Raw genomic sequence first — 70,935 nt, 5'->3', positions numbered from 1 at the left:
ATATGTTGCACTGAGCAGAACAACTTCCCTCCGTGGACTGCATGTCACTCATTTGGATGAAAAGAAAATATACACAGATCCTGAAATCACAGCCTCTCTGCAGAGCATGAGAAAAGCATCACTTGACCACATGATGCCACTATTGCAAATTGCACGAGCATCAAATCAAACACCTACTCTAAAAATCATTCATCACAACACAGAGGGATTACAGCGTCACATTCAGGATATCAAAAGTCATCATGAGTTGAGACTTGCAGATATTTTGTGTTTTACGGAAACTTGGCTTTCAGGCTCTTCTGTTGATGAAAGTCTCCAACTGGAAGGCTACAACATGTTCAAACGCAACAGACACGCCTCGTACACAAACTCTTCTCAGATTTCTGACAAAAACGATGGAGGAGTTGTTGTCTATGTGAAAAGCCACTGTGAAGCTCAGGCCATACAGTATATGCACAATGTGACTGACCTGGAGTATGTTGTCGTCAAAATTGAGGCCCCAGTGAGTGCACTGATCGCTGTAGTCTACAGACCTCCAAAGTACAGCCTGCTGCAATTCCTGTCTAACCTGCGCAGCCTACTGGATTGTTTGGACATCATAGATCACCACCCGATCATTGTCTGTGGAGACTTCAATGAGGATCTGTTATCAAAAGAAAGGAAGCCCATCTTTGAGCTGTTTCAGTTGAGAGGATACACACAACTCATCAACACTGCCACCACTGAGAAGCAGACCCTGCTGGATCACATTTTCATTTCCAGACCAGAGCAATGCCTGCAGTCAGGTGTTCTGCAAACGTATTACAGCTATCATGATCCAACCTTCTGCGTTTTGTCTTCAAACATGACATGATTGGAGCGTAATATCACACATGTTGCATTAATGGTTACATTGTTGTTGTTGAACTTATAATAGCAGACCTTGCATTTGGAAACTTTGTATTTGATAACTTAATTATTGGAGCGTAATGTTACATATCTTGTATTAATGGTTACATTATTGTTGTTGAACTTATGATAGCAGACTTTGCATCTGGTAATCAAGTATATGATAATCTAATTTTTGGAGCCTAATTTCACAAGTCCTATATTAATTGGTCAACTTAATCAACCTATCAACTAATTTGGAAAAAAAATGTGGGTGGAAGGAAGACACAGCTCTTCAGTTGTGTCTTCCTTACTTCACCCCACACACCAATGCCCCACCCATTAATCAACCTATCAACTCATTTGGAAAATTTAAACCTCCACCTCTGGCCACTTGCCCGAGGATATTATTGATGCTGGCCCCTCCCCTCCTCCAGCCCTTGTGTGCTGTGAGGTGCTGGATCAGCTGACCTTCCCATCAATGGTGGACTCCAGCACAGTACTAAGCTCTTCCTCACAGTCCATAAGGTATTGGACTTTTAAATATTACATTTAATACATTCAGTGTTTCCCACAGAATTCGAATGTACTTGTGGTGGTAGGTGGGTTGGCAATGGGGGGGGGGGGGCTTTTTATTCTTGTATTCTCTTATATTGTCAATATATAGGCTAATATCAATGAAGGATCCCACTACCTGGATGGCTGAAAAATTATCTAATATATTCCATTTTAAATAGTTCCATTTGTCAAACAAATAACTAACCTGTATATATCTAAAGTACTTTGTGTCAAAGATAACATAACTTAAAAATATAAACAGTGCTACACTGTTCTGTCTGTTGCTTGCTTTTGTCTACAAGGTGAAGAATAGAAATGAGACTCCTTTTACAGAGAAATCTGCTGTTCTGCCCCTCTGCCCTGCTACATCTCTCTGTGCTGTCAGTCTCACCTGTATCTTTACATCGTTACATTACAGCCTTTGACATTATTATCTGCTCTGTTTTACTGCTCAGCTCCTCTGGTCCAGACTGTCCTGCTCCTCCTCAGGACGAGTCCTTTTCCTTCTTTGAAAATATTTTTCAATATTAATCTGGATTGAGGGAGCAAACATTCAGAGTCAGAGTTAAAAAGTTAATATTAACGTTATCAGTCCACTCAGTGGATACTGACTAGCAGCTAGGCTATACAGCGTGCTAATCTCGGAAACTCAGCTGGATTCCGAGTAACGTTAACTGTTAGTTCTTCTTTTCGGGAATTCAGTCGGCCGTCTTCTTGGCATGGAAAAAAATATCCCTCACGCGTGTGCAGTGGGAGGCAAACAGACGGGTCCGGTGAGAGAGCGAGTGAGCGAGAGAGAGAGAGAGAGAAAGAGAGAGAGTGAGAGAGAAGAGGTCGCATGGAGCAATTAGGGGCTGAGCGAATCAATGCGCTACACGCAGTTTTACGATTATATAGTTTCATATAAAGTTTTCTGTGTGTGGGAAACCCTGGAGGGGTAGAGCGAGGGGAGATTGCCCACTAGTTAATTGATCGCGGATGGCGTCGTTCTCTCGGACGGATAAAAAAATAAAAATAAAAAATGCTAAAATGGGTCGCCAAATATACTTTGGCAGCCGTGAATATACCTGGGCGGCCCGCCCAAGTAAAGTCTATGTGTGAGAAACACTGACATTGTTGTTGTTGACTGTTTGCACTAATCATATTGTTTCACTAACCAATACTACTTTACATACTACATACATACACACATACTTCTTTTTACACATTATTGTTACTCTACACTGTATTACAACTTCCTGTTTTTCTTTTCAGAACTACTGCCAACCTCCTCTCTCCACATCACCTTCTGGACACCCAGCGCTACACGGAGCGGTAGAAGGCAACTAGTAATACAGGAGAAGAGACACAGCTTTGAGGATCATAATTTTAGATAAAGAGGCTGTTGTTAAGGAGGCCATATACATCAAACTGGAACGACCTTCACTAAACAGAGGGGAGGAGTGCAACATCACCGCTACATACAACGCTGTCATAACATCTGGAGGACCATAGTGCCAATGCCAAGTTTTAACATCTTTCCAGCAGTTTCAGACTTATTCACACCTCCACTCATGCGACTCAAAAGACTCTCATGTTCATGGTGTGAATCACCCACACAGGTTAAATGCCAGGGAATTCTCCACCATTCAGTACAGCTGGAGAAGCCTCTCGGATGAGTGGTGAAACACCTTCCACTCTTCCAGTGGATTTTGTTATTTATTTTGTTTATTTTTATTTTTTGACATCTTACTTCCTTAATTTAATGTGTTTTGTGTTGAAACAATTATTGTTTTTGCTCTTATTATGTGGCAAGGCCTACATCTACTTAAAAACCTTTAACCATTTCCGCTTCTAATAGTACTTCTACTACTGCTTCTACTGCCCCCTAGCACTAGTACTACAACACTACTACAGTAGTGCAACTACTAATTCAACTACTTCCACTGCTTGAACTCCTGCAACTACTACATTTTCTGAATATTTTGACTTTTATTAGTAAAAGTTCTTTTCAAAAAATCAATAATTGTGTACATAAAGTGCCTTGATTTTCAGAATTGTATCTTCAATTTTGAATTCATGAAAACTATTTGTGTTCTGCCCTTATTGTCACACAAAGCTCTCATTCAGGAGCAGACAGGAAAAATGTTGAAGCCAGCTGTAGGTCATTCCTTCCTTCCCTTTTTCCCTCTTCCTTCTGGAATGAAGGAAAGAAACAAAGAGGGAAGAAAAGAACATAGCTTTTCTTCCTTGTTTCTTTCCTTCATTCCAGAGTTTGATTTTGGTTTTGTTTGGTCTCTGCTTTTTTTGTTTTTTTGTTTTGATGTTTAACTGTGTCCCTGAATTGATGGGGGGCCCACAAGCAGGCTTTGAGGCCTGATTGGTTGCCCCATCACCCTTATGATTTTGGTTTTGTTTACGTATTTTTATTTTGATGTTTAATTGTTTCCCTGATTTGATGGGGGGCCTACAGGCAGGTGGAAACACTGTAAGGCCTGATAGGTTACCCCATCGCCCTTATAGTTGTTGTTTTTTTTAGATTGTTTTATATTCTCATCTCATGTATATAGTCTAATATGTATTGTCAATACTGAGACCAATTTATTGTAAATGTACATATATTTGATCAAATATATACCATTATACAGTATATTTTAATATGTATTTTATCAGATTTTAGAGCATTATCAATACCAGATTTATGATTCATCAGGAATCTGAAGACACATTTAATGTTTGTCTAGCAGTCTATGTTCTAATGTAATACCCATGATTTCTCTTTTATTCCTGTATAAATTGAGAAATACATTATTTTGAAATACAGCATGACTTCCATTTCCGTATATACATGTCAGTTCAGGTTGACAATTTGAAACATTCTGTATGTTACATTATATTGACAACACCTAAACTATTTTAGGTAAAGAGCTTGATGTACACTTAATAAGATCCATTATTATAACTTCTAGTACTGTACTACTACTGCAGCTACTTCTACTGCTACTACTACTACTACTGCAGCTACTACTACTGCTACTACTTCTAATACTGCTACTACTGCTACTACTACCACTACTTCTACTGCTACTACTTCTAATACTGCTACTACTGCTAGTACTACCACTACTTCTACTGCTACTACTACTACTACTGCAGCTACTACTACTGCTACTACTTCTAATACTGCTACTACTGCTACTACTACCACTACTTCTACTGCTACTACTTCTAATACTGCTACTACTGCTAGTACTACCACTACTTCTACTGCTACTACTACTACTTATACTGCTACCACTACTACTTCTAATACTGCTACTACTACTACTGCTACTACTACTACTTCTACTGCTACCACTACTACTTCTAATACTGCTACTACTATTACTGCTACTACTACTGCTACCACTACTACTTCTAATACTGCTACTACTACTGCTACTACTACTGCTACTACTACTACTACTACTGCAGCTACTTCTACTGCTACTACGACTACTACTGCAGCTACTACTACTGCTACTACTTCTAATACTGCTACTACTACTACTGCTACTACTACTACTTCTACTACTACTGCTACTACTACTACCTCTAATACTACTACTACTACTGCTACTGCTATCACTACTACTGCTAATAGTACTACTACTGCTACTTCTACTACTATTACTACTTCTTATACTACTACTATTACTACTGCTACTACTTCTAATACTACTACTACTTCTAATACTGCTACTATTACTACTGCTACTACTTCTAATGCTGCTACTATTACTACTGCTACTACTTCTAACACTACTGCTATTACTACTGCTACTTCTAATACTGCTACTATTACTACTGCTACTACTTCTAATACTACTACTACTTCTAATACTGTTACTACTACTGCTATTTCTAATACTACTACTACTAATACTGCTACTATTACTACTGCTACTACTTCTAATACTACTACTACTTCTAATACTGCTACTATTACTACTGCTACTACTTCTAATACTACTACTGCTTCTAATACTGCTACTATTACTAATGCTACTACTTCTAATACTACTACTACTAATACTGCTACTGTTACTACTGCTACTACTTCTAATACTACTACTAAACTACTTCTATTACTACTACTACTACTTCTATTCTATAGCTACTATTACTACTGCTACTACTTCTAATACTACTACTACTGCTACTATTACTACTGCTACTACTTCTATTACTACTACTATTACTACTGCTACTAGTTCTAATACTACTACTACTTCTAATACTGCTACTATTACTACTGCTACGACTTCTAATACTGTTACTACTACTGCTACTACTGCTACTGCTACTAGTATTACTACTACTGTTACTACTACTACTATTTCTAATGCTGCTACTACTACTGCCACTACTACTGCTACTGCAGCTACTACTACTGCTACTACTACTACTTCTAATACTGCTACTACTTCTACTGCTACTACTACTACTTCTACTACTACTGCTACTACTACCTCTAATACTACTACTACTACTACTACTACTGTTACTACTGCTAATAGTACTACTACTGCTACTTCTACTACTACTACTACTTCTAATACTACTACTTCTAACACTGCTACTACTACAACTATTACTTCAGCTAAGTACTGCTTCAAACACCAGATCGAAATACTCAAAATGTACAAACATTTAAACTCTTGGTAATGAAATTCAACTGTCTTCAGCCCTCTCTTGTTGAAGCAAGCACACAAATTTTCTTCAGAAAATGTAACCTTTTCTAGTGTTATTCTTCTTACTTATTATTATTCAACAACTTCTTTTTATTCTTCCAGACACTTTTTTAAACTTTAATGTGGCTTGAACCGTTTGAGCTATCGATGCGGTTCCAACTCTCAAACGTTCAGCATGTTCGGGAATAGCGTGCTTCTATTTTTATAAGCATTCCGATGTTTACTTTTTCCGCTATTTACATTTAAACGGGAATTTTTTCCCCAATAGAAATGAATTGCGGAATGTTCAGCTCACTAGAGTGCATGATGTCATCCCCACTCTAGCCGCTCTTCAGACTTCAGATGTTGTGATTTTGTACTAAATATTCAAATTTCTTAAACTGTTGTTATTCCCACAACTTTCACACTATATACACGTTACACATCAAACTGTTCAGCTACTCCTTCTGCCACTCACAATGTAAATATCAAAGTCATAGTTCAGCTTTTTCAGCTATGATTGTTTGTTCAACACTAGTGCAAAACTGTGTTTTACAGCCCCTTTCTATCTTTTAAACAGCTTTGTCATTTCCACATTCTCAAATTGTCACTATTCCCACAATTTTCATACTACATACATATATTTTACAGCAAACTGTTCAGCTACTCCTTCTGCCACTCACAATGTAAATATCTAAGTAATAGCATTTGTAGTTTTTGAGCTGTGATGGTTTGTTCAACACTAGTGCTTTACAGTAATTTTGCCTACTTTAAACAGCTTTTTCTTTCTGCATATGCAGTATTTAAACTGTAGTAGTTCCCACAAGTTTCACACTACATACATATATTATATATCAAACTGTTCAGCTATTTCTTCTCTCTCACACAATATAAATATCTAAGTGATGGGATTTGTAGTTTTTGAGCTATGATGGTTTGTTCAACACTAGTGCTGTACAGTTTTTGGCTCCTATGAGCAGATTTTTTCTGCTTACACATATTTGAACTATCACAATGTCCACAACTTTAAGACTACATGCATATATTACACATTAAAATGTTCAGCCAGTCCTACTCTTTTTCACAATGTAAATATCTAAGTGCTGGGATTTGTAGTTTTTTAGTTAGGTACGTTTGTTCAACATTAGTGCTCCAATTCAACTTTTTCCACTTCATTTTACTACAGTTCAACTTCTTCAACTTTCTTTCAACTGTAATAATTCCCACAAATTTGAACAGTTCATTCACATATTACACACCAAACTGTTCAGCTGTTCCTGCTTTAACTTATGTGTAAATATCTAAGTGATAGCATTTGTAGTTTTTGAGTTAGGGACGTTTGTTCAACACTAGTGCTTTACAGTCATTTTGCCTACTTTAAATAGCTTTTTCTTCTTGCATATTCAGTATTTGAACTGTAGTAGTTTCCACTATTTTCACACTACATACATATATTATATATATAACTGTTCAGCTACTTCTTCTGTCACTGACAATGTAAATATCTAAGTGGTAGCATTTGTAGCTTTTGAGCTATGATGGTTTGTTCAACATTAGTTATTATTAGCTGTACTGTTTTTGGCTCTTATGAACAGATTTTTCCTGTTTACACATATTTGAACTGTCACAGTTTCCAGAATTTTAGCACTATGTGCATATATTACACATTAAAATGTTCAGCCAGTTCTGCTCTTTCTCACAATCTAAATGGTGGGATTTGTAGTTTTTGAATTATGAACGTTTGAGCTCCACTTGCGCCTCTGCTGCTCTCCTAATGCAGCTTTCCTAATGCTGCTGGCACTTCTCCACTTTCATACACACGTGTCTCTCTCTCTCTCTGTTAATACTGCTACTACTGCTACTTCTACTTATAATACTACTACTACTGCTTCTAATACTGCTACTATTACTACTGCTACTACTTCTAATACTACTACTACTAATACTGCTACTATTACTACTGCTACTACTTCTAATACTACTACTAGCCTACTTCTAATACTGCTAATATTACTACTGCTACTACTTCTAATACTACTACTACTAATACTGCTACTATTACTACTGCTACTACTTCTAATACTACTACTAGCCTACTTCTAATACTGCTACTACTTCTAATGCTGCTACCATTACTACTGCTACTACTTCTAATACTACTACTATTACTACTGCTACTACTTCTAATACTACTACTACTTCTAATACTGCTACTATTACAACTGCTACTACTTCTAATACTAGGTTACTACTAGGTTACTACTAGCCTACTTCTAATACTGCTACTACTTCGAATGCTGCTACTATTACTACTGCTACTACTTCTAATACTACTACTACTTCTAATACTGCTACTATTACAACTGCTACTACTTCTAACACTACTACTACTTCTAATACTGTTACTACTACTGCTACTAGCACTACTACTACTGTTACTACTAGTACTATTTCTAATGCTGCTACTACTACTGCCACTACTACTGCTACTGCAGCTACTACTACTGCTACTACTACTACTTCTAATACTGCTACTACTTCTACTGCTACTACTTCTACTACTACTGCTACTACCTCTACTACTACTACTACTGCTACTGCTATCACTACTACTGCTAATAGTACTACTACTGCTACTTCTACTACTACTAGTAGTTCTAATACTGCTACTTCTAACACTGCTACTACTACAACTTTTACTTCAGCAAAGTACTGCTTCAAACACCAGATCGAAATACTCAAAATGTACAGACATTTAAACTCTTTGTAATGAAATTCAACTGTCTTCAGCCTTCTCTTGCTGAAGCAAGCACACATATTTTCTTCAGAAAATTTAACCTTTTCTAGTTTAGTTTAACTAGCCAAAAATACACCGATTACGCAGTAACTAATTCATACGAAACTAATTTGTTAACGCTATGTTAGCGTTACATCTTCTAGTTAGTGTTAATCCTTGTAGGATTGCCCGCGCACGCAAACGTAACGTTAGCCACGGATAACTAGTCAAGCTAACATTAGCTAGTTTAGCCAACTCCCCACACATGCAGTCCTTGCTATTTTACTGGAATTTATGGACGTTACAAAGAATACAACACAATCACCCCTCCACATTAACAACATTAACGTTACCTCTTGCCGACATTGTCTAGTTTGACGTTAGCTAGTTAGCGTTAATTAGTTTAATGTTGCTCGCACATTTAAGCTAGCCATCAACTCGGTCATGTTAGCCCTTTGGAATTCGGTATTTTAAGATTCAAAACCAGCTGGAGTGTATGGTGAACAACAATATAAAGTTATTCTAAAATGCTGCTTCTGTTGAAATGCCAAATAATTGGTTTAATAGGTGATTAGGAGAAACTTACCCCAGTCTTTCGATGAGAAGAAAATGGCGCTGTGAAAATTCTTGTCGGTTTGAAACGAGAAGGAGGTGGGCGGGGCTTTCCAGAGTACTTCTTACACCATGTATTTTAACTACGAAAATTTTCACCAACACTGTGGGGCATCTTAGTCAAGCTGTTGTTGTAATAACTCTGAAAGAGTCCATGTACTTTGACACTGCATATTTTACACTGGGGAATTTACTGTGTAACACCTGCCTGTAGTAAACTCAGCCAATCAGAAGTCATGTAAAACTACACTGTAGTCATGGCCGGATTAACCATATGGGCAACTGGGCGAGTGCCCAGGGGCACCAAGACTCCTGGGGCACCAAGCAACCGATGTTATTTTTATTTTTATTTTTTTAATAATTAAAAAAATAAAATAAATTTAATTGCAATAATACAGTAGGCCTACATAAGTTTGGGACAACAGTGACCAAAAAATCACTCACGTTAACTTCTTGTCCCACAATGTGTCTCAGTGACTGCCCATGGTGCCTGCGGCTGCTGCGGGTGGGGGTAGGTGGGAGTCAGCTCAGCCAATCAGCAGCCATGTAACACTCAAATGTACTCAGCTCAGCCAATCAGCAGTCATGTAAAACTACACTATAGTAATCTCAGCCAATCAGCAGTCATGTAAAACTACACTATAGTAATCTCAGCCAATCAGCAGCCATGTAACAGTCAAATGTAGTCAGCTCAGCCAATCAGAAGACATGCAACACTAGACTGTAGTCAGCTCAGCCAGTCAGCAGCCATGTAACACTAGACTGTAGCCAGCTCAGCCAATCAGAAGTCATGTACCACTAGCCTGTAATCAGCTCAGCCAATCAGCAGCCATGTAACACTCAAATGTAGTCAGCCCAGCCTATCAGAAGTCATGTAACACCAGCCTGTAGTCAGCTCAGCCAATCAGCAGTCATGAAAAACTACACTGTAGTCAGCTCAGCCAATCAGCAGCCATGAAAAACTACACTGTAGCCAGCTCAGCCAATCAGAAGTCATGTACCACTAGCCTGTAATCAGCTCAGCCAATCAGCAGCCATGTAACACTAGACTGTAGTAAGCTCAGCCAATCAGCAGCCATGTAACACTCAAATGTAGTCAGCCCAGCCTATCAGAAGTCATGTAACACCAGCCTGTAGTCAGCTCAGCCAATCAGCAGTCATGAAAAACTACACTGTAGTCAGCTCAGCCAATCAGCAGCCATATAACACTCAAATGTAGTCAGCTAAGCCAATGAGCAGCCATGTAACACTAACCTGCAGTCAGCACAGCCAGTCAGAAGTCAGGTAACACTAACCTGTTGTCAGCTCAGCCAATCAGCAGCTGTGTAACACTAGCCTGTAGTCAGCTCAGCCAATCAGAAGTCATGTAACACTCAAATTTAGTGAGCTCAGCCAATCAGCAGTCATGTAACACCATATTGTAGTCAGCCCAGCCATTCAGCAGCCATGTAACACTCAAATATAGTCAGCTCAGCCAATCAGAAGTCATGTAACACTAGCCTGTAGTCAGCTCAGCTAATCAGCGATATTGTAACACTAGCCTGTCATCAGCACAGCCAATCAGAAGTAATGTAACACTCGCATGTCCTCAGCTCAGCCAATCAGAAGTCATATAAGACTAGCCTGTAGTAAGTTCAATCAATCAGATCGCTCCTTTCCTCCTGCTGTGGTCCAATCAGATCCCTCCTTTCCTCTTGCTGTGGTCCAATCAGATCCCTCCTTTTATGCCACGGTCCAATCAGAGCTCTCCTATCATCTTGCTGTGGTCCAATCAGATCGCTCCTTTCCTCCTGCTGTGGTCCAATCAGATCCCTCCTTTCCTCTTGCTGTGGTCCAATCAGATCCCTCCTTTTATCCCACGGTCCAATCAGAGCTCTCCTTTCATCTTGCTGTGGTCCAATCAGATCGCTCCTTTCCTCCTGCTGTGGTCCAATCAGATCCCTCCTTTCCTCTTGCTGTGGTCCAATCAGATCCCTCCTTTTATGCCACGGTGCAATCAGAGCTCTCCTTTCATCTTGCTGTGGTCCAATCAGATCGCTCCTTTCCTCCTGCTGTGTTCCAATCAGATCCCTCATTTCCTCTTGCTGTGGTCCAGTCAGATCCCTCCTTTTATGCCACGGTCCAATCAGAGCTCTCCTTTCATCTTGCTGTGGTCCAATCAGATCGCTCCTTTCCTCCTGCTGTGGTCCAATCAGATCCCTCCTTTTATGCCACGGTCCAATCAGAGCGCTCCTTTCATCTTGCTGTCGTCCAATCAGATCGCTCCTTTTCTCCTGCTGTGGTCCAATCAGAGCTCTCCTTTCATCTTGCTGTGGTCCAATCAGATCGCTCTTTTCCTCTTGCTGTGGTCCAATCAGATCCCTCCTTTCCTCTTGCTGTAGTCCAATCAGATCCCTCCTTTTATCCCACGGTCCAATCAGAACTCTCCTTTCATCTTGCTGTGGTCCAATCAGATCGCTCCTTTCCTCCTGCTGTGGTCCAATCAGATCCCTCCTTTCCTCTTGCTGTGGTCCAATCAGATCCCTCCTTTTATGCCACGGTCCAATCAGAGCTCTCCTTTCATCTTGCTGTGGTCCAATCAGATCGCTCCTTTCCTCCTGCTGTCGTCCAATCAGATCGCTCCTTTCCTCCTGCTGTCGTCCAATCAGATCCCTCCTTTTATGCCACGGTCCAATCAGAGCTCTCCTTTCATCTTGCTGTCGTCCAATCAGATCGCTCCTTTTCTCCTGCTGTGGTCCAATCAGAGCTCTCCTTTCATCTTACTGTCGTCCAATCAGATCGCTCCTTTTCTCCTGCTGTGGTCCAATCAGAGCTCTTCTTTCATCTTGCTGTGGTCCAATCAGATCGCTCCTTTCCTCCTGCTGTGGTCCAATCAGATCCCTCCTTTCCTCTTGCTGTGCTCCAATCAGATCCCTCCTTTTATCCCACGGTCCAATCAGAGCTCTCCTTTCATCTTGCTGTGGTCCAATCAGATCGCTCCTTTCCTCCTGCTGTGTTCCAATCAGATCCCTCCTTTTATGCCACGGTCCAATCAGAGCTCTCCTTTCATCTTGCTGTCGTCCAATCAGATCGCTCCTTTTCTCCTGCTGTGGTCCAATCAGAGCTCTCCTTTCATCTTGCTGTGGTCCAATCAGATCGCTCCTTTCCTCTTGCTGTGGTCCAATCAGATCCCTCCTTTCCTCTTGCTGTAGTCCAATCAGATCCCTCCTTTTATCCCACGGTCCAATCAGAACTCTCCTTTCATCTTGCTGTGGTCCAATCAGATCGCTCCTTTCCTCCTGCTGTGGTCCAATCAGATCCCTCCTTTCCTCTTGCTGTGGTCCAATCAGATCCCTCCTTTTATGCCACGGTCCAATCAGAGCTCTCCTTTCATCTTGCTGTGGTCCAATCAGATCGCTCCTTTCCTCCTGCTGTGGTCCAATCAGATCGCTCCTTTCCTCCTGCTGTCGTCCAATCAGATCCCTCCTTTTATGCCACGGTCCAATCAGAGCTCTCCTTTCATCTTGCTGTCGTCCAATCAGATCGCTCCTTTTCTCCTGCTGTGGTCCAATCAGAGCTCTTCTTTCATCTTGCTGTGGTCCAATCAGATCGCTCCTTTCATCTTGCTGTGGTCCAATCAGAGCTCTTCTTTCATCTTGCTGTGGTCCAATCAGATCGCTCCTTTCCTCCTGCTGTGGTCCAATCAGATCCCTCCTTTCCTCTTGCTGTGCTCCAATCAGATCGCTCCTTTTCTCCTGCTGTGGTCCAATCAGAGCTCTTCTTTCATCTTACTGTCGTCCAATCAGATCGCTCCTTTTCTCCTGCTGTGGTCCAATCAGAGCTCTTCTTTCATCTTGCTGTGGTCCAATCAGATCGCTCCTTTCCTCCTGCTGTGGTCCAATCAGATCCCTCCTTTCCTCTTGCTGTGCTCCAATCAGATCCCTCCTTTTATCCCACGGTCCAATCAGAGCTCTCCTTTCATCTTGCTGTGGTCCAATCAGATCGCTCCTTTCCTCCTGCTGTGTTCCAATCAGATCCCTCCTTTTATGCCACGGTCCAATCAGAGCTCTCCTTTCATCTTGCTGTCGTCCAATCAGATCGCTCCTTTTCTCCTGCTGTGGTCCAATCAGAGCTCTTCTTTCATCTTGCTGTCGTCCAATCAGATCGCTCCTTTCCTCCTGCTGTGGTCCAATCAGATCCCTCCTTTCCTCTTGCTGTGGTCCAATCAAATCCCTCCTTTTATGCCACGGTCCAATCAGAGCTCTCCTTTCATCTTGCTGTGGTCCAATCAGATCGCTCCTTTCCTCCTGCTGTGGTCCAATCAGATCCCTCCTTTCCTCTTGCTGTGGTCCAATCAGATCCCTCCTTTTATGCCACGGTCCAATCAGAGCTCTCCTTTCATCTTGCTGTGGTCCAATCAGATCGCTCCTTTCCTCCTGCTGTGGTCCAATCAGATCCCTCCTTTCCTCTTGCTGTGGTCCAATCAGATCCCTCCTTTTATGCCACGGTCCAATCAGAGCTCTCCTTTCATCTTGCTGTGGTCCAATCAGATCGCTCCTTTCCTCCTGCTGTGGTCCAATCAGATCCCTCCTTTTATGCCACGGTCCAATCAGAGCTCTCCTTTCATCTTGCTGTCGTCCAATCAGATCGCTCCTTTTCTCCTGCTGTGTTCTCCTTTCATCTTGCTGTGGTCCAATCAGATCGCTCCTTTCCTCCTGCTGTGGTCCAATCAGATCCCTCCTTTTATGCCACGGTCCAATCAGAGCTCTCCTTTCATCTTGCTGTCGTCCAATTAGATCGCTCCTTTTCTCCTGCTGTGGTCCAATCAGAACTCTCCTTTCATCTTGCTGTGGTCCAATCAGATCGCTGCTTTCCTCCTGTTGTGGTCCAATCAGATCCCTCCTTTCCTCTTGCTGTGGTCCAATCAGATCCCTCCTTTTATGCCACGGTCCAATCAGAGCTCTCCTTTCCTCTTGCTGTCGTCCAATCAGATCGCTCCTTTCCTCCTGCTGTGGTCCAATCAGATCCCTCCTTTCCTCTTGCTGTGGTCCAATCAGATCCCTCCTTTTATGCCACGGTCCAATCAGAGCTCTCCTTTCATCTTGCTGTGGTCCAATCAGATCGCTCCTTTCCTCCTGCTGTGGTCCAATCAGATCCCTCCTTTTATGCCACGGTCCAATCAGAGCTCTCCTTTCATCTTGCTGTCGTCCAATTAGATCGCTCCTTTTCTCCTGCTGTGGTCCAATCAGAACTGTCCTTTCATCTTGCTGTGGTCCAATCATATCGCTCCTTTCCTCCTGTTGTGGTCCAATCAGATCCCTCCTTTCCTCTTGCTGTGGTCCAATCAGATCCCTCCTTTTATGCCACGGTCCAATCAGAGCTCTCCTTTCATCTTGCTGTGGTCCAATCAGATCGCTCCTTTCCTCCTGCTGTGGTCCAATCAGATCCCTCCTTTCCTCTTGCTGTGGTCCAATCAGATCCCTCCTTTTATGCCACGGTCCAAACAGAGCTCTCCTTTCATCTTGCTGTGGTCCAATCAGATCGCTCCTTTCCTCCTGCTGTGGTCCAATCAGATCCCTCCTTTTATGCCACGGTCCAATCAGAGCTCTCCTTTCATCTTGCTGTCGTCCAATCAGATCGCTCCTTTTCTCCTGCTGTGGTCCAATCAGAGCTCTCCTTTCATCTTGCTGTGGTCCAATCAGATCGCTCCTGTCCTCCTGCTGTGGTCCAATCAGATCCCTCCTTTCCTCTTGCTGTGGTCCAATCAGATCCCTCCTTTTATGCCACGGTCCAATCAGAGCTCTCCTTTCATCTTGCTGTCGTCCAATCAGATCGCTCCTTTCCTCCTGCTGTGGTCCAATCAGATCCCTCCTTTCCTCTTGCTGTGGTCCAATCAGATCCCTCCTTTTATGCCACGGTCCAATCAGATCCCTCCTTTTATGCCACGGTCCAATCAGAGCTCTCCTTTCATCTTGCTGTGGTCCAATCAGATCGCTCCTTTCCTCCTGCTGTGGTCCAATCAGATCGCTCCTTTCCTCCTGCTGTCGTCCAATCAGATCCCTCCTTTTATGCCACGGTCCAATCAGAGCTCTCCTTTCATCTTGCTGTCGTCCAATCAGATCGCTCCTTTTCTCCTGCTGTGGTCCAATCAGAGCTCTTCTTTCATCTTGCTGTGGTCCAATCAGATCGCTCCTTTCATCTTGCTGTGGTCCAATCAGAGCTCTTCTTTCATCTTGCTGTGGTCCAATCAGATCGCTCCTTTCCTCCTGCTGTGGTCCAATCAGATCCCTCCTTTCCTCTTGCTGTGCTCCAATCAGATCGCTCCTTTTCTCCTGCTGTGGTCCAATCAGAGCTCTTCTTTCATCTTACTGTCGTCCAATCAGATCGCTCCTTTTCTCCTGCTGTGGTCCAATCAGAGCTCTTCTTTCATCTTGCTGTGGTCCAATCAGATCGCTCCTTTCCTCCTGCTGTGGTCCAATCAGATCCCTCCTTTCCTCTTGCTGTGCTCCAATCAGATCCCTCCTTTTATCCCACGGTCCAATCAGAGCTCTCCTTTCATCTTGCTGTGGTCCAATCAGATCGCTCCTTTCCTCCTGCTGTGTTCCAATCAGATCCCTCCTTTTATGCCACGGTCCAATCAGAGCTCTCCTTTCATCTTGCTGTCGTCCAATCAGATCGCTCCTTTTCTCCTGCTGTGGTCCAATCAGAGCTCTTCTTTCATCTTGCTGTCGTCCAATCAGATCGCTCCTTTCCTCCTGCTGTGGTCCAATCAGATCCCTCCTTTCCTCTTGCTGTGGTCCAATCAAATCCCTCCTTTTATGCCACGGTCCAATCAGAGCTCTCCTTTCATCTTGCTGTGGTCCAATCAGATCGCTCCTTTCCTCCTGCTGTGGTCCAATCAGATCCCTCCTTTTATGCCACGGTCCAATCAGAGCTCTCCTTTCATCTTGCTGTCGTCCAATCAGATCGCTCCTTTTCTCCTGCTGTGGTCTCCTTTCATCTTGCTGTGGTCCAATCAGATCGCTCCTTTCCTCCTGCTGTGGTCCAATCAGATCCCTCCTTTTATGCCACGGTCCAATCAGAGCTCTCCTTTCATCTTGCTGTCGTCCAATTAGATCGCTCCTTTTCTCCTGCTGTGGTCCAATCAGAACTCTCCTTTCATCTTGCTGTGGTCCAATCAGATCGCTGCTTTCCTCCTGTTGTGGTCCAATCAGATCCCTCCTTTCCTCTTGCTGTGGTCCAATCAGATCCCTCCTTTTATGCCACGGTCCAATCAGAGCTCTCCTTTCCTCTTGCTGTGGTCCAATCAGATCGCTCCTTTCCTCCTGCTGTGGTCCAATCAGATCCCTCCTTTCCTCTTGCTGTGGTCCAATCAGATCCCTCCTTTTATGCCACGGTCCAATCAGAGCTCTCCTTTCATCTTGCTGTGGTCCAATCAGATCGCTCCTTTCCTCCTGCTGTGGTCCAATCAGATCCCTCCTTTTATGCCACGGTCCAATCAGAGCTCTCCTTTCATCTTGCTGTCGTCCAATTAGATCGCTCCTTTTCTCCTGCTGTGGTCCAATCAGAACTGTCCTTTCATCTTGCTGTGGTCCAATCATATCGCTCCTTTCCTCCTGTTGTGGTCCAATCAGATCCCTCCTTTCATCTTGCTGTGGTCCAATCAGATCCCTCCTTTTATGCCACGGTCCAATCAGAGCTCTCCTTTCATCTTGCTGTGGTCCAATCAGATCGCTCCTTTCCTCCTGCTGTGGTCCAATCAGATCCCTCCTTTCCTCTTGCTGTGGTCCAATCAGATCCCTCCTTTTATGCCACGGTCCAATCAGAGCTCTCCTTTCATCTTGCTGTGGTCCAATCAGATCGCTCCTTTCCTCCTGCTGTCGTCCAATCAGATCGCTCCTTTCCTCCTGCTGTCGTCCAATCAGATCCCTCCTTTTATGCCACGGTCCAATCAGAGCTCTCCTTTCATCTTGCTGTGGTCCAATCAGATCGCTCCTTTTCTCCTGCTGTGGTCCAATCAGAGCTCTCCTTTCATCTTACTGTCATCCAATCAGATCGCTCCTTTTCTCCTGCTGTGGTCCAATCAGAGCTCTTCTTTCATCTTGCTGTGGTCCAATCAGATCGCTCCTTTCCTCCTGCTGTGGTCCAATCAGATCCCTCCTTTCCTATTGCTGTGCTCCAATCAGATCCCTCCTTTTATCCCACGGTCCAATCAGAGCTCTCCTTTCATCTTGCTGTGGTCCAATCAGATCGCTCCTTTCCTCCTGCTGTGTTCCAATCAGATCCCTCCTTTTATGCCACGGTCCAATCAGAGCTCTCCTTTCATCTTGCTGTGGTCCAATCAGATCGCTCCTTTTCTCCTGCTGTGGTCCAATCAGAGCTCTCCTTTCATCTTGCTGTGGTCCAATCAGATCGCTCCTTTCCTCTTGCTGTGGTCCAATCAGATCCCTCCTTTCCTCTTGCTGTAGTCCAATCAGATCCCTCCTTTTATCCCACGGTCCAATCAGAACTCTCCTTTCATCTTGCTGTGGTCCAATCAGATCGCTCCTTTCCTCCTGCTGTGGTCCAATCAGATCCCTCCTTTCCTCTTGCTGTGGTCCAATCAGATCCCTCCTTTTATGCCACGGTCCAATCAGAGCTCTCCTTTCATCTTGCTGTGGTCCAATCAGATCGCTCCTTTCCTCCTGCTGTCGTCCAATCAGATCGCTCCTTTCCTCCTGCTGTCGTCCAATCAGATCCCTCCTTTTATGCTACGGTCCAATCAGAGCTCTCCTTTCATCTTGCTGTCGTCCAATCAGATCGCTCCTTTTCTCCTGCTGTGGTCCAATCAGAGCTCTCCTTTCATCTTACTGTCGTCCAATCAGATCGCTCCTTTTCTCCTGCTGTGGTCCAATCAGAGCTCTTCTTTCATCTTGCTGTGGTCCAATCAGATCGCTCCTTTCCTCCTGCTGTGGTCCAATCAGATCCCTCCTTTCCTATTGCTGTGCTCCAATCAGATCCCTCCTTTTATCCCACGGTCCAATCAGAGCTCTCCTTTCATCTTGCTGTGGTCCAATCAGATCGCTCCTTTCCTCCTGCTGTGTTCCAATCAGATCCCTCCTTTTATGCCACGGTCCAATCAGAGCTCTCCTTTCATCTTGCTGTGGTCCAATCAGATCGCTCCTTTTCTCCTGCTGTGGTCCAATCAGAGCTCTCCTTTCATCTTGCTGTGGTCCAATCAGATCGCTCCTTTCCTCTTGCTGTGGTCCAATCAGATCCCTCCTTTCCTCTTGCTGTAGTCCAATCAGATCCCTCCTTTTATCCCACGGTCCAATCAGAACTCTCCTTTCATCTTGCTGTGGTCCAATCAGATCGCTCCTTTCCTCCTGCTGTGGTCCAATCAGATCCCTCCTTTCCTCTTGCTGTGGTCCAATCAGATCCCTCCTTTTATGCCACGGTCCAATCAGAGCTCTCCTTTCATCTTGCTGTGGTCCAATCAGATCGCTCCTTTCCTCCTGCTGTCGTCCAATCAGATCGCTCCTTTCCTCCTGCTGTCGTCCAATCAGATCCCTCCTTTTATGCTACGGTCCAATCAGAGCTCTCCTTTCATCTTGCTGTCGTCCAATCAGATCGCTCCTTTTCTCCTGCTGTGGTCCAATCAGAGCTCTCCTTTCATCTTACTGTCGTCCAATCAGATCGCTCCTTTTCTCCTGCTGTGGTCCAATCAGAGCTCTTCTTTCATCTTGCTGTGGTCCAATCAGATCGCTCCTTTCCTCCTGCTGTGGTCCAATCAGATCCCTCCTTTCCTCTTGCTGTGCTCCAATCAGATCCCTCCTTTTATCCCACGGTCCAATCAGAGCTCTCCTTTCATCTTGCTGTGGTCCAATCAGATCGCTCCTTTCCTCCTGCTGTGTTCCAATCAGATCCCTCCTTTTATGCCACGGTCCAATCAGAGCTCTCCTTTCATCTTGCTGTCGTCCAATCAGATCGCTCCTTTTCTCCTGCTGTGGTCCAATCAGAGCTCTTCTTTCATCTTGCTATCGTCCAATCAGATCGCTCCTTTCCTCCTGCTGTGGTCCAATCAGATCCCTCCTTTCCTCTTGCTGTGGTCCAATCAAATCCCTACTTTTATGCCACGGTCCAATCAGAGCTCTCCTTTCATCTTGCTGTGGTCCAATCAGATCGCTCCTTTCCTCCTGCTGTGGTCTAATCAGATCCCTCCTTTCCTCTTGCTGTGGTCCAATCAGATCCCTCCTTTTATGCCACGGTCCAATCAGAGCTCTCCTTTCATCTTGCTGTGGTCCAATCAGATCGCTCCTTTCCTCCTGCTGTGGTCCAATCAGATCCCTCCTTTCCTCTTGCTGTGGTCCAATCAGATCCCTCCTTTTATGCCACGGTCCAATCAGAGCTCTCCTTTCATCTTGCTGTCGTCCAATCAGATCGCTCCTTTCCTCCTGCTGTGGTCCAATCAGATCCCTCCTTTCCTCTTGCTGTGGTCCAATCAGATCCCTCCTTTTATGCCACGGTCCAATCAGAGCTCTCCTTTCATCTTGCTGTCGTCCAATCAGATCGCTCCTTTTCTCCTGCTGTGGTCTCCTTTCATCTTGCTGTGGTCCAATCAGATCGCTCCTTTCCTCCTGCTGTGGTCCAATCAGATCCCTCCTTTTATGCCACGGTCCAATCAGAGCTCTCCTTTCATCTTGCTGTCGTCCAATTAGATCGCTCCTTTTCTCCTGCTGTGGTCCAATCAGAACTCTCCTTTCATCTTGCTGTGGTCCAATCAGATCGCTGCTTTCCTCCTGTTGTGGTCCAATCAGATCCCTCCTTTCCTCTTGCTGTGGTCCAATCAGATCCCTCCTTTTATGCCACGGTCCAATCAGAGCTCTCCTTTCCTCTTGCTGTGGTCCAATCAGATCGCTCCTTTCCTCCTGCTGTGGTCCAATCAGATCCCTCCTTTCCTCTTGCTGTGGTCCAATCAGATCCCTCCTTTTATGCCACGGTCCAATCAGAGCTCTCCTTTCATCTTGCTGTGGTCCAATCAGATCGCTCCTTTCCTCCTGCTGTGGTCCAATCAGATCCCTCCTTTTATGCCACGGTCCAATCAGAGCTCTCCTTTCATCTTGCTGTCGTCCAATTAGATCGCTCCTTTTCTCCTGCTGTGGTCCAATCAGAACTGTCCTTTCATCTTGCTGTGGTCCAATCATATCGCTCCTTTCCTCCTGTTGTGGTCCAATCAGATCCCTCCTTTCATCTTGCTGTGGTCCAATCAGATCCCTCCTTTTATGCCACGGTCCAATCAGAGCTCTCCTTTCATCTTGCTGTGGTCCAATCAGATCGCTCCTTTCCTCCTGCTGTGGTCCAATCAGATCCCTCCTTTCCTCTTGCTGTGGTCCAATCAGATCCCTCCTTTTATGCCACGGTCCAATCAGAGCTCTCCTTTCATCTTGCTGTGGTCCAATCAGATCGCTCCTTTCCTCCTGCTGTCGTCCAATCAGATCGCTCCTTTCCTCCTGCTGTCGTCCAATCAGATCCCTCCTTTTATGCCACGGTCCAATCAGAGCTCTCCTTTCATCTTGCTGTGGTCCAATCAGATCGCTCCTTTTCTCCTGCTGTGGTCCAATCAGAGCTCTCCTTTCATCTTACTGTCATCCAATCAGATCGCTCCTTTTCTCCTGCTGTGGTCCAATCAGAGCTCTTCTTTCATCTTGCTGTGGTCCAATCAGATCGCTCCTTTCCTCCTGCTGTGGTCCAATCAGATCCCTCCTTTCCTATTGCTGTGCTCCAATCAGATCCCTCCTTTTATCCCACGGTCCAATCAGAGCTCTCCTTTCATCTTGCTGTGGTCCAATCAGATCGCTCCTTTCCTCCTGCTGTGTTCCAATCAGATCCCTCCTTTTATGCCACGGTCCAATCAGAGCTCTCCTTTCATCTTGCTGTGGTCCAATCAGATCGCTCCTTTTCTCCTGCTGTGGTCCAATCAGAGCTCTCCTTTCATCTTGCTGTGGTCCAATCAGATCGCTCCTTTCCTCTTGCTGTGGTCCAATCAGATCCCTACTTTCCTCTTGCTGTAGTCCAATCAGATCCCTCCTTTTATCCCACGGTCCAATCAGAACTCTCCTTTCATCTTGCTGTGGTCCAATCAGATCGCTCCTTTCCTCCTGCTGTGGTCCAATCAGATCCCTCCTTTCCTCTTGCTGTGGTCCAATCAGATCCCTCCTTTTATGCCACGGTCCAATCAGAGCTCTCCTTTCATCTTGCTGTGGTCCAATCAGATCGCTCCTTTCCTCCTGCTGTCGTCCAATCAGATCGCTCCTTTCCTCCTGCTGTCGTCCAATCAGATCCCTCCTTTTATGCTACGGTCCAATCAGAGCTCTCCTTTCATCTTGCTGTCGTCCAATCAGATCGCTCCTTTTCTCCTGCTGTGGTCCAATCAGAGCTCTCCTTTCATCTTACTGTCGTCCAATCAGATCGCTCCTTTTCTCCTGCTGTGGTCCAATCAGAGCTCTTCTTTCATCTTGCTGTGGTCCAATCAGATCGCTCCTTTCCTCCTGCTGTGGTCCAATCAGATCCCTCCTTTCCTATTGCTGTGCTCCAATCAGATCCCTCCTTTTATCCCACGGTCCAATCAGAGCTCTCCTTTCATCTTGCTGTGGTCCAATCAGATCGCTCCTTTCCTCCTGCTGTGTTCCAATCAGATCCCTCCTTTTATGCCACGGTCCAATCAGAGCTCTCCTTTCATCTTGCTGTGGTCCAATCAGATCGCTCCTTTTCTCCTGCTGTGGTCCAATCAGAGCTCTCCTTTCATCTTGCTGTGGTCCAATCAGATCGCTCCTTTCCTCTTGCTGTGGTCCAATCAGATCCCTACTTTCCTCTTGCTGTAGTCCAATCAGATCCCTCCTTTTATCCCACGGTCCAATCAGAACTCTCCTTTCATCTTGCTGTGGTCCAATCAGATCGCTCCTTTCCTCCTGCTGTGGTCCAATCAGATCCCTCCTTTCCTCTTGCTGTGGTCCAATCAGATCCCTCCTTTTATGCCACGGTCCAATCAGAGCTCTCCTTTCATCTTGCTGTGGTCCAATCAGATCGCTCCTTTCCTCCTGCTGTCGTCCAATCAGATCGCTCCTTTCCTCCTGCTGTCGTCCAATCAGATCCCTCCTTTTATGCTACGGTCCAATCAGAGCTCTCCTTTCATCTTGCTGTCGTCCAATCAGATCGCTCCTTTTCTCCTGCTGTGGTCCAATCAGAGCTCTCCTTTCATCTTACTGTCGTCCAATCAGATCGCTCCTTTTCTCCTGCTGTGGTCCAATCAGAGCTCTTCTTTCATCTTGCTGTGGTCCAATCAGATCGCTCCTTTCCTCCTGCTGTGGTCCAATCAGATCCCTCCTTTCCTATTGCTGTGCTCCAATCAGATCCCTCCTTTTATCCCACGGTCCAATCAGAGCTCTCCTTTCATCTTGCTGTGGTCCAATCAGATCGCTCCTTTCCTCCTGCTGTGTTCCAATCAGATCCCTCCTTTTATGCCACGGTCCAATCAGAGCTCTCCTTTCATCTTGCTGTGGTCCAATCAGATCGCTCCTTTTCTCCTGCTGTGGTCCAATCAGAGCTCTCCTTTCATCTTGCTGTGGTCCAATCAGATCGCTCCTTTCCTCTTGCTGTGGTCCAATCAGATCCCTCCTTTCCTCTTGCTGTAGTCCAATCAGATCCCTCCTTTTATCCCACGGTCCAATCAGAACTCTCCTTTCATCTTGCTGTGGTCCAATCAGATCGCTCCTTTCCTCCTGCTGTGGTCCAATCAGATCCCTCCTTTCCTCTTGCTGTGGTCCAATCAGATCCCTCCTTTTATGCCACGGTCCAATCAGAGCTCTCCTTTCATCTTGCTGTGGTCCAATCAGATCGCTCCTTTCCTCCTGCTGTCGTCCAATCAGATCGCTCCTTTCCTCCTGCTGTCGTCCAATCAGATCCCTCCTTTTATGCTACGGTCCAATCAGAGCTCTCCTTTCATCTTGCTGTCGTCCAATCAGATCGCTCCTTTTCTCCTGCTGTGGTCCAATCAGAGCTCTCCTTTCATCTTACTGTCGTCCAATCAGATCGCTCCTTTTCTCCTGCTGTGGTCCAATCAGAGCTCTTCTTTCATCTTGCTGTGGTCCAATCAGATCGCTCCTTTCCTCCTGCTGTGGTCCAATCAGATCCCTCCTTTCCTCTTGCTGTGCTCCAATCAGATCCCTCCTTTTATCCCACGGTCCAATCAGAGCTCTCCTTTCATCTTGCTGTGGTCCAATCAGATCGCTCCTTTCCTCCTGCTGTGTTCCAATCAGATCCCTCCTTTTATGCCACGGTCCAATCAGAGCTCTCCTTTCATCTTGCTGTCGTCCAATCAGATCGCTCCTTTTCTCCTGCTGTGGTCCAATCAGAGCTCTTCTTTCATCTTGCTATCGTCCAATCAGATCGCTCCTTTCCTCCTGCTGTGGTCCAATCAGATCCCTCCTTTCCTCTTGCTGTGGTCCAATCAAATCCCTACTTTTATGCCACGGTCCAATCAGAGCTCTCCTTTCATCTTGCTGTGGTCCAATCAGATCGCTCCTTTCCTCCTGCTGTGGTCCAATCAGATCCCTCCTTTCCTCTTGCTGTGGTCCAATCAGATCCCTCCTTTTATGCCACGGTCCAATCAGAGCTCTCCTTTCATCTTGCTGTGGTCCAATCAGATCGCTCCTTTCCTCCTGCTGTGGTCCAATCAGATCCCTCCTTTCCTCTTGCTGTGGTCCAATCAGATCCCTCCTTTTATGCCACGGTCCAATCAGAGCTCTCCTTTCATCTTGCTGTCGTCCAATCAGATCGCTCCTTTCCTCCTGCTGTGGTCCAATCAGATCCCTCCTTTCCTCTTGCTGTGGTCCAATCAGATCCCTCCTTTTATGCCACGGTCCAATCAGAGCTCTCCTTTCATCTTGCTGTCGTCCAATCAGATCGCTCCTTTTCTCCTGCTGTGGTCTCCTTTCATCTTGCTGTGGTCCAATCAGATCGCTCCTTTCCTCCTGCTGTGGTCCAATCAGATCCCTCCTTTTATGCCACGGTCCAATCAGAGCTCTCCTTTCATCTTGCTGTCGTCCAATTAGATCGCTCCTTTTCTCCTGCTGTGGTCCAATCAGAACTCTCCTTTCATCTTGCTGTGGTCCAATCAGATCGCTGCTTTCCTCCTGTTGTGGTCCAATCAGATCCCTCCTTTCCTCTTGCTGTGGTCCAATCAGATCCCTCCTTTTATGCCACGGTCCAATCAGAGCTCTCCTTTCCTCTTGCTGTGGTCCAATCAGATCGCTCCTTTCCTCCTGCTGTGGTCCAATCAGATCCCAACTTTCCTCTTGCTGTGGTCCAATCAGATCCCTCCTTTTATGCCACGGTCCAATCAGAGCTCTCCTTTCATCTTGCTGTGGTCCAATCAGATCGCTCCTTTCCTCCTGCTGTGGTCCAATCAGATCCCTCCTTTTATGCCACGGTCCAATCAGAGCTCTCCTTTCATCTTGCTGTCGTCCAATTAGATCGCTCCTTTTCTCCTGCTGTGGTCCAATCAGAACTGTCCTTTCATCTTGCTGTGGTCCAATCATATCGCTCCTTTCCTCCTGTTGTGGTCCAATCAGATCCCTCCTTTCCTCTTGCTGTGGTCCAATCAGATCCCTCCTTTTATGCCACGGTCCAATCAGAGCTCTCCTTTCATCTTGCTGTGGTCCAATCAGATCGCTCCTTTCCTCCTGCTGTGGTCCAATCAGATCCCTCCTTTCCTCTTGCTGTGGTCCAATCAGATCCCTCCTTTTATGCCACGGTCCAATCAGAGCTCTCCTTTCATCTTGCTGTGGTCCAATCAGATCGCTCCTTTCCTCCTGCTGTCGTCCAATCAGATCGCTCCTTTCCTCCTGCTGTCGTCCAATCAGATCCCTCCTTTTATGCCACGGTCCAATCAGAGCTCTCCTTTCATCTTGCTGTCGTCCAATCAGATCGCTCCTTTTCTCCTGCTGTGGTCCAATCAGAGCTCTCCTTTCATCTTACTGTCGTCCAATCAGATCGCTCCTTTTCTCCTGCTGTGGTCCAATCAGAGCTCTTCTTTCATCTTGCTGTGGTCCAATCAGATCGCTCCTTTCCTCCTGCTGTGGTCCAATCAGATCCCTCCTTTCCTATTGCTGTGCTCCAATCAGATCCCTCCTTTTATCCCACGGTCCAATCAGAGCTCTCCTTTCATCTTGCTGTGGTCCAATCAGATCGCTCCTTTCCTCCTGCTGTGTTCCAATCAGATCCCTCCTTTTATGCCACGGTCCAATCAGAGCTCTCCTTTCATCTTGCTGTGGTCCAATCAGATCGCTCCTTTTCTCCTGCTGTGGTCCAATCAGAGCTCTCCTTTCATCTTGCTGTGGTCCAATCAGATCGCTCCTTTCCTCTTGCTGTGGTCCAATCAGATCCCTCCTTTCCTCTTGCTGTAGTCCAATCAGATCCCTCCTTTTATCCCACGGTCCAATCAGAACTCTCCTTTCATCTTGCTGTGGTCCAATCAGATCGCTCCTTTCCTCCTGCTGTGGTCCAATCAGATCCCTCCTTTCCTCTTGCTGTGGTCCAATCAGATCCCTCCTTTTATGCCACGGTCCAATCAGAGCTCTCCTTTCATCTTGCTGTGGTCCAATCAGATCGCTCCTTTCCTCCTGCTGTCGTCCAATCAGATCGCTCCTTTCCTCCTGCTGTCGTCCAATCAGATCCCTCCTTTTATGCCACGGTCCAATCAGAGCTCTCCTTTCATTTTGCTGTCGTCCAATCAGATCGCTCCTTTTCTCCTGCTGTGGTCCAATCAGAGCTCTCCTTTCATCTTACTGTCGTCCAATCAGATCGCTCCTTTTCTCCTGCTGTGGTCCAATCAGAGCTCTTCTTTCATCTTGCTGTGGTCCAATCAGATCGCTCCTTTCCTCCTGCTGTGGTCCAATCAGATCCCTCCTTTCCTCTTGCTGTGCTCCAATCAGATCCCTCCTTTTATCCCACGGTCCAATCAGAGCTCTCCTTTCATCTTGCTGTGGTCCAATCAGATCGCTCCTTTCCTCCTGCTGTGTTCCAATCAGATCCCTCCTTTTATGCCACGGTCCAATCAGAGCTCTCCTTTCATCTTGCTGTCGTCCAATCAGATCGCTCCTTTTCTCCTGCTGTGGTCCAATCAGAGCTCTTCTTTCATCTTGCTATCGTCCAATCAGATCGCTCCTTTCCTCCTGCTGTGGTCCAATCAGATCCCTCCTTTCCTCTTGCTGTGGTCCAATCAAATCCCTCCTTTTATGCCACGGTCCAATCAGAGCTCTCCTTTCATCTTGCTGTGGTCCAATCAGATCGCTCCTTTCCTCCTGCTGTGGTCCAATCAGATCCCTCCTTTCCTCTTGCTGTGGTCCAATCAGATCCCTCCTTTTATGCCACGGTCCAATCAGAGCTCTCCTTTCATCTTGCTGTGGTCCAATCAGATCGCTCCTTTCCTCCTGCTGTGGTCCAATCAGATCCCTCCTTTCCTCTTGCTGTGGTCCAATCAGATCCCTCCTTTTATGCCACGGTCCAATCAGAGCTCTCCTTTCATCTTGCTGTCGTCCAATCAGATCGCTCCTTTCCTCCTGCTGTGGTCCAATCAGATCCCCCCTTTCCTCTTGCTGTGGTCCAATCAGATCCCTCCTTTTATGTCACGGTCCAATCAGAGCTCTCCTTTCATCTTGCTGTCATCCAATCAGATCGCTCCTTTTCTCCTGCTGTGGTCCAATCAGAGCTCTCCTTTCATCTTGCTGTGGTCCAATCAGATCGCTCCTTTCCTCCTGCTGTGGTCCAATCAGATCCCTCCTTTTATGCCACGGTCCAATCAGAGCTCTCCTTTCATCTTGCTGTCGTCCAATTAGATCGCTCCTTTTCTCCTGCTGTGGTCCAATCAGAACTCTCCTTTCATCTTGCTGTGGTCCAATCAGATCGCTGCTTTCCTCCTGTTGTGGTCCAATCAGATCCCTCCTTTCCTCTTGCTGTGGTCCAATCAGATCCCTCCTTTTATGCCACGGTCCAATCAGAGCTCTCCTTTCCTCTTGCTGTGGTCCAATCAGATCGCTCCTTTCCTCCTGCTGTGGTCCAATCAGATCCCTCCTTTCCTCTTGCTGTGGTCCAATCAGATCCCTCCTTTTATGCCACGGTCCAATCAGAGCTCTCCTTTCATCTTGCTGTGGTCCAATCAGATCGCTCCTTTCCTCCTGCTGTGGTCCAATCAGATCCCTCCTTTTATGCCACGGTCCAATCAGAGCTCTCCTTTCATCTTGCTGTCGTCCAATTAGATCGCTCCTTTTCTCCTGCTGTGGTCCAATCAGAACTGTCCTTTCATCTTGCTGTGGTCCAATCATATCGCTCCTTTCCTCCTGTTGTGGTCCAATCAGATCCCTCCTTTCATCTTGCTGTGGTCCAATCAGATCCCTCCTTTTATGCCACGGTCCAATCAGAGCTCTCCTTTCATCTTGCTGTGGTCCAATCAGATCGCTCCTTTCCTCCTGCTGTGGTCCAATCAGATCCCTCCTTTCCTCTTGCTGTGGTCCAATCAGATCCCTCCTTTTATGCCACGGTCCAATCAGAGCTCTCCTTTCATCTTGCTGTGGTCCAATCAGATCGCTCCTTTCCTCCTGCTGTCGTCCAATCAGATCGCTCCTTTCCTCCTGCTGTCGTCCAATCAGATCCCTCCTTTTATGCCACGGTCCAATCAGAGCTCTCCTTTCATCTTGCTGTGGTCCAATCAGATCGCTCCTTTTCTCCTGCTGTGGTCCAATCAGAGCTCTCCTTTCATCTTACTGTCATCCAATCAGATCGCTCCTTTTCTCCTGCTGTGGTCCAATCAGAGCTCTTCTTTCATCTTGCTGTGGTCCAATCAGATCGCTCCTTTCCTCCTGCTGTGGTCCAATCAGATCCCTCCTTTCCTATTGCTGTGCTCCAATCAGATCCCTCCTTTTATCCCACGGTCCAATCAGAGCTCTCCTTTCATCTTGCTGTGGTCCAATCAGATCGCTCCTTTCCTCCTGCTGTGTTCCAATCAGATCCCTCCTTTTATGCCACGGTCCAATCAGAGCTCTCCTTTCATCTTGCTGTGGTCCAATCAGATCGCTCCTTTTCTCCTGCTGTGGTCCAATCAGAGCTCTCCTTTCATCTTGCTGTGGTCCAATCAGATCGCTCCTTTCCTCTTGCTGTGGTCCAATCAGATCCCTCCTTTCCTCTTGCTGTAGTCCAATCAGATCCCTCCTTTTATCCCACGGTCCAATCAGAACTCTCCTTTCATCTTGCTGTGGTCCAATCAGATCGCTCCTTTCCTCCTGCTGTGGTCCAATCAGATCCCTCCTTTCCTCTTGCTGTGGTCCAATCAGATCCCTCCTTTTATGCCACGGTCCAATCAGAGCTCTCCTTTCATCTTGCTGTGGTCCAATCAGATCGCTCCTTTCCTCCTGCTGTCGTCCAATCAGATCGCTCCTTTCCTCCTGCTGTCGTCCAATCAGATCCCTCCTTTTATGCTACGGTCCAATCAGAGCTCTCCTTTCATCTTGCTGTCGTCCAATCAGATCGCTCCTTTTCTCCTGCTGTGGTCCAATCAGAGCTCTCCTTTCATCTTACTGTCGTCCAATCAGATCGCTCCTTTTCTCCTGCTGTGGTCCAATCAGAGCTCTTCTTTCATCTTGCTGTGGTCCAATCAGATCGCTCCTTTCCTCCTGCTGTGGTCCAATCAGATCCCTCCTTTCCTATTGCTGTGCTCCAATCAGATCCCTCCTTTTATCCCACGGTCCAATCAGAGCTCTCCTTTCATCTTGCTGTGGTCCAATCAGATCGCTCCTTTCCTCCTGCTGTGTTCCAATCAGATCCCTCCTTTTATGCCACGGTCCAATCAGAGCTCTCCTTTCATCTTGCTGTGGTCCAATCAGATCGCTCCTTTTCTCCTGCTGTGGTCCAATCAGAGCTCTCCTTTCATCTTGCTGTGGTCCAATCAGATCGCTCCTTTCCTCTTGCTGTGGTCCAATCAGATCCCTCCTTTCCTCTTGCTGTAGTCCAATCAGATCCCTCCTTTTATCCCACGGTCCAATCAGAACTCTCCTTTCATCTTGCTGTGGTCCAATCAGATCGCTCCTTTCCTCCTGCTGTGGTCCAATCAGATCCCTCCTTTCCTCTTGCTGTGGTCCAATCAGATCCCTCCTTTTATGCCACGGTCCAATCAGAGCTCTCCTTTCATCTTGCTGTGGTCCAATCAGATCGCTCCTTTCCTCCTGCTGTCGTCCAATCAGATCGCTCCTTTCCTCCTGCTGTCGTCCAATCAGATCCCTCCTTTTATGCTACGGTCCAATCAGAGCTCTCCTTTCATCTTGCTGTCGTCCAATCAGATCGCTCCTTTTCTCCTGCTGTGGTCCAATCAGAGCTCTCCTTTCATCTTACTGTCGTCCAATCAGATCGCTCCTTTTCTCCTGCTGTGGTCCAATCAGAGCTCTTCTTTCATCTTGCTGTGGTCCAATCAGATCGCTCCTTTCCTCCTGCTGTGGTCCAATCAGATCCCTCCTTTCCTCTTGCTGTGCTCCAATCAGATCCCTCCTTTTATCCCACGGTCCAATCAGAGCTCTCCTTTCATCTTGCTGTGGTCCAATCAGATCGCTCCTTTCCTCCTGCTGTGTTCCAATCAGATCCCTCCTTTTATGCCACGGTCCAATCAGAGCTCTCCTTTCATCTTGCTGTCGTCCAATCAGATCGCTCCTTTTCTCCTGCTGTGGTCCAATCAGAGCTCTTCTTTCATCTTGCTATCGTCCAATCAGATCGCTCCTTTCCTCCTGCTGTGGTCCAATCAGATCCCTCCTTTCCTCTTGCTGTGGTCCAATCAAATCCCTACTTTTATGCCACGGTCCAATCAGAGCTCTCCTTTCATCTTGCTGTGGTCCAATCAGATCGCTCCTTTCCTCCTGCTGTGGTCCAATCAGATCCCTCCTTTCCTCTTGCTGTGGTCCAATCAGATCCCTCCTTTTATGCCACGGTCCAATCAGAGCTCTCCTTTCATCTTGCTGTGGTCCAATCAGATCGCTCCTTTCCTCCTGCTGTGGTCCAATCAGATCCCTCCTTTCCTCTTGCTGTGGTCCAATCAGATCCCTCCTTTTATGCCACGGTCCAATCAGAGCTCTCCTTTCATCTTGCTGTCGTCCAATCAGATCGCTCCTTTCCTCCTGCTGTGGTCCAATCAGATCCCTCCTTTCCTCTTGCTGTGGTCCAATCAGATCCCTCCTTTTATGCCACGGTCCAATCAGAGCTCTCCTTTCATCTTGCTGTCGTCCAATCAGATCGCTCCTTTTCTCCTGCTGTGGTCTCCTTTCATCTTGCTGTGGTCCAATCAGATCGCTCCTTTCCTCCTGCTGTGGTCCAATCAGATCCCTCCTTTTATGCCACGGTCCAATCAGAGCTCTCCTTTCATCTTGCTGTCGTCCAATTAGATCGCTCCTTTTCTCCTGCTGTGGTCCAATCAGAACTCTCCTTTCATCTTGCTGTGGTCCAATCAGATCGCTGCTTTCCTCCTGTTGTGGTCCAATCAGATCCCTCCTTTCCTCTTGCTGTGGTCCAATCAGATCCCTCCTTTTATGCCACGGTCCAATCAGAGCTCTCCTTTCCTCTTGCTGTGGTCCAATCAGATCGCTCCTTTCCTCCTGCTGTGGTCCAATCAGATCCCAACTTTCCTCTTGCTGTGGTCCAATCAGATCCCTCCTTTTATGCCACGGTCCAATCAGAGCTCTCCTTTCATCTTGCTGTGGTCCAATCAGATCGCTCCTTTCCTCCTGCTGTGGTCCAATCAGATCCCTCCTTTTATGCCACGGTCCAATCAGAGCTCTCCTTTCATCTTGCTGTCGTCCAATTAGATCGCTCCTTTTCTCCTGCTGTGGTCCAATCAGAACTGTCCTTTCATCTTGCTGTGGTCCAATCATATCGCTCCTTTCCTCCTGTTGTGGTCCAATCAGATCCCTCCTTTCCTCTTGCTGTGGTCCAATCAGATCCCTCCTTTTATGCCACGGTCCAATCAGAGCTCTCCTTTCATCTTGCTGTGGTCCAATCAGATCGCTCCTTTCCTCCTGCTGTGGTCCAATCAGATCCCTCCTTTCCTCTTGCTGTGGTCCAATCAGATCCCTCCTTTTATGCCACGGTCCAATCAGAGCTCTCCTTTCATCTTGCTGTGGTCCAATCAGATCGCTCCTTTCCTCCTGCTGTCGTCCAATCAGATCGCTCCTTTCCTCCTGCTGTCGTCCAATCAGATCCCTCCTTTTATGCCACGGTCCAATCAGAGCTCTCCTTTCATCTTGCTGTCGTCCAATCAGATCGCTCCTTTTCTCCTGCTGTGGTCCAATCAGAGCTCTCCTTTCATCTTACTGTCGTCCAATCAGATCGCTCCTTTTCTCCTGCTGTGGTCCAATCAGAGCTCTTCTTTCATCTTGCTGTGGTCCAATCAGATCGCTCCTTTCCTCCTGCTGTGGTCCAATCAGATCCCTCCTTTCCTATTGCTGTGCTCCAATCAGATCCCTCCTTTTATCCCACGGTCCAATCAGAGCTCTCCTTTCATCTTGCTGTGGTCCAATCAGATCGCTCCTTTCCTCCTGCTGTGTTCCAATCAGATCCCTCCTTTTATGCCACGGTCCAATCAGAGCTCTCCTTTCATCTTGCTGTGGTCCAATCAGATCGCTCCTTTTCTCCTGCTGTGGTCCAATCAGAGCTCTCCTTTCATCTTGCTGTGGTCCAATCAGATCGCTCCTTTCCTCTTGCTGTGGTCCAATCAGATCCCTCCTTTCCTCTTGCTGTAGTCCAATCAGATCCCTCCTTTTATCCCACGGTCCAATCAGAACTCTCCTTTCATCTTGCTGTGGTCCAATCAGATCGCTCCTTTCCTCCTGCTGTGGTCCAATCAGATCCCTCCTTTCCTCTTGCTGTGGTCCAATCAGATCCCTCCTTTTATGCCACGGTCCAATCAGAGCTCTCCTTTCATCTTGCTGTGGTCCAATCAGATCGCTCCTTTCCTCCTGCTGTCGTCCAATCAGATCGCTCCTTTCCTCCTGCTGTCGTCCAATCAGATCCCTCCTTTTATGCCACGGTCCAATCAGAGCTCTCCTTTCATTTTGCTGTCGTCCAATCAGATCGCTCCTTTTCTCCTGCTGTGGTCCAATCAGAGCTCTCCTTTCATCTTACTGTCGTCCAATCAGATCGCTCCTTTTCTCCTGCTGTGGTCCAATCAGAGCTCTTCTTTCATCTTGCTGTGGTCCAATCAGATCGCTCCTTTCCTCCTGCTGTGGTCCAATCAGATCCCTCCTTTCCTCTTGCTGTGCTCCAATCAGATCCCTCCTTTTATCCCACGGTCCAATCAGAGCTCTCCTTTCATCTTGCTGTGGTCCAATCAGATCGCTCCTTTCCTCCTGCTGTGTTCCAATCAGATCCCTCCTTTTATGCCACGGTCCAATCAGAGCTCTCCTTTCATCTTGCTGTCGTCCAATCAGATCGCTCCTTTTCTCCTGCTGTGGTCCAATCAGAGCTCTTCTTTCATCTTGCTATCGTCCAATCAGATCGCTCCTTTCCTCCTGCTGTGGTCCAATCAGATCCCTCCTTTCCTCTTGCTGTGGTCCAATCAAATCCCTCCTTTTATGCCACGGTCCAATCAGAGCTCTCCTTTCATCTTGCTGTGGTCCAATCAGATCGCTCCTTTCCTCCTGCTGTGGTCCAATCAGATCCCTCCTTTCCTCTTGCTGTGGTCCAATCAGATCCCTCCTTTTATCCCACGGTCCAATCAGAGCTCTCCTTTCATCTTGCTGTGGTCCAATCAGATCGCTCCTTTCCTCCTGCTGTGTTCCAATCAGATCCCTCCTTTTATGCCACGGTCCAATCAGAGCTCTCCTTTCATCTTGCTGTCGTCCAATCAGATCGCTCCTTTTCTCCTGCTGTGGTCCAATCAGAGCTCTTCTTTCATCTTGCTATCGTCCAATCAGATCGCTCCTTTCCTCCTGCTGTGGTCCAATCAGATCCCTCCTTTCCTCTTGCTGTGGTCCAATCAAATCCCTACTTTTATGCCACGGTCCAATCAGAGCTCTCCTTTCATCTTGCTGTGGTCCAATCAGATCGCTCCTTTCCTCCTGCTGTGGTCCAATCAGATCCCTCCTTTCCTCTTGCTGTGGTCCAATCAGATCCCTCCTTTTATGCCACGGTCCAATCAGAGCTCTCCTTTCATCTTGCTGTGGTCCAATCAGATCGCTCCTTTCCTCCTGCTGTGGTCCAATCAGATCCCTCCTTTCCTCTTGCTGTGGTCCAATCAGATCCCTCCTTTTATGCCACGGTCCAATCAGAGCTCTCCTTTCATCTTGCTGTCGTCCAATCAGATCGCTCCTTTCCTCCTGCTGTGGTCCAATCAGATCCCTCCTTTCCTCTTGCTGTGGTCCAATCAGATCCCTCCTTTTATGCCACGGTCCAATCAGAGCTCTCCTTTCATCTTGCTGTCGTCCAATCAGATCGCTCCTTTTCTCCTGCTGTGGTCTCCTTTCATCTTGCTGTGGTCCAATCAGATCGCTCCTTTCCTCCTGCTGTGGTCCAATCAGATCCCTCCTTTTATGCCACGGTCCAATCAGAGCTCTCCTTTCATCTTGCTGTCGTCCAATTAGATCGCTCCTTTTCTCCTGCTGTGGTCCAATCAGAACTCTCCTTTCATCTTGCTGTGGTCCAATCAGATCGCTGCTTTCCTCCTGTTGTGGTCCAATCAGATCCCTCCTTTCCTCTTGCTGTGGTCCAATCAGATCCCTCCTTTTATGCCACGGTCCAATCAGAGCTCTCCTTTCCTCTTGCTGTGGTCCAATCAGATCGCTCCTTTCCTCCTGCTGTGGTCCAATCAGATCCCAACTTTCCTCTTGCTGTGGTCCAATCAGATCCCTCCTTTTATGCCACGGTCCAATCAGAGCTCTCCTTTCATCTTGCTGTGGTCCAATCAGATCGCTCCTTTCCTCCTGCTGTGGTCCAATCAGATCCCTCCTTTTATGCCACGGTCCAATCAGAGCTCTCCTTTCATCTTGCTGTCGTCCAATTAGATCGCTCCTTTTCTCCTGCTGTGGTCCAATCAGAACTGTCCTTTCATCTTGCTGTGGTCCAATCATATCGCTCCTTTCCTCCTGTTGTGGTCCAATCAGATCCCTCCTTTCCTCTTGCTGTGGTCCAATCAGATCCCTCCTTTTATGCCACGGTCCAATCAGAGCTCTCCTTTCATCTTGCTGTGGTCCAATCAGATCGCTCCTTTCCTCCTGCTGTGGTCCAATCAGATCCCTCCTTTCCTCTTGCTGTGGTCCAATCAGATCCCTCCTTTTATGCCACGGTCCAATCAGAGCTCTCCTTTCATCTTGCTGTGGTCCAATCAGATCGCTCCTTTCCTCCTGCTGTCGTCCAATCAGATCGCTCCTTTCCTCCTGCTGTCGTCCAATCAGATCCCTCCTTTTATGCCACGGTCCAATCAGAGCTCTCCTTTCATCTTGCTGTCGTCCAATCAGATCGCTCCTTTTCTCCTGCTGTGGTCCAATCAGAGCTCTCCTTTCATCTTACTGTCGTCCAATCAGATCGCTCCTTTTCTCCTGCTGTGGTCCAATCAGAGCTCTTCTTTCATCTTGCTGTGGTCCAATCAGATCGCTCCTTTCCTCCTGCTGTGGTCCAATCAGATCCCTCCTTTCCTATTGCTGTGCTCCAATCAGATCCCTCCTTTTATCCCACGGTCCAATCAGAGCTCTCCTTTCATCTTGCTGTGGTCCAATCAGATCGCTCCTTTCCTCCTGCTGTGTTCCAATCAGATCCCTCCTTTTATGCCACGGTCCAATCAGAGCTCTCCTTTCATCTTGCTGTGGTCCAATCAGATCGCTCCTTTTCTCCTGCTGTGGTCCAATCAGAGCTCTCCTTTCATCTTGCTGTGGTCCAATCAGATCGCTCCTTTCCTCTTGCTGTGGTCCAATCAGATCCCTCCTTTCCTCTTGCTGTAGTCCAATCAGATCCCTCCTTTTATCCCACGGTCCAATCAGAACTCTCCTTTCATCTTGCTGTGGTCCAATCAGATCGCTCCTTTCCTCCTGCTGTGGTCCAATCAGATCCCTCCTTTCCTCTTGCTGTGGTCCAATCAGATCCCTCCTTTTATGCCACGGTCCAATCAGAGCTCTCCTTTCATCTTGCTGTGGTCCAATCAGATCGCTCCTTTCCTCCTGCTGTCGTCCAATCAGATCGCTCCTTTCCTCCTGCTGTCGTCCAATCAGATCCCTCCTTTTATGCCACGGTCCAATCAGAGCTCTCCTTTCATTTTGCTGTCGTCCAATCAGATCGCTCCTTTTCTCCTGCTGTGGTCCAATCAGAGCTCTCCTTTCATCTTACTGTCGTCCAATCAGATCGCTCCTTTTCTCCTGCTGTGGTCCAATCAGAGCTCTTCTTTCATCTTGCTGTGGTCCAATCAGATCGCTCCTTTCCTCCTGCTGTGGTCCAATCAGATCCCTCCTTTCCTCTTGCTGTGCTCCAATCAGATCCCTCCTTTTATCCCACGGTCCAATCAGAGCTCTCCTTTCATCTTGCTGTGGTCCAATCAGATCGCTCCTTTCCTCCTGCTGTGTTCCAATCAGATCCCTCCTTTTATGCCACGGTCCAATCAGAGCTCTCCTTTCATCTTGCTGTCGTCCAATCAGATCGCTCCTTTTCTCCTGCTGTGGTCCAATCAGAGCTCTTCTTTCATCTTGCTATCGTCCAATCAGATCGCTCCTTTCCTCCTGCTGTGGTCCAATCAGATCCCTCCTTTCCTCTTGCTGTGGTCCAATCAAATCCCTCCTTTTATGCCACGGTCCAATCAGAGCTCTCCTTTCATCTTGCTGTGGTCCAATCAGATCGCTCCTTTCCTCCTGCTGTGGTCCAATCAGATCCCTCCTTTCCTCTTGCTGTGGTCCAATCAGATCCCTCCTTTTATGCCACGGTCCAATCAGAGCTCTCCTTTCATCTTGCTGTGGTCCAATCAGATCGCTCCTTTCCTCCTGCTGTGGTCCAATCAGATCCCTCCTTTCCTCTTGCTGTGGTCCAATCAGATCCCTCCTTTTATGCCACGGTCCAATCAGAGCTCTCCTTTCATCTTGCTGTCGTCCAATCAGATCGCTCCTTTCCTCCTGCTGTGGTCCAATCAGATCCCCCCTTTCCTCTTGCTGTGGTCCAATCAGATCCCTCCTTTTATGTCACGGTCCAATCAGAGCTCTCCTTTCATCTTGCTGTCATCCAATCAGATCGCTCCTTTTCTCCTGCTGTGGTCCAATCAGAGCTCTCCTTTCATCTTGCTGTGGTCCAATCAGATCGCTCCTTTCCTCCTGCTGTGGTCCAATCAGATCCCTCCTTTTATGCCACGGTCCAATCAGAGCTCTCCTTTCATCTTGCTGTCGTCCAATTAGATCGCTCCTTTTCTCCTGCTGTGGTCCAATCAGAACTCTCCTTTCATCTTGCTGTGGTCCAATCAGATCGCTGCTTTCCTCCTGTTGTGGTCCAATCAGATCCCTCCTTTCCTCTTGCTGTGGTCCAATCAGATCCCTCCTTTTATGCCACGGTCCAATCAGAGCTCTCCTTTCATCTTGCTGTCGTCCAATCAGATCGCTCCTTTCCTCCTGCTGTGGTCCAATCAGATCCCTCCTTTCCTCTTGCTGTGGTCCAATCAGATCCCTCCTTTTATGCCACGGTCCAATCAGAGCTCTCCTTTCATCTTGCTGTGGTCCAATCAGATCGCTCCTTTCCTCCTGCTGTGGTCCAATCAGATCCCTCCTTTTATGCCACGGTCCAATCAGAGCTCTCCTTTCATCTTGCTGTCGTCCAATTAGATCGCTCCTTTTCTCCTGCTGTGGTCCAATCAGAACTGTCCTTTCATCTTGCTGTGGTCCAATCATATCGCTCCTTTCCTCCTGTTGTGGTCCAATCAGATCCCTCCTTTCCTCTTGCTGTGGTCCAATCAGATCCCTCCTTTTATGCCACGGTCCAATCAGAGCTCTCCTTTCATCTTGCTGTCGTCCAATCAGATCGCTCCTTTTCTCCTGCTGTGGTCCAATCAGAGCTCTCCTTTCATCTTGCTGTGGTCCAATCAGATCGCTCCTGTCCTCCTGCTGTGGTCCAATCAGATCCCTCCTTTCCTCTTGCTGTGGTCCAATCAGATCCCTCCTTTTATGCCACGGTCCAATCAGAGCTCTCCTTTCATCTTGCTGTCGTCCAATCAGATCGCTCCTTTCCTCCTGCTGTGGTCCAATCAGATCCCTCCTTTCCTCTTGCTGTGGTCCAATCAAATCCCTCCTTTTATGCCACGGTCCAATCAGAGCTCTCCTTTCATCTTGCTGTGGTCCAATCAGATCGATCCTTTCCTCCTGCTGTGGTCCAATCAAATCCCTCCTTTCCTCTTGCTGTGGTCCAATCAGATCGCTCCTTTCCTCCTGCTGTGGTCCAATCAGATCCCTCCTTTCCTCTTGCTGTCGTCCAATCAGATCCCTCCTTTTATGCCACGGTCCAAACAGAGCTCTCCTTTCATCTTGCTGTGGTCCAATCAGATCGCTCCTTTCCTCCTGCTGTGGTCCAATTAGATCCCTCCTTTTATGCCACGGTCCAATCAGAGCTCTCCTTTCATCTTGATGTCGTCCAATCAGATCGCTCCTTTTCTCCTGCTGTGGTCCAATCAGAGCTCTCCTTTCATCTTGCTGTGGTCCAATCAGATCGCTCCTGTCCTCCTGCTGTGGTCCAATCAGATCCCTCCTTTCCTCTTGCTGTGGTCCAATCAGATCCCTCCTTTTATGCCACGGTCCAATCAGAGCTCTCCTTTCATCTTGCTGTGGTCCAATCAGATCGCTCCTTTCCTCCTGCTGTGGTCCAATCAGATCCCTCCTTTCCTCTTGCTGTGGTCCAATCAGATCCCTCCTTTTATGCCACGGTCCAATCAGAGCTCTCCTTTCATCTTGCTGTGGTCCAATCAGATCACTCCTTTCCTCCTGCTGTGGTCCAATCAAATCCCTCCTTTCCTCTTGCTGTGGTCCAATCAGATCGCTCCTTTCCTCCTGCTGTGGTCCAATCAGATCCCTCCTTTCCTCTTGCTGTGGTCCAATCAGATCCCTCCTTTTATGCCACGGTCCAATCAGAGCTCTCCTTTCATCTTGCTGTGGTCCAATCAGATCGCTCCTTTCCTCCTGCTGTGGTCCAATCAGATCCCTCCTTTTATGCCACGGTCCAATCAGAGCTCTCCTTTCATCTTGCTGTCGTCCAATCAGATCGCTCCTTTTCTCCTGCTGTGGTCCAATCAGAGCTCTCCTTTCATCTTGCTGTGGTCCAATCAGATCGCTCCTTTCCTCCTGCTGTGGTCCAATCAGATCCCTCCTTTCCTCTTGCTGTGGTCCAATCAGATCCCTCCTTTTATGCCACGGTCCAATCAGAGCTCTCCTTTCATCTTGCTGTCGTCCAATCAGATCGCTCCTTTCCTCCTGCTGTGGTCCAATCAGATCCCTCCTTTCCTCTTGCTGTGGTCCAATCAGATCCCTCCTTTTATGCCACGGTCCAATCAGAGCTCTCCTTTCATCTTGCTGTGGTCCAATCAGATCGCTCCTTTCCTCCTGCTGTGGTCCAATCAGATCCCTCCTTTTATGCCACGGTCCAATCAGAGCTCTCCTTTCATCTTGCTGTCATCCAATCAGATCGCTCCTTTTCTCCTGCTGTGGTCCAATCAGAGCTCTCCTTTCATCTTGCTGTCGTCCAATCAGATCGCTCCTTTCCTCCTGCTGTGGTCCAATCAGATCCCTCCTTTCCTCTTGCTGTGGTCGAATCAGATCCCTCCTTTTATGCCACGGTCCAATCAGAGCTCTCCTTTCATCTTGCTGTGGTCCAATCAGATCGCTCCTTTCCTCATGCTGTGGTCCAATCAGATCCCTCCTTTAATGCCACGTTCCAATCAGAGCTCTCCTTTCATCTTGCTGTGGACCAATCAGATCGCTCCTTTCCTCCTGCTGTGGTCCAATAAGATCCCTCCTTTTATGCCACGGTCCAATCAGAGCTCTCCTTTCATCTTGCTGTGGTCCAATCAGATCGCTCCTTTTCTCCTGCTGTGGTCCAATCAGAGCTCTCCTTTCATCTTGCTGTGGTCCAATCAGATCGCTCCTTTCCTCCTGCTGTGGTCCAATCAGATCCCTCCTTTCCTCTTGCTGTGGTCCAATCAGATCCCTCCTTTTATGCCACGGTCCAATCAGAGCTCTCCTTTCATCTTGCTGTGGTCCAATCAGATCGCTCCTTTCCTCCTGCTGTGGTCCAATCAGATCCCTCCTTTCCTCTTGCTGTGGTCCAATCAGATCCCTCCTTTTATGCCACGGTCCAATCAGAGCTCTCCTTTCATCTTGCTGTCGTCCAATCAGATCGCTCCTTTCCTCCTGCTGTGGTCCAATCAGATCCCTCCTTTTATGCCACGGTCCAATCAGAGCTCTCCTTTCATCTTGCTGTCGTCCAATCAGATCGCTCCTTTTCTCCTGCTGTGGTCCAATCAGAGCTCTCCTTTCATCTTGCTGTGGTCCAATTAGATCGCTCCTTTCCTCCTGCTGTGGTTCAATCAGTTCCCTCCTTTCCTGTTGCTGTGGTCCAATCAGATCCCTACTTTTGTGCCACAGTCCAATCAGAGCTCCCCTTTCATCTTGCTGTGGTCCAATCAGATCGCTCCTTTCCTCCTGCTGTGTTCCAATCAGATCCCTCCTTTCCTCTTGCTGTGGTCCAATCAGATCCCTCCTTTTATGCCACGGTCCAATCAGAGCTCTCCTTTCATCTTGTTGTGGTCCAATCAGATCGCTCCTTTCCTCCTGCTGTGGTCCAATCAAATCCCTCCTTTCCTCTTGCTGTGGTCCAATCAGATCGCTCCTTTCCTCCTGCTGTGGTCCAATCAGATCCCTCCTTTCCTCTTGCTGTGGTCCAATCAGATCCCTCCTTTTATGCCACGGTCCAATCAGAGCTCTCCTTTCATCTTGCTGTGGTCCAATCAGATCGCTCCTTTCCTCATGCTGTGGTCCAATCAGATCCCTCCTTTTATGCCACGGTCCAATCAGAGCTCTCCTTTCATCTTGCTGTCGTCCAATCAGATCGCTCCTTTTCTCCTGCTGTGGTCCAATCAGAGCTCTCCTTTCATCTTGCTGTGGTCCAATCAGATCGCTCCTTTCCTCCTGCTGTGGTCCAATCAGATCCCTCCTTTCCTCTTGCTGTGGTCCAATCAGATCCCTCCTTTTATGCCACGGTCCAATCAGAGCTCTCCTTTCATCTAGCTGTCGTCCAATCAGATCGCTCCTTTCCTCCTGCTGTGGTCCAATCAGATCCCTCCTTTTATGCCACGGTCCAATCAGAGCTCTCCTTTCATCTTGCCGTCATCCAATCAGATCGCTCCTTTTCTCCTGCTGTGGTCCAATCAGAGCTCTCCTTTCATCTTGCTCTCGTCCAATCAGATCGCTCCTTTCCTCCTGCTGTGGTCCAATCAGATCCCTCCTTTCCTCTTGCTGTGGTCCAATCAGATCCCTGCTTTTATGCCACGGTCCAATCAGAGCTCTCCTTTCATCTTGCTGTGGTCCAATCAGATCGCTCCTTTCCTCCTGCTGTGGTCCAATCAGATCCCTCCTTTTATGCCACGGTCCAATCAGAGCTCTCCTTTCATCTTGCTGTCGTCCAATTAGATCGCTCCTTTTCTCCTGCTGTGGTCCAATCAGAACTGTCCTTTCATCTTGCTGTGGTCCAATCATATCGCTCCTTTCCTCCTGTTGTGGTCCAATCAGATCCCTCCTTTCCTCTTGCTGTGGTCCAATCAGATCCCTCCTTTTATGCCACGGTCCAATCAGAGCTCTCCTTTCATCTTGCTGTGGTCCAATCAGATCGCTCCTTTCCTCCTGCTGTGGTCCAATCAGATCCCTCCTTTCCTCTTGCTGTGGTCCAATCAGATCCCTCCTTTTATGCCACGGTCCAATCAGAGCTCTCCTTTCATCTTGCTGAGTCCAATCAGATCGCTCCTTTCCTCCTGCTGTGGTCCAATCAGATGCCTCCTTTTATGCCACGGTCCAATCAGAGCTCTCCTTTCATCTTGCTGTCGTCCAATCAGATCGCTCCTTTTCTCCTGCTGTGGTCCAATCAGAGCTCTCCTTTCATCTTGCTGTGGTCCAATCAGATCGCTCCTTTCCTCCTGCTGTGGTCCAATCAAATCCCTCCTTTCCTCTTGCTGTGGTCCAATCAGATTGCTCCTTTCCTCCTGCTGTGGTCCAATCAGATCCCTCCTTTCCTCTTGCTGTGGTCCAATCAGATCCCTCCTTTTATGCCACGGTCCAATCAGAGCTCTCCTTTCATCTTGCTGTGGTCCAATCAGATCGCTCCTTTCCTCCTGCTGTGGTCCAATCAGATCCCTCCTTTCCTGTTGCTGTGGTCCAATCAGATCCCTCCTTTTATGCCACGTTCCAATCAGAGCTCTCCTTTCATCTTGCTGTCGTCCAATTAGATCGCTCCTTTTCTCCTGCTGTGGTCCAATCAGAACTGTCCTTTCATCTTGCTGTGGTCCAATCATATCGCTCCTTTCCTCCTGTTGTGGTCCAATCAGATCCCTCCTTTCCTCTTGCTGTGGTCCAATCAGATCCCTCCTTTTATGCCACGGTCCAATCAGAGCTCTCCTTTCATCTTGCTGTGGTCCAATCAGATCGCTCCTTTCCTCCTGCTGTGGTCCAATCAGATCCCTCCTTTCCTCTTGCTGTGGTCCAATCAGATCCCTCCTTTTATGCCACGGTCCAATCAGAGCTCTCCTTTCATCTTGCTGAGTCCAATCAGATCGCTCCTTTCCTCCTGCTGTGGTCCAATCAGATGCCTCCTTTTATGCCACGGTCCAATCAGAGCTCTCCTTTCATCTTGCTGTCGTCCAATCAGATCGCTCCTTTTCTCCTGCTGTGGTCCAATCAGAGCTCTCCTTTCATCTTGCTGTGGTCCAATCAGATCGCTCCTTTCCTCCTGCTGTGGTCCAATCAGATCCCTCCTTTCCTCTTGCTGTGGTCCAATCAGATCCCTCCTTTTATGCCAAGGTCCAATCAGAGCTCTCCGTTCATCTTGCTGTCGTCCAATCAGATCGCTCCTTTCCTCCTGCTGTGGTCCAATCAGATCCCTCCTTTCCTCTTGCTGTGGTCCAATCAGATCCCTCCTTTTATGCCACGGTCCAATCAGAGCTCTCCTTTCATCTTGCTGTGGTCCAATCAGATCGCTCCTTTCCTCCTGCTGTGGTCCAATCAAATCCCTCCTTTCCTCTTGCTGTGGTCCAATCAGATTGCTCCTTTCCTCCTGCTGTGGTCCAATCAGATCCCTCCTTTCCTCTTGCTGTGGTCCAATCAGATCCCTCCTTTTATGCCACGGTCCAATCAGAGCTCTCCTTTCATCTTGCTGTGGTCCAATCAGATCGCTCCTTTCCTCCTGCTGTGGTCCAATCAGATCCCTCCTTTCCTGTTGCTGTGGTCCAATCAGATCCCTCCTTTTATGCCACGGTCCAATCAGAGCTCTCCTTTCATCTTGCTGTGGTCCAATCAGATCGCTCCTTTCCTTCTGCTGTGGTCCAATCAGATCCCTCCTTTTATGCCACGGTCCAATCAGAGCTCTCCTTTCATCTTGCTGTCGTCCAATCAGATCGCTCCTTTTCTCCTGCTGTGGTCCAATCAGAGCTCTCCTTTCATCTTGCTGTCGTCCAATCAGATCGCTCCTTTTCTCCTGCTGTGGTCCAATCAGAGCTCTCCTTTCATCTTGCTGTGGTCCAATCAGATCGCTCCTTTCCTCCTGCTGTGGTCCAATCAAATCCCTCCTTTCCTCTTGCTGTGGTCCAATCAGATCCCTCCTTTTATGCCACGGTCCAATCAGAGCTCTCCTTTCATCTTGCTGTCGTCCAATCAGATCGCTCCTTTTCTCCTGCTGTGGTCCAATCAGAGCTCTCCTTTCATCTTGCTGTGGTCCAATCAGATCGCTCCTTTCCTCCTGCTGTGGTCCAATCAGATCCCTCCTTTTATGCCACGGTCCAATCAGAGCTCTCCTTTCATCTTGCTGTCGTCCAATCAGATCGCTCCTTTCCTCCTGCTGTGGTCCAATCAGATCCCTCCTTTCCTCTTGCTGTGGTCCAATCAGATCCCTGCTTTTATGCCACGGTCCAATCAGAGCTCTCCTTTCATCTGGCTGTGGTCCAATCAGATCGCTCCTTTCCTCCTGCTGTGGTCCAATCAGATCCCTCCTTTTATGCCACGGTCCAATCAGAGCTCTCCTTTCATCTTGCTGTCGTCCAATTGGATCGCTCCTTTTCTCCTGCTGTGGTCCAATCAGAACTGTCCTTTCATCTTGCTGTGGTCCAATCATATCGCTCCTTTCCTCCTGTTGTGGTCCAATCAGATCCCTCCTTTCCTCTTGCTGTGGTCCAATCAGATCCCTCCTTTTATGCCACGGTCCAATCAGAGCTCTCCTCTCATCTTGCTGTGGTCCAATCAGATCGCTCCTTTCCTCCTGCTGTGGTCCAATCAGATCCCTCCTTTCCTCTTGCTGTGGTCCAATCAGATCCCTCCTTTTATGCCACGGTCCAATCAGAGCTCTCCTTTCATCTTGCTGAGTCCAATCAGATCGCTCCTTTCCTCCTGCTGTGGTCCAATCAGATGCCTCCTTTTATGCCACGGTCCAATCAGAGCTCTCCTTTCATCTTGCTGTCGTCCAATCAGATCGCTCCTTTTCTCCTGCTGTGGTCCAATCAGAGCTCTCCTTTCATCTTGCTGTGGTCCAATCAGATCGCTCCTTTCCTCCTGCTGTGGTCCAATCAGATCCCTCCTTTCCTCTTGCTGTGGTCCAATCAGATCCCTCCTTTTATGCCAAGGTCCAATCAGAGCTCTCCTTTCATCTTGCTGTCGTCCAATCAGATCGCTCCTTTCCTCCTGCTGTGGTCCAATCAGATCCCTCCTTTCCTCTTGCTGTGGTCCAATCAGATCCCTCGTTTTATGCCACGGTCCAATCAGAGCTCTCCTTTCATCTTGCTGTGGTCCAATCAGATCGCTCCTTTCCTCCTGCTGTGGTCCAATCAAATCCCTCCTTTCCTCTTGCTGTGGTCCAATCAGATTGCTCCTTTCCTCCTGCTGTGGTCCAATCAGATCCCTCCTTTCCTCTTGCTGTGGTCCAATCAGATCCCTCCTTTTATGCCACGGTCCAATCAGAGCTCTCCTTTCATCTTGCTGTGGTCCAATCAGATCGCTCCTTTCCTCCTGCTGTGGTCCAATCAGATCCCTCCTTTCCTCTTGCTGTGGTCCAATCAGATCCCTCCTTTTATGCCACGGTCCAATCAGAGCTCTCCTTTCATCTTGCTGAGTCCAATCAGATCGCTCCTTTCCTCCTGCTGTGGTCCAATCAGATGCCTCCTTTTATGCCACGGTCCAATCAGAGCTCTCCTTTAATCTTGCTGTCGTCCAATCAGATCGCTCCTTTTCTCCTGCTGTGGTCCAATCAGAGCTCTCCTTTCATCTTGCTGTGGTCCAATCAGATCGCTCCTTTCCTCCTGCTGTGGTCCAATCAGATCCCTCCTTTCCTCTTGCTGTGGTCCAATCAGATCCCTCCTTTTATGCCACGGTCCAATCAGAGCTCTCCTTTCATCTTGCTGTGGTCCAATCAGATCGCTCCTTTCCTCCTGCTGTGGTCCAATCAAATCCCTCCTTTCCTCTTGCTGTGGTCCAATCAGATCCCTCCTTTTATGCCACGGTCCAATCAGAGCTCTCCTTTCATCTTGCTGTGGTCCAATCAGATCGCTCCTTTCCTCCTGCTGTGGTCCAATCAAATCCCTCCTTTCCTCTTGCTGTGGTCCAATCAGATTGCTCCTTTCCTCCTGCTGTGGTCCAATCAGATCCCTCCTTTCCTCTTGCTGTGGTCCAATCAGATCCCTCCTTTTATGCCACGGTCCAATCAGAGCTCTCCTTTCATCTTGCTGTGGTCCAATCAGATCGCTCCTTTCCTCCTGCTGTGGTCCAATCAGATCCCTCCTTTCCTGTTGCTGTGGTCCAATCAGATCCCTCCTTTTATGCCACGTTCCAATCAGAGCTCTCCTTTCATCTTGCTGTCGTCCAATTAGATCGCTCCTTTTCTCCTGCTGTGGTCCAATCAGAACTGTCCTTTCATCTTGCTGTGGTCCAATCATATCGCTCCTTTCCTCCTGTTGTGGTCCAATCAGATCCCTCCTTTCCTCTTGCTGTGGTCCAATCAGATCCCTCCTTTTATGCCACGGTCCAATCAGAGCTCTCCTTTCATCTTGCTGTGGTCCAATCAGATCGCTCCTTTCCTCCTGCTGTGGTCCAATCAGATCCCTCCTTTCCTCTTGCTGTGGTCCAATCAGATCCCTCCTTTTATGCCACGGTCCAATCAGAGCTCTCCTTTCATCTTGCTGAGTCCAATCAGATCGCTCCTTTCCTCCTGCTGTGGTCCAATCAGATGCCTCCTTTTATGCCACGGTCCAATCAGAGCTCTCCTTTCATCTTGCTGTCGTCCAATCAGATCGCTCCTTTTCTCCTGCTGTGGTCCAATCAGAGCTCTCCTTTCATCTTGCTGTGGTCCAATCAGATCGCTCCTTTCCTCCTGCTGTGGTCCAATCAGATCCCTCCTTTCCTCTTGCTGTGGTCCAATCAGATCCCTCCTTTTATGCCAAGGTCCAATCAGAGCTCTCCGTTCATCTTGCTGTCGTCCAATCAGATCGCTCCTTTCCTCCTGCTGTGGTCCAATCAGATCCCTCCTTTCCTCTTGCTGTGGTCCAATCAGATCCCTCCTTTTATGCCACGGTCCAATCAGAGCTCTCCTTTCATCTTGCTGTGGTCCAATCAGATCGCTCCTTTCCTCCTGCTGTGGTCCAATCAAATCCCTCCTTTCCTCTTGCTGTGGTCCAATCAGATTGCTCCTTTCCTCCTGCTGTGGTCCAATCAGATCCCTCCTTTCCTCTTGCTGTGGTCCAATCAGATCCCTCCTTTTATGCCACGGTCCAATCAGAGCTCTCCTTTCATCTTGCTGTGGTCCAATCAGATCGCTCCTTTCCTCCTGCTGTGGTCCAATCAGATCCCTCCTTTCCTGTTGCTGTGGTCCAATCAGATCCCTCCTTTTATGCCACGGTCCAATCAGAGCTCTCCTTTCATCTTGCTGAGTCCAATCAGATCGCTCCTTTCCTCCTGCTGTGGTCCAATCAGATGCCTCCTTTTATGCCACGGTCCAATCAGAGCTCTCCTTTCATCTTGCTGTCGTCCAATCAGATCGCTCCTTTTCTCCTGCTGTGGTCCAATCAGAGCTCTCCTTTCATCTTGCTGTCGTCCAATCAGATCGCTCCTTTCCTCCTGCTGTGGTCCAATCAGATCCCTCCTTTCCTCTTGCTGTGGTCCAATCAGATCCCTCCTTTTATGCCAAGGTCCAATCAGAGCTCTCCGTTCATCTTGCTGTCGTCCAATCAGATCGCTCCTTTCCTCCTGCTGTGGTCCAATCAGATCCCTCCTTTCCTCTTGCTGTGGTCCAATCAGATCCCTCCTTTTATGCCACGGTCCAATCAGAGCTCTCCTTTCATCTTGCTGTGGTCCAATCAGATCGCTCCTTTCCTCCTGCTGTGGTCCAATCAAATCCCTCCTTTCCTCTTGCTGTGGTCCAATCAGATCCCTCCTTTTATGCCACGGTCCAATCAGAGCTCTCCTTTCATCTTGCTGTGGTCCAATCAGATCGCTCCTTTCCTCCTGCTGTGGTCCAATCAAATCCCTCCTTTCCTCTTGCTGTGGTCCAATCAGATTGCTCCTTTCCTCCTGCTGTGGTCCAATCAGATCCCTCCTTTCCTCTTGCTGTGGTCCAATCAGATCCCTCCTTTTATGCCACGGTCCAATCAGAGCTCTCCTTTCATCTTGCTGTGGTCCAATCAGATCGCTCCTTTCCTCCTGCTGTGGTCCAATCAGATCCCTCCTTTCCTGTTGCTGTGGTCCAATCAGATCCCTCCTTTTATGCCACGTTCCAATCAGAGCTCTCCTTTCATCTTGCTGTCGTCCAATTAGATCGCTCCTTTTCTCCTGCTGTGGTCCAATCAGAACTGTCCTTTCATCTTGCTGTGGTCCAATCATATCGCTCCTTTCCTCCTGTTGTGGTCCAATCAGATCCCTCCTTTCCTCTTGCTGTGGTCCAATCAGATCCCTCCTTTTATGCCACGGTCCAATCAGAGCTCTCCTTTCATCTTGCTGTGGTCCAATCAGATCGCTCCTTTCCTCCTGCTGTGGTCCAATCAGATCCCTCCTTTCCTCTTGCTGTGGTCCAATCAGATCCCTCCTTTTATGCCACGGTCCAATCAGAGCTCTCCTTTCATCTTGCTGAGTCCAATCAGATCGCTCCTTTCCTCCTGCTGTGGTCCAATCAGATGCCTCCTTTTATGCCACGGTCCAATCAGAGCTCTCCTTTCATCTTGCTGTCGTCCAATCAGATCGCTCCTTTTCTCCTGCTGTGGTCCAATCAGAGCTCTCCTTTCATCTTGCTGTGGTCCAATCAGATCGCTCCTTTCCTCCTGCTGTGGTCCAATCAGATCCCTCCTTTCCTCTTGCTGTGGTCCAATCAGATCCCTCCTTTTATGCCAAGGTCCAATCAGAGCTCTCCGTTCATCTTGCTGTCGTCCAATCAGATCGCTCCTTTCCTCCTGCTGTGGTCCAATCAGATCCCTCCTTTCCTCTTGCTGTGGTCCAATCAGATCCCTCCTTTTATGCCACGGTCCAATCAGAGCTCTCCTTTCATCTTGCTGTGGTCCAATCAGATCGCTCCTTTCCTCCTGCTGTGGTCCAATCAAATCCCTCCTTTCCTCTTGCTGTGGTCCAATCAGATTGCTCCTTTCCTCCTGCTGTGGTCCAATCAGATCCCTCCTTTCCTCTTGCTGTGGTCCAATTAGATCCCTCCTTTTATGCCACGGTCCAATCAGAGCTCTCCTTTCATCTTGCTGTGGTCCAATCAGATCCCTCCTTTCCTCCTGCTGTGGTCCAATCAGATCCCTCCTTTCCTGTTGCTGTGGTCCAATCAGATCCCTCCTTTTATGCCACGGTCCAATCAGAGCTCTCCTTTCATCTTGCTGTGGTCCAATCAGATCGCTCCTTTCCTTCTGCTGTGGTCCAATCAGATCCCTCCTTTTATGCCACGGTCCAATCAGAGCTCTCCTTTCATCTTGCTGTCGTCCAATCAGATCGCTCCTTTTCTCCTGCTGTGGTCCAATCAGAGCTCTCCTTTCATCTTGCTGTCGTCCAATCAGATCGCTCCTTTTCTCCTGCTGTGGTCCAATCAGAGCTCTCCTTTCATCTTGCTGTGGTCCAATCAGATCGCTCCTTTCCTCCTGCTGTGGTCCAATCAAATCCCTCCTTTCCTCTTCCTGTGGTCCAATCAGATCCCTCCTTTTATGCCACGGTCCAATCAGAGCTCTCCTTTCATCTTGCTGTCGTCCAATCAGATCGCTCCTTTTCTCCTGCTGTGGTCCAATCAGAGCTCTCCTTTCATCTTGCTGTGGTCCAATCAGATCGCTCCTTTCCTCCTGCTGTGGTCCAATCAGATCCCTCCTTTTATGCCACGGTCCAATCAGAGCTCTCCTTTCATCTTGCTGTCGTCCAATCAGATCGCTCCTTTCCTCCTGCTGTGGTCCAATCAGATCCCTCCTTTCCTCTTGCTGTGGTCCAATCAGATCCCTGCTTTTATGCCACGGTCCAATCAGAGCTCTCCTTTCATCTTGCTGTGGTCCAATCAGATCGCTCCTTTCCTCCTGCTGTGGTCCAATCAGATCCCTCCTTTTATGCCACGGTCCAATCAGAGCTCTCCTTTCATCTTGCTGTCGTCCAATTAGATCGCTCCTTTTCTCCTGCTGTGGTCCAATCAGAACTGTCCTTTCATCTTGCTGTGGTCCAATCATATCGCTCCTTTCCTCCTGTTGTGGTCCAATCAGATCCCTCCTTTCCTCTTGCTGTGGTCCAATCAGATCCCTCCTTTTATGCCACGGTCCAATCAGAGCTCTCCTCTCATCTTGCTGTGGTCCAATCAGATCGCTCCTTTCCTCCTGCTGTCGTCCAATCAGATCCCTCCTTTCCTCTTGCTGTGGTCCAATCAGATCCCTCCTTTTATGCCACGGTCCAATCAGAGCTCTCCTTTCATCTTGCTGAGTCCAATCAGATCGCTCCTTTCCTCCTGCTGTGGTCCAATCAGATGCCTCCTTTTATGCCACGGTCCAATCAGAGCTCTCCTTTCATCTTGCTGTCGTCCAATCAGATCGCTCCTTTTCTCCTGCTGTGGTCCAATCAGAGCTCTCCTTTCATCTTGCTGTGGTCCAATCAGATCGCTCCTTTCCTCCTGCTGTGGTCCAATCAGATCCCTCCTTTCCTCTTGCTGTGGTCCAATCAGATCCCTCCTTTTATGCCAAGGTCCAATCAGAGCTCTCCTTTCATCTTGCTGTCGTCCAATCAGATCGCTCCTTTCCTCCTGCTGTGGTCCAATCAGATCCCTCCTTTCCTCTTGCTGTGGTCCAATCAGATCCCTCCTTTTATGCCACGGTCCAATCAGAGCTCTCCTTTCATCTTGCTGTGGTCCAATCAGATCGCTCCTTTCCTCCTGCTGTGGTCCAATCAAATCCCTCCTTTCCTCTTGCTGTGGTCCAATCAGATTGCTCCTTTCCTCCTGCTGTGGTCCAATCAGATCCCTCCTTTCCTCTTGCTGTGGTCCAATCAGATCCCTCCTTTTATGCCACGGTCCAATCAGAGCTCTCCTTTCATCTTGCTGTGGTCCAATCAGATCGCTCCTTTCCTCCTGCTGTGGTCCAATCAGATCCCTCCTTTCCTGTTGCTGTGGTCCAATCAGATCCCTCCTTTTATGCCACGGTCCAATCAGAGCTCTCCTTTCATCTTGCTGTGGTCCAATCAGATCGCTCCTTTCCTCCTGCTGTGGTCCAATCAGATCCCTCCTTTTATGCCACGGTCCAATCAGAGCTCTCCTTTCATCTTGCTGTCATCCAATCAGATCGCTCCTTTTCTCCTGCTGTGGTCCAATCAGAGCTCTCCTTTCATCTTGCTGTCGTCCAATCAGATCGCTCCTTTTCTCCTGCTGTGGTCCAATCAGAGCTCTCCTTTCATCTTGCTGTGGTCCAATCAGATCGCTCCTTTCCTCCTGCTGTGGTCCAATCAAATCCCTCCTTTCCTCTTGCTGTGGTCCAATCAGATCCCTCCTTTTATGCCACGGTCCAATCAGAGCTCTCCTTTCATCTTGCTGTGGTCCAATCAGATCGCTCCTTTCCTCCTGCTGTGGTCCAATCAGATCCCTCCTTTCCTGTTGCTGTGGTCCAATCAGATCCCTCCTTTTATGCCACGGTCCAATCAGAGCTCTCCTTTCATCTTGCTGTGGTCCAATCAGATCGCTCCTTTCCTTCTGCTGTGGTCCAATCAGATCCCTCCTTTTATGCCACGGTCCAATCAGAGCTCTCCTTTCATCTTGCTGTCGTCCAATCAGATCGCTCCTTTTCTCCTGCTGTGGTCCAATCAGAGCTCTCCTTTCATCTTGCTGTCGTCCAATCAGATCGCTCCTTTTCTCCTGCTGTGGTCCAATCAGAGCTCTCATTTCATCTTGCTGTGGTCCAATCAGATCGCTCCTTTCCTCCTGCTGTGGTCCAATCAAATCCCTCCTTTCCTCTTGCTGTGGTCCAATCAGATCCCTCCTTTTATGCCACGGTCCAATCAGAGCTCTCCTTTCATCTTGCTGTCGTCCAATCAGATCGCTCCTTTTCTCCTGCTGTGGTCCAATCAGAGCTCTCCTTTCATCTTGCTGTGGTCCAATCAGATCGCTCCTTTCCTCCTGCTGTGGTCCAATCAGATCCCTCCTTTTATGCCACGGTCCAATCAGAGCTCTCCTTTCATCTTGCTGTCGTCCAATCAGATCGCTCCTTTCCTCCTGCTGTGGTCCAATCAGATCCCTCCTTTCCTCTTGCTGTGGTCCAATCAGATCCCTGCTTTTATGCCACGGTCCAATCAGAGCTCTCCTTTCATCTTGCTGTGGTCCAATCAGATCGCTCCTTTCCTCCTGCTGTGGTCCAATCAGATCCCTCCTTTTATGCCACGGTCCAATCAGAGCTCTCCTTTCATCTTGCTGTCGTCCAATTAGATCGCTCCTTTTCTCCTGCTGTGGTCCAATCAGAACTGTCCTTTCATCTTGCTGTGGTCCAATCATATCGCTCCTTTCCTCCTGTTGTGGTCCAATCAGATCCCTCCTTTCCTCTTGCTGTGGTCCAATCAGATCCCTCCTTTTATGCCACGGTCCAATCAGAGCTCTCCTCTCATCTTGCTGTGGTCCAATCAGATCGCTCCTTTCCTCCTGCTGTGGTCCAATCAGATCCCTCCTTTCCTCTTGCTGTGGTCCAATCAGATCCCTCCTTTTATGCCACGGTCCAATCAGAGCTCTCCTTTCATCTTGCTGAGTCCAATCAGATCGCTCCTTTCCTCCTGCTGTGGTCCAATCAGATGCCTCCTTTTATGCCACGGTCGAATCAGAGCTCTCCTTTCATCTTGCTGTCGTCCAATCAGATCGCTCCTTTTCTCCTGCTGTGGTCCAATCAGAGCTCTCCTTTCATCTTGCTGTGGTCCAATCAGATCGCTCCTTTCCTCCTGCTGTGGTCCAATCAGATCCCTCCTTTCCTCTTGCTGTGGTCCAATCAGATCCCTCCTTTTATGCCAAGGTCCAATCAGAGCTCTCCTTTCATCTTGCTGTCGTCCAATCAGATCGCTCCTTTCCTCCTGATGTGGTCCAATCAGATCCCTCCTTTCCTCTTGCTGTGGTCCAATCAGATCCCTCCTTTTATGCCACGGTCCAATCAGAGCTCTCCTTTCATCTTGCTGTGGTCCAATCAGATCGCTCCTTTCCTCCTGCTGTGGTCCAATCAGATCCCTCCTTTTATGCCACGGTCCAATCAGAGCTCTCCTTTCATCTTGCTGTCATCCAATCAGATCGCTCCTTTTCTCCTGCTGTGGTCCAATCAGAGCTCTCCTTTCATCTTGCTGTCGTCCAATCAGATCGCTCCTTTTCTCCTGCTGTGGTCCAATCAGAGCTCTCCTTTCATCTTGCTGTGGTCCAATCAGATCGCTCCTTTCCTCCTGCTGTGGTCCAATCAGATCCCTCCTTTCCTGTTGCTGTGGTCCAATCAGATCCCTCCTTTTATGCCACGGTCCAATCAGAGCTCTCCTTTCATCTTGCTGTGGTCCAATCAGATCGCTCCTTTCCTTCTGCTGTGGTCCAATCAGATCCCTCCTTTTATGCCACGGTCCAATCAGAGCTCTCCTTTCATCTTGCTGTCGTCCAATCAGATCGCTCCTTTTCTCCTGCTGTGGTCCAATCAGAGCTCTCCTTTCATCTTGCTGTCGTCCAATCAGATCGCTCCTTTTCTCCTGCTGTGGTCCAATCAGAGCTCTCCTTTCATCTTGCTGTGGTCCAATCAGATCGCTCCTTTCCTCCTGCTGTGGTCCAATCAAATCCCTCCTTTCCTCTTGCTGTGGTCCAATCAGATCCCTCCTTTTATGCCACGGTCCAATCAGAGCTCTCCTTTCATCTTGCTGTCGTCCAATCAGATCGCTCCTTTTCTCCTGCTGTGGTCCAATCAGAGCTCTCCTTTCATCTTGCTGTGGTCCAATCAGATCGCTCCTTTCCTCCTGCTGTGGTCCAATCAGATCCCTCCTTTTATGCCACGGTCCAATCAGAGCTCTCCTTTCATCTTGCTGTCGTCCAATCAGATCGCTCCTTTCCTCCTGCTGTGGTCCAATCAGATCCCTCCTTTCCTCTTGCTGTGGTCCAATCAGATCCCTGCTTTTATGCCACGGTCCAATCAGAGCTCTCCTTTCATCTTGCTGTGGTCCAATCAGATCGCTCCTTTCCTCCTGCTGTGGTCCAATCAGATCCCTCCTTTTATGCCACGGTCCAATCAGAGCTCTCCTTTCATCTTGCTGTCGTCCAATTAGATCGCTCCTTTTCTCCTGCTGTGGTCCAATCAGAACTGTCCTTTCATCTTGCTGTGGTCCAATCATATCGCTCCTTTCCTCCTGTTGTGGTCCAATCAGATCCCTCCTTTCCTCTTGCTGTGGTCCAATCAGATCCCTCCTTTTATGCCACGGTCCAATCAGAGCTCTCCTCTCATCTTGCTGTGGTCCAATCAGATCGCTCCTTTCCTCCTGCTGTGGTCCAATCAGATCCCTCCTTTCCTCTTGCTGTGGTCCAATCACATCCCTCCTTTTATGCCACGGTCCAATCAGAGCTCTCCTTTCATCTTGCTGAGTCCAATCAGATCGCTCCTTTCCTCCTGCTGTGGTCCAATCAGATGCCTCCTTTTATGCCACGGTCCAATCAGAGCTCTCCTTTCATCTTGCTGTCGTCCAATCAGATCGCTCCTTTTCTCCTGCTGTGGTCCAATCAGAGCTCTCCTTTCATCTTGCTGTCGTCCAATCAGATCGCTCCTTTCCTCCTGCTGTGGTCCAATCAGATCCCTCCTTTCCTCTTGCTGTGGTCCAATCAGATCCCTCCTTTTATGCCAAGGTCCAATCAGAGCTCTCCTTTCATCTTGCTGTCGTCCAATCAGATCGCTCCTTTCCTCCTGATGTGGTCCAATCAGATCCCTCCTTTCCTCTTGCTGTGGTCCAATCAGATCCCTCCTTTTATGCCACGGTCCAATCAGAGCTCTCCTTTCATCTTGCTGTGGTCCAATCAGATCGCTCCTTTCCTCCTGCTGTGGTCCAATCAGATCCCTCCTTTTATGCCACGGTCCAATCAGAGCTCTCCTTTCATCTTGCTGTCATCCAATCAGATCGCTCCTTTTCTCCTGCTGTGGTCCAATCAGAGCTCTCCTTTCATCTTGCTGTCGTCCAATCAGATCGCTCCTTTTCTCCTGCTGTGGTCCAATCAGAGCTCTCCTTTCATCTTGCTGTGGTCCAATCAGATCGCTCCTTTCCTCCTGCTGTGGTCCAATCAAATCCCTCCTTTCCTCTTGCTGTGGTCCAATCAGATCCCTCCTTTTATGCCACGGTCCAATCAGAGCTCTCCTTTCATCTTGCTGTGGTCCAATCAGATCGCTCCTTTCCTCCTGCTGTGGTCCAATCAGATCCCTCCTTTCCTGTTGCTGTGGTCCAATCAGATCCCTCCTTTTATGCCACGGTCCAATCAGAGCTCTCCTTTCATCTTGCTGTGGTCCAATCAGATCGCTCCTTTCCTTCTGCTGTGGTCCAATCAGATCCCTCCTTTTATGCCACGGTCCAATCAGAGCTCTCCTTTCATCTTGCTGTCGTCCAATCAGATCGCTCCTTTTCTCCTGCTGTGGTCCAATCAGAGCTCTCCTTTCATCTTGCTGTCGTCCAATCAGATCGCTCCTTTTCTCCTGCTGTGGTCCAATCAGAGCTCTCCTTTCATCTTGCTGTGGTCCAATCAGATCGCTCCTTTCCTCCTGCTGTGGTCCAATCAAATCCCTCCTTTCCTCTTGCTGTGGTCCAATCAGATCCCTCCTTTTATGCCACGGTCCAATCAGAGCTCTCCTTTCATCTTGCTGTCGTCCAATCAGATCGCTCCTTTTCTCCTGCTGTGGTCCAATCAGAGCTCTCCTTTCATCTTGCTGTGGTCCAATCAGATCGCTCCTTTCCTCCTGCTGTGGTCCAATCAGATCCCTCCTTTTATGCCACGGTCCAATCAGAGCTCTCCTTTCATCTTGCTGTCGTCCAATCAGATCGCTCCTTTCCTCCTGCTGTGGTCCAATCAGATCCCTCCTTTCCTCTTGCTGTGGTCCAATCAGATCCCTGCTTTTATGCCACGGTCCAATCAGAGCTCTCCTTTCATCTTGCTGTGGTCCAATCAGATCGCTCCTTTCCTCCTGCTGTGGTCCAATCAGATCCCTCCTTTTATGCCACGGTCCAATCAGAGCTCTCCTTTCATCTTGCTGTCGTCCAATTAGATCGCTCCTTTTCTCCTGCTGTGGTCCAATCAGAACTGTCCTTTCATCTTGCTGTGGTCCAATCATATCGCTCCTTTCCTCCTGTTGTGGTCCAATCAGATCCCTCCTTTCCTCTTGCTGTGGTCCAATCAGATCCCTCCTTTTATGCCACGGTCCAATCAGAGCTCTCCTCTCATCTTGCTGTGGTCCAATCAGATCGCTCCTTTCCTCCTGCTGTGGTCCAATCAGATCCCTCCTTTCCTCTTGCTGTGGTCCAATCACATCCCTCCTTTTATGCCACGGTCCAATCAGAGCTCTCCTTTCATCTTGCTGAGTCCAATCAGATCGCTCCTTTCCTCCTGCTGTGGTCCAATCAGATGCCTCCTTTTATGCCACGGTCCAATCAGAGCTCTCCTTTCATCTTGCTGTGGTCCAATCAGATCGCTCCTTTTCTCCTGCTGTGGTCCAATCAGATCCCTCCTTTTATGCCACGGTCCAATCAGAGCTCTCCTTTCATCTTGCTGTCATCCAATCAGATCGCTCCTTTTCTCCTGCTGTGGTCCAATCAGAGCTCTCCTTTCATCTTGCTGTCGTCCAATCAGATCGCTCCTTTTCTCCTGCTGTGGTCCAATCAGAGCTCTCCTTTCATCTTGCTGTGGTCCAATCAGATCGCTCCTTTCCTCCTGCTGTGGTCCAATCAAATCCCTCCTTTCCTCTTGCTGTGGTCCAATCAGATCCCTCCTTTTATGCCACGGTCCAATCAGAGCTCTCCTTTCATCTTGCTGTGGTCCAATCAGATCGCTCCTTTCCTCCTGCTGTGGTCCAATCAGATCCCTCCTTTCCTGTTGCTGTGGTCCAATCAGATCCCTCCTTTTATGCCACGGTCCAATCAGAGCTCTCCTTTCATCTTGCTGTGGTCCAATCAGATCGCTCCTTTCCTTCTGCTGTGGTCCAATCAGATCCCTCCTTTTATGCCACGGTCCAATCAGAGCTCTCCTTTCATCTTGCTGTCGTCCAATCAGATCGCTCCTTTTCTCCTGCTGTGGTCCAATCAGAGCTCTCCTTTCATCTTGCTGTCGTCCAATCAGATCGCTCCTTTTCTCCTGCTGTGGTCCAATCAGAGCTCTCCTTTCATCTTTCTGTGGTCCAATCAGATCGCTCCTTTCCTCCTGCTGTGGTCCAATCAAATCCCTCCTTTCCTCTTGCTGTGGTCCAATCAGATCCCTCCTTTTATGCCACGGTCCAATCAGAGCTCTCCTTTCATCTTGCTGTCGTCCAATCAGATCGCTCCTTTTCTCCTGCTGTGGTCCAATCAGAGCTCTCCTTTCATCTTGCTGTGGTCCAATCAGATCGCTCCTTTCCTCCTGCTGTGGTCCAATCAGATCCCTCCTTTTATGCCACGGTCCAATCAGAGCTCTCCTTTCATCTTGCTGTCGTCCAATCAGATCGCTCCTTTCCTCCTGCTGTGGTCCAATCAGATCCCTCCTTTCCTCTTGCTGTGGTCCAATCAGATCCCTGCTTTTATGCCACGGTCCAATCAGAGCTCTCCTTTCATCTTGCTGTGGTCCAATCAGATCGCTCCTTTCCTCCTGCTGTGGTCCAATCAGATCCCTCCTTTTATGCCACGGTCCAATCAGAGCTCTCCTTTCATCTTGCTGTCGTCCAATTAGATCGCTCCTTTTCTCCTGCTGTGGTCCAATCAGAACTGTCCTTTCATCTTGCTGTGGTCCAATCATATCGCTCCTTTCCTCCTGTTGTGGTCCAATCAGATCCCTCCTTTCCTCTTGCTGTGGTCCAATCAGATCCCTCCTTTTATGCCACGGTCCAATCAGAGCTCTCCTCTCATCTTGCTGTGGTCCAATCAGATCGCTCCTTTCCTCCTGCTGTGGTCCAATCAGATCCCTCCTTTCCTCTTGCTGTGGTCCAATCACATCCCTCCTTTTATGCCACGGTCCAATCAGAGCTCTCCTTTCATCTTGCTGAGTCCAATCAGATCGCTCCTTTCCTCCTGCTGTGGTCCAATCAGATGCCTCCTTTTATGCCACGGTCCAATCAGAGCTCTCCTTTCATCTTGCTGTCGTCCAATCAGATCGCTCCTTTTCTCCTGCTGTGGTCCAATCAGAGCTCTCCTTTCATCTTGCTGTCGTCCAATCAGATCGCTCCTTTCCTCCTGCTGTGGTCCAATCAGATCCCTCCTTTCCTCTTGCTGTGGTCCAATCAGATCCCTCCTTTTATGCCAAGGTCCAATCAGAGCTCTCCTTTCATCTTGCTGTCGTCCAATCAGATCGCTCCTTTCCTCCTGATGTGGTCCAATCAGATCCCTCCTTTCCTCTTGCTGTGGTCCAATCAGATCCCTCCTTTTATGCCACGGTCCAATCAGAGCTCTCCTTTCATCTTGCTGTGGTCCAATCAGATCGCTCCTTTCCTCCTGCTGTGGTCCAATCAGATCCCTCCTTTTATGCCACGGTCCAATCAGAGCTCTCCTTTCATCTTGCTGTCATCCAATCAGATCGCTCCTTTTCTCCTGCTGTGGTCCAATCAGAGCTCTCCTTTCATCTTGCTGTCGTCCAATCAGATCGCTCCTTTTCTCCTGCTGTGGTCCAATCAGAGCTCTCCTTTCATCTTGCTGTGGTCCAATCAGATCGCTCCTTTCCTCCTGCTGTGGTCCAATCAAATCCCTCCTTTCCTCTTGCTGTGGTCCAATCAGATCCCTCCTTTTATGCCACGGTCCAATCAGAGCTCTCCTTTCATCTTGCTGTGGTCCAATCAGATCGCTCCTTTCCTCCTGCTGTGGTCCAATCAGATCCCTCCTTTCCTGTTGCTGTGGTCCAATCAGATCCCTCCTTTTATGCCACGGTCCAATCAGAGCTCTCCTTTCATCTTGCTGTGGTCCAATCAGATCGCTCCTTTCCTTCTGCTGTGGTCCAATCAGATCCCTCCTTTTATGCCACGGTCCAATCAGAGCTCTCCTTTCATCTTGCTGTCGTCCAATCAGATCGCTCCTTTTCTCCTGCTGTGGTCCAATCAGAGCTCTCCTTTCATCTTGCTGTCGTCCAATCAGATCGCTCCTTTTCTCCTGCTGTGGTCCAATCAGAGCTCTCCTTTCATCTTGCTGTGGTCCAATCAGATCGCTCCTTTCCTCCTGCTGTGGTCCAATCAAATCCCTCCTTTCCTCTTGCTGTGGTCCAATCAGATCCCTCCTTTTATGCCACGGTCCAATCAGAGCTCTCCTTTCATCTTGCTGTCGTCCAATCAGATCGCTCCTTTTCTCCTGCTGTGGTCCAATCAGAGCTCTCCTTTCATCTTGCTGTGGTCCAATCAGATCGCTCCTTTCCTCCTGCTGTGGTCCAATCAGATCCCTCCTTTTATGCCACGGTCCAATCAGAGCTCTCCTTTCATCTTGCTGTCGTCCAATCAGATCGCTCCTTTCCTCCTGCTGTGGTCCAATCAGATCCCTCCTTTCCTCTTGCTGTGGTCCAATCAGATCCCTGCTTTTATGCCACGGTCCAATCAGAGCTCTCCTTTCATCTTGCTGTGGTCCAATCAGATCGCTCCTTTCCTCCTGCTGTGGTCCAATCAGATCCCTCCTTTTATGCCACGGTCCAATCAGAGCTCTCCTTTCATCTTGCTGTCGTCCAATTAGATCGCTCCTTTTCTCCTGCTGTGGTCCAATCAGAACTGTCCTTTCATCTTGCTGTGGTCCAATCATATCGCTCCTTTCCTCCTGTTGTGGTCCAATCAGATCCCTCCTTTCCTCTTGCTGTGGTCCAATCAGATCCCTCCTTTTATGCCACGGTCCAATCAGAGCTCTCCTCTCATCTTGCTGTGGTCCAATCAGATCGCTCCTTTCCTCCTGCTGTGGTCCAATCAGATCCCTCCTTTCCTCTTGCTGTGGTCCAATCAGATCCCTCCTTTTATGCCACGGTCCAATCAGAGCTCTCCTTTCATCTTGCTGAGTCCAATCAGATCGCTCCTTTCCTCCTGCTGTGGTCCAATCAGATGCCTCCTTTTATGCCACGGTCCAATCAGAGCTCTCCTTTCATCTTGCTGTCGTCCAATCAGATCGCTCCTTTTCTCCTGCTGTGGTCCAATCAGAGCTCTCCTTTCATCTTGCTGTGGTCCAATCAGATCGCTCCTTTCCTCCTGCTGTGGTCCAATCAGATCCCTCCTTTCCTCTTGCTGTGGTCCAATCAGATCCCTCCTTTTATGCCAAGGTCCAATCAGAGCTCTCCTTTCATCTTGCTGTCGTCCAATCAGATCGCTCCTTTCCTCCTGATGTGGTCCAATCAGATCCCTCCTTTCCTCTTGCTGTGGTCCAATCAGATCCCTCCTTTTATGCCACGGTCCAATCAGAGCTCTCCTTTCATCTTGCTGTGGTCCAATCAGATCGCTCCTTTCCTCCTGCTGTGGTCCAATCAAATCCCTCCTTTCCTCTTGCTGTGGTCCAATCAGATTGCTCCTTTCCTCCTGCTGTGGTCCAATCAGATCCCTCCTTTCCTCTTGCTGTGGTCCAATCAGATCCCTCCTTTTATGCCACGGTCCAATAAGAGCTCTCCTTTCATCTTGCTGTGGTCCAATCAGATCGCTCCTTTCCTCCTGCTGTGGTCCAATCAGATCCCTCCTTTCCTGTTGCTGTGGTCCAATCAGATCCCTCCTTTTATGCCACGGTCCAATCAGAGCTCTCCTTTCATCTTGCTGTGGTCCAATCAGATCGCTCCTTTCCTCCTGCTGTGGTCCAATCAGATCCCTCCTTTTATGCCACGGTCCAATCAGAGCTCTCCTTTCATCTTGCTGTCATCCAATCAGATCGCTCCTTTTCTCCTGCTGTGGTCCAATCAGAGCTCTCCTTTCATCTTGCTGTCGTCCAATCAGATCGCTCCTTTTCTCCTGCTGTGGTCCAATCAGAGCTCTCCTTTCATCTTGCTGTGGTCCAATCAGATCGCTCCTTTCCTCCTGCTGTGGTCCAATCAAATCCCTCCTTTCCTCTTGCTGTGGTCCAATCAGATCCCTCCTTTTATGCCACGGTCCAATCAGAGCTCTCCTTTCATCTTGCTGTGGTCCAATCAGATCGCTCCTTTCCTCCTGCTGTGGTCCAATCCGATCCCTCCTTTCCTGTTGCTGTGGTCCAATCAGATCCCTCCTTTTATGCCACGGTCCAATCAGAGCTCTCCTTTCATCTTGCTGTGGTCCAATCAGATCGCTCCTTTCCTTCTGCTGTGGTCCAATCAGATCCCTCCTTTTATGCCACGGTCCAATCAGAGCTCTCCTTTCATCTTGCTGTCGTCCAATCAGATCGCTCCTTTTCTCCTGCTGTGGTCCAATCAGAGCTCTCCTTTCATCTTGCTGTCGTCAAATCAGATCGCTCCTTTTCTCCTGCTGTGGTCCAATCAGAGCTCTCATTTCATCTTGCTGTGGTCCAATCAGATCGCTCCTTTCCTCCTGCTGTGGTCCAATCAAATCCCTCCTTTCCTCTTGCTGTGGTCCAATCAGATCCCTCCTTTTATGCCACGGTCCAATCAGAGCTCTCCTTTCATCTTGCTGTCGTCCAATCAGATCGCTCCTTTTCTCCTGCTGTGGTCCAATCAGAGCTCTCCTTTCATCTTGCTGTGGTCCAATCAGATCGCTCCTTTCCTCCTGCTGTGGTCCAATCAGATCCCTCCTTTTATGCCACGGTCCAATCAGAGCTCTCCTTTCATCTTGCTGTCGTCCAATCAGATCGCTCCTTTCCTCTTGCTGTGGTCCAATCAGATCCCTCCTTTCCTCTTGCTGTGGTCCAATCAGATCCCTGCTTTTATGCCACGGTCCAATCAGAGCTCTCCTTTCATCTTGCTGTGGTCCAATCAGATCGCTCCTTTCCTCCTGCTGTGGTCCAATCAGATCCCTCCTTTTATGCCACGGTCCAATCAGAGCTCTCCTTTCATCTTGCTGTCGTCCAATTAGATCGCTCCTTTTCTCCTGCTGTGGTCCAATCAGAACTGTCCTTTCATCTTGCTGTGGTCCAATCATATCGCTCCTTTCCTCCTGTTGTGTTCCAATCAGATCCCTCCTTTCCTCTTGCTGTGGTCCAATCAGATCCCTCCTTTTATGCCACGGTCCAATCAGAGCTCTCCTCTCATCTTGCTGTGGTCCAATCAGATCGCTCCTTTCCTCCTGCTGTGGTCCAATCAGATCCCTCCTTTCCTCTTGCTGTGGTCCAATCAGATCCCTCCTTTTATGCCACGGTCCAATCAGAGCTCTCCTTTCATCTTGCTGAGTCCAATCAGATCGCTCCTTTCCTCCTGCTGTGGTCCAATCAGATGCCTCCTTTTATGCCACGGTCCAATCAGAGCTCTCCTTTCATCTTGCTGTCGTCCAATCAGATCGCTCCTTTTCTCCTGCTGTGGTCCAATCAGAGCTCTCCTTTCATCTTGCTGTGGTCCAATCAGATCGCTCCTTTCCTCCTGCTGTGGTCCAATCAGATCCCTCCTTTCCTCTTGCTGTGGTCCAATCAGATCCCTCCTTTTATGCCAAGGTCCAATCAGAGCTCTCCTTTCATCTTGCTGTCGTCCAATCAGATCGCTCCTTTCCTCCTGATGTGGTCCAATCAGATCCCTCCTTTCCTCTTGCTGTGGTCCAATCAGATCCCTCCTTTTATGCCACGGTCCAATCAGAGCTCTCCTTTCATCTTGCTGTGGTCCAATCAGATCGCTCCTTTCCTCCTGCTGTGGTCCAATCAGATCCCTCCTTTTATGCCACGGTCCAATCAGAGCTCTCCTTTCATCTTGCTGTCATCCAATCAGATCGCTCCTTTTCTCCTGCTGTGGTCCAATCAGAGCTCTCCTTTCATCTTGCTGTCGTCCAATCAGATCGCTCCTTTTCTCCTGCTGTGGTCCAATCAGAGCTCTCCTTTCATCTTGCTGTGGTCCAATCAGATCGCTCCTTTCCTCCTGCTGTGGTCCAATCAAATCCCTCCTTTCCTCTTGCTGTGGTCCAATCAGATCCCTCCTTTTATGCCACGGTCCAATCAGAGCTCTCCTTTCATCTTGCTGTGGTCCAATCAGATCGCTCCTTTCCTCCTGCTGTGGTCCAATCAGATCCCTCCTTTCCTGTTGCTGTGGTCCAATCAGATCCCTCCTTTTATGCCACGGTCCAATCAGAGCTCTCCTTTCATCTTGCTGTGGTCCAATCAGATCGCTCCTTTCCTTCTGCTGTGGTCCAATCAGATCCCTCCTTTTATGCCACGGTCCAATCAGAGCTCTCCTTTCATCTTGCTGTCGTCCAATCAGATCGCTCCTTTTCTCCTGCTGTGGTCCAATCAGAGCTCTCCTTTCATCTTGCTGTCGTCCAATCAGATCGCTCCTTTTCTCCTGCTGTGGTCCAATCAGAGCTCTCCTTTCATCTTGCTGTGGTCCAATCAGATCGCTCCTTTCCTCCTGCTGTGGTCCAATCAAATCCCTCCTTTCCTCTTGCTGTGGTCCAATCAGATCCCTCCTTTTATGCCACGGTCCAATCAGAGCTCTCCTTTCATCTTGCTGTCGTCCAATCAGATCGCTCCTTTTCTCCTGCTGTGGTCCAATCAGAGCTCTCCTTTCATCTTGCTGTGGTCCAATCAGATCGCTCCTTTCCTCCTGCTGTGGTCCAATCAGATCCCTCCTTTTATGCCACGGTCCAATCAGAGCTCTCCTTTCATCTTGCTGTCGTCCAATCAGATCGCTCCTTTCCTCCTGCTGTGGTCCAATCAGATCCCTCCTTTCCTCTTGCTGTGGTCCAATCAGATCCCTGCTTTTATGCCACGGTCCAATCAGAGCTCTCCTTTCATCTTGCTGTGGTCCAATCAGATCGCTCCTTTCCTCCTGCTGTGGTCCAATCAGATCCCTCCTTTTATGCCACGGTCCAATCAGAGCTCTCCTTTCATCTTGCTGTCGTCCAATTAGATCGCTCCTTTTCTCCTGCTGTGGTCCAATCAGAACTGTCCTTTCATCTTGCTGTGGTCCAATCATATCGCTCCTTTCCTCCTGTTGTGGTCCAATCAGATCCCTCCTTTCCTCTTGCTGTGGTCCAATCAGATCCCTCCTTTTATGCCACGGTCCAATCAGAGCTCTCCTCTCATCTTGCTGTGGTCCAATCAGATCGCTCCTTTCCTCCTGCTGTGGTCCAATCAGATCCCTCCTTTCCTCTTGCTGTGGTCCAATCACATCCCTCCTTTTATGCCACGGTCCAATCAGAGCTCTCCTTTCATCTTGCTGAGTCCAATCAGATCGCTCCTTTCCTCCTGCTGTGGTCCAATCAGATGCCTCCTTTTATGCCACGGTCCAATCAGAGCTCTCCTTTCATCTTGCTGTGGTCCAATCAGATCGCTCCTTTTCTCCTGCTGTGGTCCAATCAGATCCCTCCTTTTATGCCACGGTCCAATCAGAGCTCTCCTTTCATCTTGCTGTCATCCAATCAGATCGCTCCTTTTCTCCTGCTGTGGTCCAATCAGAGCTCTCCTTTCATCTTGCTGTCGTCCAATCAGATCGCTCCTTTTCTCCTGCTGTGGTCCAATCAGAGCTCTCCTTTCATCTTGCTGTGGTCCAATCAGATCGCTCCTTTCCTCCTGCTGTGGTCCAATCAAATCCCTCCTTTCCTCTTGCTGTGGTCCAATCAGATCCCTCCTTTTATGCCACGGTCCAATCAGAGCTCTCCTTTCATCTTGCTGTGGTCCAATCAGATCGCTCCTTTCCTCCTGCTGTGGTCCAATCAGATCCCTCCTTTCCTGTTGCTGTGGTCCAATCAGATCCCTCCTTTTATGCCACGGTCCAATCAGAGCTCTCCTTTCATCTTGCTGTGGTCCAATCAGATCGCTCCTTTCCTTCTGCTGTGGTCCAATCAGATCCCTCCTTTTATGCCACGGTCCAATCAGAGCTCTCCTTTCATCTTGCTGTCGTCCAATCAGATCGCTCCTTTTCTCCTGCTGTGGTCCAATCAGAGCTCTCCTTTCATCTTGCTGTCGTCCAATCAGATCGCTCCTTTTCTCCTGCTGTGGTCCAATCAGAGCTCTCCTTTCATCTTTCTGTGGTCCAATCAGATCGCTCCTTTCCTCCTGCTGTGGTCCAATCAAATCCCTCCTTTCCTCTTGCTGTGGTCCAATCAGATCCCTCCTTTTATGCCACGGTCCAATCAGAGCTCTCCTTTCATCTTGCTGTCGTCCAATCAGATCGCTCCTTTTCTCCTGCTGTGGTCCAATCAGAGCTCTCCTTTCATCTTGCTGTGGTCCAATCAGATCGCTCCTTTCCTCCTGCTGTGGTCCAATCAGATCCCTCCTTTTATGCCACGGTCCAATCAGAGCTCTCCTTTCATCTTGCTGTCGTCCAATCAGATCGCTCCTTTCCTCCTGCTGTGGTCCAATCAGATCCCTCCTTTCCTCTTGCTGTGGTCCAATCAGATCCCTGCTTTTATGCCACGGTCCAATCAGAGCTCTCCTTTCATCTTGCTGTGGTCCAATCAGATCGCTCCTTTCCTCCTGCTGTGGTCCAATCAGATCCCTCCTTTTATGCCACGGTCCAATCAGAGCTCTCCTTTCATCTTGCTGTCGTCCAATTAGATCGCTCCTTTTCTCCTGCTGTGGTCCAATCAGAACTGTCCTTTCATCTTGCTGTGGTCCAATCATATCGCTCCTTTCCTCCTGTTGTGGTCCAATCAGATCCCTCCTTTCCTCTTGCTGTGGTCCAATCAGATCCCTCCTTTTATGCCACGGTCCAATCAGAGCTCTCCTCTCATCTTGCTGTGGTCCAATCAGATCGCTCCTTTCCTCCTGCTGTGGTCCAATCAGATCCCTCCTTTCCTCTTGCTGTGGTCCAATCACATCCCTCCTTTTATGCCACGGTCCAATCAGAGCTCTCCTTTCATCTTGCTGAGTCCAATCAGATCGCTCCTTTCCTCCTGCTGTGGTCCAATCAGATGCCTCCTTTTATGCCACGGTCCAATCAGAGCTCTCCTTTCATCTTGCTGTCGTCCAATCAGATCGCTCCTTTTCTCCTGCTGTGGTCCAATCAGAGCTCTCCTTTCATCTTGCTGTCGTCCAATCAGATCGCTCCTTTCCTCCTGCTGTGGTCCAATCAGATCCCTCCTTTCCTCTTGCTGTGGTCCAATCAGATCCCTCCTTTTATGCCAAGGTCCAATCAGAGCTCTCCTTTCATCTTGCTGTCGTCCAATCAGATCGCTCCTTTCCTCCTGATGTGGTCCAATCAGATCCCTCCTTTCCTCTTGCTGTGGTCCAATCAGATCCCTCCTTTTATGCCACGGTCCAATCAGAGCTCTCCTTTCATCTTGCTGTGGTCCAATCAGATCGCTCCTTTCCTCCTGCTGTGGTCCAATCAGATCCCTCCTTTTATGCCACGGTCCAATCAGAGCTCTCCTTTCATCTTGCTGTCATCCAATCAGATCGCTCCTTTTCTCCTGCTGTGGTCCAATCAGAGCTCTCCTTTCATCTTGCTGTCGTCCAATCAGATCGCTCCTTTTCTCCTGCTGTGGTCCAATCAGAGCTCTCCTTTCATCTTGCTGTGGTCCAATCAGATCGCTCCTTTCCTCCTGCTGTGGTCCAATCAAATCCCTCCTTTCCTCTTGCTGTGGTCCAATCAGATCCCTCCTTTTATGCCACGGTCCAATCAGAGCTCTCCTTTCATCTTGCTGTGGTCCAATCAGATCGCTCCTTTCCTCCTGCTGTGGTCCAATCAGATCCCTCCTTTCCTGTTGCTGTGGTCCAATCAGATCCCTCCTTTTATGCCACGGTCCAATCAGAGCTCTCCTTTCATCTTGCTGTGGTCCAATCAGATCGCTCCTTTCCTTCTGCTGTGGTCCAATCAGATCCCTCCTTTTATGCCACGGTCCAATCAGAGCTCTCCTTTCATCTTGCTGTCGTCCAATCAGATCGCTCCTTTTCTCCTGCTGTGGTCCAATCAGAGCTCTCCTTTCATCTTGCTGTCGTCCAATCAGATCGCTCCTTTTCTCCTGCTGTGGTCCAATCAGAGCTCTCCTTTCATCTTGCTGTGGTCCAATCAGATCGCTCCTTTCCTCCTGCTGTGGTCCAATCAAATCCCTCCTTTCCTCTTGCTGTGGTCCAATCAGATCCCTCCTTTTATGCCACGGTCCAATCAGAGCTCTCCTTTCATCTTGCTGTCGTCCAATCAGATCGCTCCTTTTCTCCTGCTGTGGTCCAATCAGAGCTCTCCTTTCATCTTGCTGTGGTCCAATCAGATCGCTCCTTTCCTCCTGCTGTGGTCCAATCAGATCCCTCCTTTTATGCCACGGTCCAATCAGAGCTCTCCTTTCATCTTGCTGTCGTCCAATCAGATCGCTCCTTTCCTCCTGCTGTGGTCCAATCAGATCCCTCCTTTCCTCTTGCTGTGGTCCAATCAGATCCCTGCTTTTATGCCACGGTCCAATCAGAGCTCTCCTTTCATCTTGCTGTGGTCCAATCAGATCGCTCCTTTCCTCCTGCTGTGGTCCAATCAGATCCCTCCTTTTATGCCACGGTCCAATCAGAGCTCTCCTTTCATCTTGCTGTCGTCCAATTAGATCGCTCCTTTTCTCCTGCTGTGGTCCAATCAGAACTGTCCTTTCATCTTGCTGTGGTCCAATCATATCGCTCCTTTCCTCCTGTTGTGGTCCAATCAGATCCCTCCTTTCCTCTTGCTGTGGTCCAATCAGATCCCTCCTTTTATGCCACGGTCCAATCAGAGCTCTCCTCTCATCTTGCTGTGGTCCAATCAGATCGCTCCTTTCCTCCTGCTGTGGTCCAATCAGATCCCTCCTTTCCTCTTGCTGTGGTCCAATCAGATCCCTCCTTTTATGCCACGGTCCAATCAGAGCTCTCCTTTCATCTTGCTGAGTCCAATCAGATCGCTCCTTTCCTCCTGCTGTGGTCCAATCAGATGCCTCCTTTTATGCCACGGTCCAATCAGAGCTCTCCTTTCATCTTGCTGTCGTCCAATCAGATCGCTCCTTTTCTCCTGCTGTGGTCCAATCAGAGCTCTCCTTTCATCTTGCTGTGGTCCAATCAGATCGCTCCTTTCCTCCTGCTGTGGTCCAATCAGATCCCTCCTTTCCTCTTGCTGTGGTCCAATCAGATCCCTCCTTTTATGCCAAGGTCCAATCAGAGCTCTCCTTTCATCTTGCTGTCGTCCAATCAGATCGCTCCTTTCCTCCTGATGTGGTCCAATCAGATCCCTCCTTTCCTCTTGCTGTGGTCCAATCAGATCCCTCCTTTTATGCCACGGTCCAATCAGAGCTCTCCTTTCATCTTGCTGTGGTCCAATCAGATCGCTCCTTTCCTCCTGCTGTGGTCCAATCAAATCCCTCCTTTCCTCTTGCTGTGGTCCAATCAGATTGCTCCTTTCCTCCTGCTGTGGTCCAATCAGATCCCTCCTTTCCTCTTGCTGTGGTCCAATCAGATCCCTCCTTTTATGCCACGGTCCAATAAGAGCTCTCCTTTCATCTTGCTGTGGTCCAATCAGATCGCTCCTTTCCTCCTGCTGTGGTCCAATCAGATCCCTCCTTTCCTGTTGCTGTGGTCCAATCAGATCCCTCCTTTTATGCCACGGTCCAATCAGAGCTCTCCTTTCATCTTGCTGTGGTCCAATCAGATCGCTCCTTTCCTCCTGCTGTGGTCCAATCAGATCCCTCCTTTTATGCCACGGTCCAATCAGAGCTCTCCTTTCATCTTGCTGTCATCCAATCAGATCGCTCCTTTTCTCCTGCTGTGGTCCAATCAGAGCTCTCCTTTCATCTTGCTGTCGTCCAATCAGATCGCTCCTTTTCTCCTGCTGTGGTCCAATCAGAGCTCTCCTTTCATCTTGCTGTGGTCCAATCAGATCGCTCCTTTCCTCCTGCTGTGGTCCAATCAAATCCCTCCTTTCCTCTTGCTGTGGTCCAATCAGATCCCTCCTTTTATGCCACGGTCCAATCAGAGCTCTCCTTTCATCTTGCTGTGGTCCAATCAGATCGCTCCTTTCCTCCTGCTGTGGTCCAATCCGATCCCTCCTTTCCTGTTGCTGTGGTCCAATCAGATCCCTCCTTTTATGCCACGGTCCAATCAGAGCTCTCCTTTCATCTTGCTGTGGTCCAATCAGATCGCTCCTTTCCTTCTGCTGTGGTCCAATCAGATCCCTCCTTTTATGCCACGGTCCAATCAGAGCTCTCCTTTCATCTTGCTGTCGTCCAATCAGATCGCTCCTTTTCTCCTGCTGTGGTCCAATCAGAGCTCTCCTTTCATCTTGCTGTCGTCAAATCAGATCGCTCCTTTTCTCCTGCTGTGGTCCAATCAGAGCTCTCATTTCATCTTGCTGTGGTCCAATCAGATCGCTCCTTTCCTCCTGCTGTGGTCCAATCAAATCCCTCCTTTCCTCTTGCTGTGGTCCAATCAGATCCCTCCTTTTATGCCACGGTCCAATCAGAGCTCTCCTTTCATCTTGCTGTCGTCCAATCAGATCGCTCCTTTTCTCCTGCTGTGGTCCAATCAGAGCTCTCCTTTCATCTTGCTGTGGTCCAATCAGATCGCTCCTTTCCTCCTGCTGTGGTCCAATCAGATCCCTCCTTTTATGCCACGGTCCAATCAGAGCTCTCCTTTCATCTTGCTGTCGTCCAATCAGATCGCTCCTTTCCTCTTGCTGTGGTCCAATCAGATCCCTCCTTTCCTCTTGCTGTGGTCCAATCAGATCCCTGCTTTTATGCCACGGTCCAATCAGAGCTCTCCTTTCATCTTGCTGTGGTCCAATCAGATCGCTCCTTTCCTCCTGCTGTGGTCCAATCAGATCCCTCCTTTTATGCCACGGTCCAATCAGAGCTCTCCTTTCATCTTGCTGTCGTCCAATTAGATCGCTCCTTTTCTCCTGCTGTGGTCCAATCAGAACTGTCCTTTCATCTTGCTGTGGTCCAATCATATCGCTCCTTTCCTCCTGTTGTGTTCCAATCAGATCCCTCCTTTCCTCTTGCTGTGGTCCAATCAGATCCCTCCTTTTATGCCACGGTCCAATCAGAGCTCTCCTCTCATCTTGCTGTGGTCCAATCAGATCGCTCCTTTCCTCCTGCTGTGGTCCAATCAGATCCCTCCTTTCCTCTTGCTGTGGTCCAATCAGATCCCTCCTTTTATGCCACGGTCCAATCAGAGCTCTCCTTTCATCTTGCTGAGTCCAATCAGATCGCTCCTTTCCTCCTGCTGTGGTCCAATCAGATGCCTCCTTTTATGCCACGGTCCAATCAGAGCTCTCCTTTCATCTTGCTGTCGTCCAATCAGATCGCTCCTTTTCTCCTGCTGTGGTCCAATCAGAGCTCTCCTTTCATCTTGCTGTGGTCCAATCAGATCGCTCCTTTCCTCCTGCTGTGGTCCAATCAGATCCCTCCTTTCCTCTTGCTGTGGTCCAATCAGATCCCTCCTTTTATGCCAAGGTCCAATCAGAGCTCTCCTTTCATCTTGCTGTCGTCCAATCAGATCGCTCCTTTCCTCCTGATGTGGTCCAATCAGATCCCTCCTTTCCTCTTGCTGTGGTCCAATCAGATCCCTCCTTTTATGCCACGGTCCAATCAGAGCTCTCCTTTCATCTTGCTGTGGTCCAATCAGATCGCTCCTTTCCTCCTGCTGTGGTCCAATCAGATCCCTCCTTTTATGCCACGGTCCAATCAGAGCTCTCCTTTCATCTTGCTGTCATCCAATCAGATCGCTCCTTTTCTCCTGCTGTGGTCCAATCAGAGCTCTCCTTTCATCTTGCTGTCGTCCAATCAGATCGCTCCTTTTCTCCTGCTGTGGTCCAATCAGAGCTCTCCTTTCATCTTGCTGTGGTCCAATCAGATCGCTCCTTTCCTCCTGCTGTGGTCCAATCAAATCCCTCCTTTCCTCTTGCTGTGGTCCAATCAGATCCCTCCTTTTATGCCACGGTCCAATCAGAGCTCTCCTTTCATCTTGCTGTGGTCCAATCAGATCGCTCCTTTCCTCCTGCTGTGGTCCAATCAGATCCCTCCTTTCCTGTTGCTGTGGTCCAATCAGATCCCTCCTTTTATGCCACGGTCCAATCAGAGCTCTCCTTTCATCTTGCTGTGGTCCAATCAGATCGCTCCTTTCCTTCTGCTGTGGTCCAATCAGATCCCTCCTTTTATGCCACGGTCCAATCAGAGCTCTCCTTTCATCTTGCTGTCGTCCAATCAGATCGCTCCTTTTCTCCTGCTGTGGTCCAATCAGAGCTCTCCTTTCATCTTGCTGTCGTCCAATCAGATCGCTCCTTTTCTCCTGCTGTGGTCCAATCAGAGCTCTCCTTTCATCTTGCTGTGGTCCAATCAGATCGCTCCTTTCCTCCTGCTGTGGTCCAATCAAATCCCTCCTTTCCTCTTGCTGTGGTCCAATCAGATCCCTCCTTTTATGCCACGGTCCAATCAGAGCTCTCCTTTCATCTTGCTGTCGTCCAATCAGATCGCTCCTTTTCTCCTGCTGTGGTCCAATCAGAGCTCTCCTTTCATCTTGCTGTGGTCCA

The sequence above is a fragment of the Centroberyx gerrardi genome, chromosome 10, assembly GCF_048128805.1.
Source record: "Centroberyx gerrardi isolate f3 chromosome 10, fCenGer3.hap1.cur.20231027, whole genome shotgun sequence".
Classification (NCBI taxonomy): domain Eukaryota; kingdom Metazoa; phylum Chordata; class Actinopteri; order Beryciformes; family Berycidae; genus Centroberyx; species Centroberyx gerrardi.
This window is presented reverse-complemented; position numbering follows the sequence as displayed.